General features: G+C 39.4%; 1 protein-coding gene and 1 pseudogene across 1 annotated transcript; one reads left to right on the forward strand and one right to left on the reverse strand.

Moving 5' to 3' along the window:
• Positions 9,687-55,015, forward strand: FMR1NB (FMR1 neighbor). Its single transcript, NM_152578.3, has 6 exons — positions 9,687-10,029; positions 31,551-31,670; positions 35,052-35,192; positions 36,968-37,061; positions 53,215-53,363; positions 54,852-55,015. Exons 1-5 carry the CDS (start codon positions 9,753-9,755, stop codon positions 53,348-53,350), a joined length of 768 nt encoding a protein of 255 aa, NP_689791.1. The 5' UTR covers positions 9,687-9,752; the 3' UTR covers positions 53,351-53,363; positions 54,852-55,015.
• On the reverse strand, positions 36,450-36,565 carry RNA5SP524 (RNA, 5S ribosomal pseudogene 524; annotated as a pseudogene).

Raw genomic sequence — 72,089 nt, forward strand, 5'->3', positions numbered from 1 at the left:
ATGATTATATATTTAGAAAACCCCATCATCTCAGCCCAAAATCTCCTTAAACTGATAAGCAACTTCAGCAAGCTCTCAGGGTACAAAGTCTATGTGCAAAAATCACAAGCATTCTTATACACCAATAACAGACAAACAGAGAGCCAAATCATGAGTGAACTCGCATTCACAATTGCTACAAAGAGAATAAAATACCTAGGAATCCAACTTACAAGGGACGTGAAGGACCTCTTCAAGGAGAACTACAAACCACTGGTCAATGAAATGAAAGAGGAGGCAAATGGAAGAACATTCCATGCTCATGGAAAGGAGGAATCAGTATAGTGAAAATGGCCATACTGCCCAAGGTAATTTATAGATTCAATGCCATCCCCATCAAGCTACCAATGACTTTCTTCACAGAATTGGAAAAAAACTACTTTAAAGTTCATATGGAACCAAAAAACAGCCCGCATTGCCAAGACAATCCTAAGCCCAAAAGGACAAAGCTGGAGGCATCACGCTTCCTGACTTCAAACTATACTATAAGGCTACAGCAACCCAAACAGCATGGTACTGGTACCCAATCAGAGATATAGACTGATGGGACAGAACAGAGGCCTCAGAAATAACACCCACATCTACAACCATCTGATCTTTGATGAACCTGACAAAAATAAGCAATGAGGAAAGGATTCCCTACTTAATAAATGCTGCTGGGAAAACTGGCTAGCCATATGTAGGAAGCTGAAACTGGACCCCTTCCTTACACCTTATACAAAATTAATTCAAGATGTATTGAAGACTTCAATGTTAGACCTAAAACCATAAAAACCCTAGAAGAAAACTTAGGCAATACCATTCAGGACATAACGCATGGGCAAGGACTTCATGACTAAAACACCAAAAGCAATGGCAACAAAAGCCAAAATAGACAAATGGGATCTAATTAAACTAAAGAGCTTCTGCCCAGCAAAAGAAACTACCATCAGAGTGAACAGGCAACCTACAGAATGGGAGAAAATTTTTGCAATCTACCCATCTGACAAAGGGCTAATATCCAGAATCTACAAAGAATTTAAACAAATTTACAAGAAAAAATCAAACAACCCCATCAAAAAGTGGGCAAAGGATATGAACAGACACTTTTCAAAAGAAGACATTTATGCAGCCGACAGACACAAGAAAAAATGCTCATCATCACTGCTCATCAGAAAAATGCAAATCAAAACCACAATGAGATACCATCTCACACCAGTTAGAATGGTGATCATTAAAAAGTCAGGAAACAACAGGAGCTGGAGAGGATGTGGAGAAACAGGAACGCTTTTACACTGTTGGTGGGAGTGTAAACTAGTTCAACCATTGTGGAAGACAGTGTGGTGATTCCTCAAGGATCTAGAACTAGAAACACCATTTGACCCCCCGATCCCATTACTGGGTATATACCCAAAGGATTATAAATCATGCTACTATAAAGACACATGCACACATATGTTTATTGCAGCACTATTCACAATAGCAAAGACTTGGAACCAACCCAAATGTCCATCAGTGATAGACTGGATAAAGAAAATGTGGAACATATACACCATGGAATACTATGCAGCCATAAAAAAAGGATGAGTTCATGTCCTTTGCAGGGACATGGATGAAGCTGGAAACCATCATTCAGAACAAACTATCACAAGGACAGAAAACCAAACACCACATGTTCTCACTCATAGGTGGGATCTGAACAATGAAAACACTTGGACACAGCGTGGGGAACATCATACACTGGGGCCTGTCATGGAGTGGGCGGTTGGGTGAGGGATAGCATTAGGAGAAATACCTAATGTAAATGACGAGTTAATGGGTACAGCAAACCAACACAGCACATATATACATATGTAACAAACGTGCACATTGTGCATATGTACCCTAGAACTTAAAGTACAATAAAAAAAAATAGAGAACCCAGATATAAATCCATTCATTTATAGCCCACTCATCTTCAACAAAAGCATGAAGAACATCCAGTGGGGAAAGGACAGTCTTTTCAATAAGTGGTGCTGTACAGGCTGGATAACTATATGCAGAAGAATGAATCTATACCCCTATCTCTCACCCTACACAAAAATAAAATCAAAGTGGATAAAAGACTTGAATCTAAGACCTCGAACGATGAAACTACTAGAAGGAAACACTGGGGAAATGTCCCATGACATTGGTGTGGGCAAATATTTTTTTGTGTAAGACCTCAAAAGCACAGGCAACAAAGTAAATGTAGATAAATCGGATCACATCTGATTAAAAAGCTTCTGCACAGTAAAGAAAACCTATCAACAAATTGAAGAGACAATCCACAGATGGAAGAAAATATGTGCAAACTATCCATCTAACAAGGGATTGAAAACCAGAATACATAAGGAGTTCAAAATACTCAATAGCAAAAAAGACCCATAATCTGATTTAAAAATGGGCAAAAGAGCCGGGCGCGCTGGCTCATGCCTGTAATCCCAGCACTTTGGGAGGCCGAGGCGGGCGGATCACCTGAGGTCGGGAGTTCGAGACCAGACTGACCAACATTGAGAAACCCCGTCTCTACTAAAAATACAAAATTAGCAAGGGTGGTGGCACATGCCTATAATCCCAGCTATTTGGGAGGCTGAGGCAGGAGAATCGTTTGAACCTGGGAGGCAGAGGTTGCGGTGTGCCAAGATTGTGCCATTGCACTCCAGCCAGGGAAACAAGAGTGAAACTCCGTCTCAAAAAAAAAAAAAAAAAAAGGCAAAAGATCTATATAGACATTTCTCAAAATAATACATACAAATGGTCAACAGGTATATGAAAAAAAGGTTCGACATTACCAATGATTAGAGAAATGCAAATCGTTAGAGAAATGCAAATCAAAACCACAGTGAGATATCGTCTCACCACATTTAAAATGGCCTGTGTCAAAAAGACAGGCCCTAGCAGATGTTGATGAGGATGAGAAGAAAGGTGAATCCTCACACACTGTTGGTAGGAATGTAAATTAGTATAGCCACTAACAGTATGGAGGTTCCTCAAAAAAACTAAACATAGAATACCATGTGATCCAGCCATTCTACTACTTGGTATGTATCCAACAATAAAAAGGAAATCAATATATTGAAAGGATACCTGCACTCCCATGTTTATTGCAGCAGTATTCACAATAGCCAAAATATGGAATCAACCTAATTTCCCAACAAAGGATGAATGGATAAAGAAAATGTGGCATATATACAGGAAGGAATATTATTCAGCCCTAAAATAGGATGAAATCTGGTCATTTGCAGCAACATGAGTGGAATTGGAAGTCATTATGTTAAGTGAAATAAACCAAGTAAAAAGCGACACATATCACATGTTCTTACTCGTGGAAATTATATAAGTGAATCTCATGGAGGTAGACTAGAACAATGGTTACCAGAAGTCAGGAAGGTTGAGGGGAGAGGGAGATGAAAGGAAAAAAAAAAGAATATAAATATATTTATTACCACTAAACTGTACACTTAAAGATGTAAAGGTGACAAATTTTGTATGTATATTTTACCTCAGCAAAAAGGCATAAGAGTAAACAAAGAAGCAAACAATATTAAGTCTTAAGAAAGCAACTGGTTAATATTTAATTATATTATAATTTTTAACAAAAAGGAGAACAAACATCTGCATATTGTTCTATTGCGCTAATGAATAATAGCAATGGAATTACAGTATAATAACATTTGCACTATACCTCACAGTTGTCACACAGTTTCACCATAAATTTTAAACACAAATAAAAACTTCAAGTGGTATCATAGAATGACAGAACTGAAGAAACTGAGGTTTTTTTGTCTTCATATTTACAATAACTGTGCTATTGTTCAAACAGAGGAATGTTGAGCATCACAAGTGTTAGAAACATGAAGTAACTGTACCTGAAGGAAGCTTGAATGGATTTTAAACTGTGATGAACTTTTTCTCAAAACAGAAATGTATAGTTAGGTCCAGGAAGCCTGGGGATTGCGTGTATAACTGGAGGTTTTCCAAATTAACTTCCATTTAGAATACAATGTTGATGAAAAGAGATGTAATTTAAATGTGCTGATTTGAAGTATGCTTATCTATTATTGCAACTCAACAGTAGTCTCAGCAATTTGTTTAGAATATAGCTCAACAAATGATTTTGTTTTCAGAGAAGAGCGTGTTCCCACTGACATGATTTAGAATTGTTGACATGGTGATAATAACAAAGCAGACCAAATTATAATTGGTTTTCTTCTTCTTCCTTCTCTAGAGGCAGTGCACTTCCTCATTGCCTGCAACCAAGGAAATGCTCCCATTGCCCTGGCCTTGATATGTCACTGGTTTCCTACTGTGTTGTTCTAGAAATTTTTTCCTGGAAGCCCAGATAAGCCTCCTCCTCCAGTCCTTCCTATAATTCTGTAATCAACAAATTCCCTATATGAAAATCCCTCTTTGCTTAAACTATCTAGTTATGTATTCTAACTATTCTAGTTATCTGCAACTAAACCCTGACTGATACAGATAGTAGGCAAGGAACAGGGGATTTTGCTTAGAGCAATAGCTGTTAAAAACATTCATTCCTTTATCCATCCATTCACTCAACAAATACTTACATGGATCTCTCTGAATATATATAGCTATGCCTATGTGTTATTCAAATTTGGGGTATTTTCTCCTGAGAGCATTTAATTTTGACTAGGCGATCAAGTCATGCACAAGAGAGATGGATTGGACAACTATATTAGTTAGAAAGCGTTTGGCTGTCAGAAACAGAAACACTAACTCAAAATGGTTAAAACTATTAGGAAATATATTATCTTACAAACTGGAAGTTCCACAATGGGTCAAGTTTTGGGGTAGCTCAATGATATCATTAGGTATTCAGGTTCTTCCTGTCCCTCTCTTCTGCCATACTCCATATTGACTTCATCCTTATACCTGCAGCAAGATGGCTTCAGCTCAACCAGAAACAACAATGATCAGAGAAAGAGAACAGAATGATTCTCTCTTAGGAGTAAGTAGATTGCTGTGTCATTACGGCCCCACTCACAGGTGATCTGTAGGACAACGGGGAAGGGAACCTGTTGGGCAGAACTTTGAGTCATGTATTTGGTTGTCCCCTTCGTCTGGAACTTGTCTTATTTGCCAGGAAGAAGAAAAAGGCTGTAGCAAGGATCTATGCTGAATCATGGCAGAGACTAATGTTGCGGCTGGATGGTCAGGGTCTTGGAAGAAGCAAGTTTGGAGTATTGCAAGTTTGGAGCAAGTTTGGAGCAAGGAAATTTGAGAAAGAAGTATGTGAATTGATCTAGAATGTATGTCTTGCATATGAATATTTATCAAAAGGTTCTCTTTGTAGGAGAGCTGCTAAATAGTCAGATGGGCTTAATGCCCATTCAGTGGATATCAATCAGACTCTCTCTACCACTCCGGTGCTTGATGGATGAGCTCATATACAAAGTGGCCTTGGGGACAGAGATGAAAATATGCATGGACTCAATAATATGAATTTCTTCTCACCAAAACATACTACTTCTTGGATGCCCAATTTACCAGCAGCAGCCATTAGCCCTGGGTCCCTGATATGGTATAATATCCTATGGGTACCAACGAGCCATCTTGGGACAGTTTGATTGGTTTGGACCCCTTTTATTATAGACTGGACAGTGACTTGTTTCTTAACTTGAATAGATTGTAACTCCAAATTGGATTTGTTTTCCTGTTTACCATACCTCGGCTAGCCCTACCATCTGTAGATTTATTGAATACCTTACACAGCACTATTGTATCTCACACAACATTGCTTCTATCAAAGGAACTCACATTACCCTGATCTAAGTACAGCAATGAAATGAAGCCTGTTGGCTTCACTGGTTTTACCACATGCCAACTCACCTAGAAGAAATCAGCCTAATAAAACAATGAAGTCACCTCTTATAGGTCTACTTATGACATGGCCTAGCAAAAAACACCCTGTCAGTTTGGGGTACCATCTTGCAGGAATGTGCTGTACATGCTGAACAAGGACTAGTGATCAACATATGGTGTTGTTTCCTCCATAACCAGAACACATGGGGCTGAGAACCAAGGGATGATGGCAAGATTGACATCTCATGATCCACCTACAAAAAATTGGGTGTTTGGCTTCCTATTCTCACAACTTTGGTTTCTGCTATTTTAGAATTAGAAGCTTATTATTATTCAATATTTCTTTCAGGGAACACAACAATGATTCCCCTCAATTAGAAGCTGGGACTGCCACCTCATGCTGGTAGGCAAACCAGAAAAAAAAAAAAGATAATTACTACCTTGGCTAAGGCAACTGATCCTGATTATCATTAAATGTTATACATTATAGGAATGAACTAGTTTGCTTTTATTACTCTACTGAGACATCATTTATGTTATTTCCACTATAACAATGAACATTGTTGTACATGTCCCCTTGTACACATGGGTGAAAGGGTAGATACCTGAAAGTGGAATTCCTAGGTCACAGAATATGTGAATATTTAACTTTACAATGTGTTGTCAAAAACTCACCAAAGTGGGCCAGGCGCAGTGGCTCATGCCTGTAATCCCAGCACTTCGGGAGGCCGAGACGGGCAGATTACCTGAGGTCAGGAGTTCGAGATCAGTCTGGCCAACATATAGTGAAACCCCTTCTCTACTAAAAAATACAAAGTTAGCCTGGCGTAGTGGCACACACCTGTAGTCCCAGTTACTTGGGATGCTGAGGCAGGAGAATTGCTTGTACCCGGGAGGCGGAGCTTTCAGTGAGCTGAGATCGTGCACTGCACTCCAGCCTGGGCAACAGAGCGAGACTCTGTCTCTCAAAAAAAAAAAATCACCAAAGTGGTTGTACCCATTTGTAACCCCACCTACAATGACCAAAGTCCTATTTGTATATATTCGTGTGGATATTTATTTAGTTTTGCTAATCTGATCAGTGTGAAAAATCTCATTATTGATTTAACTTATATTCCCATGATTACTTGAGCTCAGGCATCTTTTCATGTCTGTGGTGATATTTGAAAAAAAAATAGTGTCAATTATGTTTTCCACAAGAACAGTAGTTACATTCTGAGCAGTGGTATGCACCATCTCATGAAACAATTCTTGTATTCATGCCCATGCAACACATTTTTATCTCTAATTAGGTCTGGGTTGTTTAGTATCAAATTTAGCTCCCTTGAGGGTATAGGACAAAAGAGGAAAGCCAGTGCAGGATTTTAAATTTACATCTGATAATCTGTAAAATGGACACTTCATATGGCTTGTGTGTGTGTGTGTGGGGGGGGGGCCTCAATCTCTAATTAGTGTTGTGTAAACCAGGAAGTGCTGAGATGTAATCTTAGGGATTTTGTCCCTTGAGTTCCTGTTAGTAATTTGGGTTTCTAATGGTATAACGTGGATTGCATTGTAGTAGAACTGCCATGCCTCACGGGTTTGCAGCAACCTCAAATGCTACAGTCAAGTATGAGTCATAGCATGCCAGAGCTGGATGGTATCTTCACAATCGGGCTATCCACAGCCCATAATTGGTGAAGGGGGGAAACTAAGGCGAATAGAGCTCAACCTGTGAGGTGGCAAAGAGCTGAGTTCCCAATTGCGTGCTCCAGCTTGATCTGAGACCTCAGGGTGGCTGTGCGGTGTCTGGTCATATGATAATTTTCCACCTGTGCTATGACATGAACAAGGCTGCTGTTGGGAGACAATTTTCCATGGATTTGTTGAGTTTCTGTATGTCTCAGGAGAGCTTTTGTCCTTTGTCTCTGACTCAGTAGTCTTGCATCTTCTGCCAGCATCTATAAAACTGCAACTAGTTACCTTGTTACTTGAAAGAAGAGTAAAATCTCAGATACTTCACAGCTCCTCACAGTTGAAAGCAGTAGTTTCAGAAGCTATTAATAAATGTTTTGTGTGATAAGAATCCTCTCATCAAATTCGTTTTGGAAAAGCTGAAGCCAAAAAAAGAATTTAAAAAAATATAGAAGGAAAGTGGGTTCTTTTCCTGTTAGACTCTTTGATAAACTAAACAGCATTATAAATGGCTCTTGGGCATGGGGCAGGGATGGGTGGAGTGTGCTACGTTTCAAGAATTATTGGAATAGGAAGCCTTGCTTCTCCCTTCCTCTGTGGGATGCTTAGGAACACTGGAAATAAGAATAGAATAAAAGTAGTAGAAACGGAAAGTACGTATAATATAATTATGAATAAGGATGGAAATGCAGTTGGGGTGGTTTTCATATCCTTTGTAAACTAGAATGTGGTAAGCTAACAGTTATGGAAGCAGTACCTACACAGTCCTTTTGCTGGTGTGCCCAAACCAAGGAAGATAATGGGATTTTGCCCAAGGGTCAGATTTTAGAGCCAAAAGGGGGTCTAGAAACAATGTCCAACCCTTCCATTTTACACATGAGGCACCAAGGCCTAGTGGGAGGAAGGCATTTACTTAGAGCCACCCAGTTCATGGGTGGTAATTTTAGCAGTAAAACGTAAATGATTTTAGTCACTTTTCAGTGTTCGTCACACATTATTTGTTCTCATGTTATCGTATTGTTTTATTTATTTGTAACTCAGTTTTAAGGTTTCATAAGGCAAATAGCATTTTGTCTAACACGTAAAGCTTCTACTAAAGTGTAACAATCTATTGAATATCTACGATATTCACTAGTCACTCTTCAAATCCAATACTGCCCAAAACGACTTTTTGCCATGATGAAAATGCTCCAGCCAGACACGGTGACTCACACCTGTAATCCCAGCACTTTGGGAGGCCGAGGTGGGCACATCACCAGAGGTCAGGGGTTCGAGACCAGCCTGGCCAACATGGTGAAACCTTATCTCTACTAAAAATACAAAAACTGGCCAGGCGTGGTGGTGTGCGCCTGTAATCCCAGCTATTCCAGAAGCTGAGGCAGGAGAATGGCGTGAACCTGGGAGGCGGAGCTTGCAGTGAGCCGAGATCGCGCCACTGCACTCCAGCCTGGGAGACAGCAAGACACCGTCTCAAAAAAAAAAAAAAAAAAAAAAAAAAGAAACAAAGAAAAAAAAAATCCATATTGCCAGTGTCCAGGATGGCAGCCATAAGCCACATGCGACTATTGAGCACTTGTTAATGTGGCTACTGTGATTGAGGAACTGTTTTCTTAATTTCATTTAATTTTAAGTAATTGAAATTTGCATTTAAATAGCCACATTTGGCTAGCAGCTGCTGTCGTGAGTGCTGTAATGACGAACTGTAGTGACCATACACTACAGTGTGCACTCTGGGAATGAGGAGGAATTAACGGCTAAGGTTGGAGTCAGAATCCGAGTTATTCCTTTTTGTTGATCTATGGCAAGCAGTCATGCCACTGGTGCAGGCCTGAAGCCCCGTTCACTTGTTCCACAAGCATTTAGCAAGCACCTATATGCCAGGCTTTGAGTGGGAGTGTGGGGGTGCACCAACCACTGGCCACGTGGTTATAAGGGTCTGGGCCTGTGGAATGAAGCAGAAGACGTCATCGTGAAGGAATCAGTTTCAGGTCTCGCGAGAGTTGGCACATGCCACGCGAGGGCCACTGCCCTATTGGCTTCTGAGTCACGGACTGCCCCGGAAGCTTCTGGGCCACGGACTGCCCCGGAAGCTTCTGGGCCACGGACTGCCCCGGAAGCTTCTGGGCCACGGACTGCCCCGGAAGCTTCTGGGCCACGGACTGCCGGACCGTTGGGCTGTGAGGCAGCGTCTCAGCGAGGCGGCACCCGGAGCCATGTCTTCACATAGGAGGAAAGCGAAGGGGAGGAATAGGAGAAGTCACCGTGCCATGCGTGTGGCTCACTTAGAGCTGGCAACTTATGAGTTGGCGGCAACTGAGTCGAATCCCGAGAGCAGCCATCCTGGATACGAGGCCGCCATGGCTGACAGGCCTCAGCCAGGATGGCGGGAATCTCTAAAGATGCGGGTCAGCAAACCCTTTGGGATGCTCATGCTCTCCATTTGGATCCTGCTGTTCGTGTGCTACTACCTGTCCTACTACCTGTGCTCCGGTGAGTGCTGGCTCAGGCCAGGCAGGGAAATGCTGGGGGAGGGGGAGGGGGAGGGAGAGGGGGGCGGGGTGTGGCAACACACCGGCACCAACCATAGGCCTTCCTGCCCCTTCCTGTCCTCTCTCCTCCCAAAGGCCTTTATGGCCCTATCCTCAGCAGTCCTTACAAAGTCCTGCCCTCTCTCGCCTGGCCGCAGGAAGTCTTTCCTGCCTAAACTCACTTATAAAAGACTTTCCCTCCCCAACTTCCCCTAACAAAAGCCTTCCCTTCCTCACTTCCCGCCACAAAATAGACTAACCTCCCTTGTCGCCCCTTTTTAAAAATTGAGGACAAGGCACGGTGGCTCACATCTGTAATCCCAGCACTTTAGGAGGCTGAAGCAGGTGGATCACTTGAGGTCAGGAGTCCAAACCAGCCTGGCCAACATGGTGAAACCCTCATCCCTACTAAAAATACAAAAATTAGCCGGGCATGGTGGTGCACGCCTGTAATCCCAGTTAATCGGGAGGCTGAGGCAGGAGAATCGCTTGAATTCGGGAGGTGGAGGTTGCAGTGAGCTGGCATGGTGCCACTGCACTCCAGCCTGGTGAGAGAGCGAGACTCCGTCTAAAAAGAAAAAAAAAAAAGGACTGGGCGCAGTGCTCACGCCTGTAATCCCAATACTTTGGGAGGCCGAGGCGGGCGGATTGCCTGAGCTTAGGAGTTCAAGACTAGCCTGGGCAACAAGGTGAAACCCCGTCTCTACTAAAATACAAAAAAATTAGCTGGGCGTGGTGGCATTCACCTGTAGTCCCAGCTACTTGGGAGGCTGAGGCAGGAGAATTGCTTGAACCCGGGAGGCGGAGGTTGCAGTGAGCTGAGATCGCACCACTGCACTCCAGCCTGGGCGACAGAGCGAGACTCCGTCTCAAAAAAAAAAAAAAAAAAAAAAAGGCCGGGCGCGGTGGGTCATGCCTGTAATCCCAGCACTTTGGGAGGCGGAGGCGGGTGGATCACGAGGTCAGGAGATCGAGACCATCCTGGTTAACACGGTGAAACCCCGTCTGTACTAAAAATACAAAAAAATTAGCCAGGTGTGGTGGCAGGCGCCTGTATTCCCAGCTACTTGGGAGGCTGAGGCCGGAGAACGGCATGGACCCGGAAGGCGGAGCTTGCAGTGAGCCAAGATCGCGCCACTACACTCCAGCTTGGGCGACAGAGCGAGGCTCCATCTCAAAAAAATGAAAAAAAAATTGAAGTGAAATTCATATAACATAAATTAACTATTTTATAGTGAACAATTAAAGGGATTTCGTTCCTGTAAATGTTGTGCAACCATCACCCCATGTAGTTCCAAAATATTTTAACCACCCCAAATTAAAACCCATACCCATGAACCAGTTACTCCCAATTCCCCAGTCCATAAGGGTACTTAATTCCTTTTTATGGCTAACTAGTATTCCATTGTAGGGATATACTATATTTTTATCTAGTTTTTGAAATTTACCGAATTTGGGTTGTTTCCACTTTGGGCCTATTATGAACAATACTGCTATGAGCATTTGTGTACAAGTTGTTGTGTAGACATGTTTTGAATTCTCTAGGAGTAGAATTGCTGGGTCATATGGGAACTCCATTGATCTTTTTGAGGAAGTCCCACACTGTTTTACAAAGTGGTTGAACCGTTTTACATCTCCACTAACAATGTTTGAAGGTTTCAATTTCACCAATATATGTTATCTGTCCCCCTTGTTATACATTATAGCCATTATAGTAGGAGTGAAATAGTATCTCTTTATGGTTTTGATTTATATTTTCCTAATGCCTAATGACGTTGAGCATGTTTTATATGCTTGTTGGCCATTCGTACATCTTTGGAGAAATGTCTTTTCAATTATTTGACCATTTTTAATTGGATCGTTTGTGGTTTTGCTGTTGAGCTTTAAGAATTCTTTATATATTCTGGATACTGGATCCTTATCAGATACCTGATTTGCAAATGTTTCCTCCCATTCTGTGGGTAGTCTTTTCACTTTCTTGATAATGTCCTTTGATGTAAAAATGTTTTTAATTTTGAGAAAGTTCAATTTATCTATTTTGTCTTTGGTTGCTTGTGTTTTGGAGTCATATCTAAGAATCCGTTGCCAGATCCAAGGTCATGACGATTACTCCCATGTTTGCTTCTAAGAGTTTTACGGTTTTAACTCTCATATTCAGATTGTTGATCCATTTGGAGTTGATTTTGGCATATGGTGTATGTTAAGGGTCCAACTTCATTCTTTGGCGTGTGGATAGCCCCTCGTTCCAGCACCACTTGTTGAAGAGACGATTTTTTCCTCTTGGCAGCCTTCTGAAAAATCAGTTGATTATAGATTTATAGGTTTAGTTCTGGACTCTGAATTTTATTCTGGTCTACGTGTCTATCTCTATGCTGGTACCACATTCTTTTGATTACTGCAGCTTTATAGCAAGTTTAGAAATTGGAATGTGTGAGTCCATCATTTTCGTTCTTCTTTATCCATACTGTTTTGCGTATTCATGGCCACTAACGACTCTATATAAATTTGAGAGTCAGCTTTTCCGTTTCTGCCCCAAGCCCATTGGAATGTTGATAGAGTTGGCATTGAATCTGTAGATCACTTTGGAAGTGCTGCCATCTTAACAATATTAGGGATTCCAATCTGTGACCACCCCATGTCTTTCCATTTATTAATGTCTTCTTTAATTTATTTCAGTAATGTTTTGTAGTTTTCAGTTTACAGGTCTTTAACTTCCTTGGTTAAATTTATTTTTAGATATTTTATTCTTTTGTATGCTATTGCAAATGGAATGGTTTCCTTTTTCTTTTCATATTGTTCTTTGCTGGTGTATAGAAGCACAGCTCATTTTTACCTGTTGGTCTCGTACCCTGTAAAATTGTGAAATTAATTTATTAGCTCTAGTAAGATTTTGTGGGCTTTTTGGATATTCTAGACATAGAATCATGTTATCTGTAAATAGAGAGAGTTTTACTTTTTACTTTCCGATTTTCATGCCATTTATTTATCCTTATTGCTTAATTGCTCTTGCTAGAACTTCCAGTACAATATTGAATAGCAGTGATGAAAGCAGGCATCCATGTTTTAGAGGAAGCTTTTGGTTTTTCAACATTGATTATAATGTTAGCTGTTCATCAGCTCTTCATCATGTTAAGTAAGATTCATTCTGTTCCTAGTTTGCTGAGTGATTTTATTACGACAGGGTTTTAGATTTTGTCAGATGCTTTTTTTGCATCAATTGAGATATGAAATTGTTTCCCTTTGTGTATTATGTTGACTGATTTTCTTATGTTCAACTGTCTTTAGATTAGTGGGATGAACCCCACTTTATAGTCATTGTGTATAATCCTTATAATACGCTGTTGCATTTGGTTTGCTGGTATTTTGTAGGAGAATTTTCTATCTATATTCATAAGCGATATTGGTCTGCAGTTTTCTTGTGGTGTCTTTGCCTGCCCTTGGGATCATGTTACTACTGAACTCCTAGAATGAGTTAAGAAGTATTGTTGCTGGAAGATTTTGAGAACGATTGATGTTAATTCTTCTTTAAATATTTGGTAGAAATTACCAGTGAAGCCATCCGTTCCTAGATTTTTTTTGTTGAAACATTTTATTTTTGATTTTATTTTTACTTTAAAAAAAGTTATGGGATACATGTGCAGAACGTGCAGGTTTGTTACACAGGTATACATGTGCCATGGTGGTTTGCTGCACCTATCAACCTGTCAACTAGGTTTTAAGTGGTATTTGTCTGAATGCTCTCCCTCCCCTTTCCCCCAACCCCTCGACAGGCCCTGGTGTGTGATGCTCCCCTCCCTGTGTCCATGTCTTCTCATTGTTCAACTCCCACTTATGTGTGAGAACATGCGGTGTTTAGTTTTCTGTCCCTGTGTTAGTTTGCTGAGGATGATGGTTCCCAACTTCATCCATGTCCCTGCAAAGGACATGAACTCATTCTTTTTTATGGCTGCATAGTATTCCATGGTGTGTATGTGCCACATTTTATTTATCCAGTCTATCATTGATGGGCATTTGGGTTGGTTCCAAGTCTTTGTTATTGTAAATAGTGCTGCAATAAACATACATGTGCATGTGTCTTTATAGTAGAATGACTTATAATCCTTTGGGTATATACCCAGTAATGGGATTGCTGGGTCAAATGGTATTTCTGGTTCTAGATCCTTGAGGAATTGCCACACTGTCTTCCACAATGGTTGAACTAATTAACACTCCCACCAACAGTGTAAAAGTGTTTCTATTTCTTCACATCCTCACCAGCATCTGTTGTTTCCATACATTTTAATGATTGCCATTCTAACTGGCTTGAGATGGTATCTCATTGTGGTTTTTATTTGCATTTCTCTAATGACCAGTGATGATGAGCTTCTTTTCATATGTTTGGGGGCCTCATAAATGGCTTCTTTACAGAAGTGTCTGTTCCTATCCTACACCCACTTTTTAATGGGGTTGTTTATTTATTTCTTGTAAATTTGTTTAAGCTCCTTGTAGATTCTGGTTATTAGACCTTTGTCAGATGGATAGATTGCAAAAATTTTCTCCCATTCTATAGGTTGCCTGTTCACTCTGATGATAGTTTCTTTTGCTGAGCAGAAGCTCTTTAGTTTAATTAGATCCCATTTGTCAATTTTGGCTTTTGTTGCCATTGCTTTTGGTGTTTTAGTCATGAAGCCTTTGCCCATGCCTCTGTCCTGAATGGTATTGCCTAGATTTTCTTCTAGGGTTTTTATGGTTTTAGGTCTTATGTTTAAGTCTTTAATCCATCTTGAGTTTACTTTTGCATAAGGTGTAAGGAAGGGGTCCAGTTTCTGCTTCCTGCATATGGCTAGCCAGTTTTCCCAACACCATTTATTAAATAGGGAATCCTTTCCCCATTGCTTGTTTTTGTCAGGTTTGTCAATGATCAGATGGTTGTAGAGGTGGGGTGTTAATTCTGAGGCCTCTGTTCTGTTCCATTTTTCTATATATCTGTTTTGGTACCAGTACTATGCTGTTTTGGTTACTGTAGTCTTGTAGTATAGTTTGAAGTCAGGTAGTGTGATGCCTCCAGCTTTGTTCTTTTTGCTTAGGATTGTCTTGGTTACACGGGCTCTTTTTTGGTTCCATATGAAATTTAAAGTAGTATTTTCTAGTTCTGTGAAGAAAGCCAATGGTATCTTGATGGGAATAGCAACGAGTCTATAAATTACTTTGGGCAGTATGGCCATTTTCACGATACTGATTCTTCTTATCAATGAACATGGAATTTTTTTTCCATTTGTTTGTGTCGTCTCTTATTTCCTTGAGCAATGGTTTGTCGTTCTCCTTGAAGAGGTCCTTCATGTCCCTTGTAAGTTGTGTTCCTATGTATTTTATTTTCTTTGTAGCAATTGTGAATGGGAGTTCACTCATGATTTGGCTCTGTGCTTTTCTATTCTTGGTGTATAGGAATGCTTGTTATTTTTGCACATTGATTTTGTATCCTGAGACTTTGCTGAAGTTGTTTATCAGCTTAAGGAGTTTTGGGGCTGAGACGATGGGGTTTTCTAAATATATAAAATCATGTCATCTGCAAACAGAGACAATTTGACTTCCTCTCTTCCTATTTGAATACACTTTATTTCTTTCTCTGGCATGATTGCTTTGGCCAGAACTTCCAATACTATGTTGAATAGGAGTGGTGAGAGAGGGCATCCTTGTCTTGTGCCGGTTTTCAAAGGGAATGCTTCCAGCTTTTGCCCATTCAGTATGATGTTGGCTATGGGTTTGTCATAAATAGCTCTTATTATTTTGTGATGCTGAGAAGAATGTATATTCTGTTGATTTGGGGTAGAGTCTTCTATAGGTGTCTGTTAGGTCTGCTTGGTCCAGAGCTGAGTTCAAGTCCTGAATATCCTTGTTAATTTTCTATCTCGTTGATCTGTCTAATATTGACAGTGGGTTGTTAAAGTCTCCCACTATTATTGTGTGGGAGTCTGTCTTTTTGTAGGTCTGTAGGAATTTGTTTTATGAATCTGAGTGCTCCTGTATTGGGTGCATATGTATTTAGGATAATTAGCTCTTCTTTTTGCATTGATTCCCTTTACCATTATGTAATGCCCTTCTTTGTCTTTTTTGATTTAAATTTGTTTTATCAGAGACTAGGATTGGTTTTTTTTTTCTTTCTATTTGCTTGGTGAAATTTCTCCATCCCTTTATTTTGAGACTGTGTATGTCTTTGCATGTGAGATGGGTCTCCTGAATACAGGACACCAATGGGTCTTGGCTCTATCCAATTTGCCAGTCTCTGTATTGTAATTGGGGCATTTAGCCGATTTACATTTAAGGTTAATATTGTTATGTGTGAATTTGATCCTGTCATCATGATGCTAGCTGTTTTGCACATTAGTTGATGCAGTTTCTTCATAGTGTCATTGGTCTTTGTATTTTGGCGTGTTTTTGCAGTGGCTGGTACTGGTTTTTCCTTTCCATATTTAGTGCTTCCTTCAGGTACTCTTGTAAGGCAGGCCTGGTGGTGACAGAATCCCTTAGGATTTGCTTGTCTGTAAGGATTTTATTTCTCCTTCGCTTATGAAGCTTAGTTTGGCTGGATATGAAATTCTGGGTTGAAAATTCTTTTCTTTAAGAATATTAAATATTGGCCCCACTCTATTCTGGCTTGTAGGGTTTCTGCAGAGAGATCTGCTGTTAGTCTGATGGGCTTCCCTTTGTAGGTAACCTGACCTTTCTGTCTTGCTGCTCTTAACATTTTTTCCTTCATTTCAACCTTGGTGAGTCTGATGATTATGTGCCTTGGGGTTGCTCTTCTCGAGGAGTATCTTTGTGGTGTTCTATTTCCTGAATTTGAATGTTGGCCTGTCTTGCTAGGTTAGGGGAAGTTCTCCTGGATAACATCCTGAAGTGTGTTTTCCAACTTTGTTCCATTCTCCCCGTCACTTTCAGGGACCTCAATCAAACGTAGGTTTTGTCTTTTCACATAGTCCCATATTTCTTGGAGGCTTTTTTCATTCCTTTTCAATCTTTTTTCTCTAATCTTGTCTTCACGCCTTATTTCATTAAGTTGATCTTCAATCCCTAATATCCTTTCTTCTTCTTGATTGATTTGGCTATTGATACTTGTGTATGCTTCACGAAGTTCTCGTGCTGTGTTTTTCAGCTCCATCAGTTCATTTATGTTCTTCTCTAAACTGGTTATTCTAGTTAGCAGTTCCTGTAACCTTTTGTCAAGATTCTTAGCTTCCTTGCATTAGATTAGAACATGCTCCTTTAGCTCAGAGGAGTTTGTTATTACCCACCTTCTGAAGCCTACTTTGTCAAACCCATTCTCTATCCAGTTTTCTGCCCTTGCCGGAGAGGAGTTGTGATCATTTGGAGGCGAAGAGGCATTCTGGTTTTTGGAATTTTCAGCATTTTTGCACTGTTTTTTCCTCATTTTTGTGGATTTATCTACCTTTGATCTTTGAGGCTGAAGAACTTTGGATGGGATTTCTGTGTGGGGGTTCTTTTTGCTGATGTTGATGTTACTGCTTTCCATTTGTTAGGTTTTCTTCTAACAGTCAGGCCCCTCTGTGGCAGGTCTGCTCTAGTTTGCTGGAGGTTCACCCCAGACCCTGTTTTCCTGGTTATCACCAGTGGAGGCTGCAGAACAGCAAAGATTGCTTTCTGCTCCTTTCTCTGGAAGCTTCATCTCAGAGGGGCACCAGCCTGATGCCAGCCAGAGCTCTCCTGTATGAGGCTCCTGTCACCCCCTGTTGGGAGGTCTCTCCCAGTCAGGAGGCACAGGGGTCAGGGACCCACTTGAGGATGCAGTCTGTCCCTTAGCAGAGCTCGAGTGCTGTGCTTGTAGAACCCTCCTTGTCAGGGTCCACTGCTCTCTTCAGAAGTGGCAGGCAGGAACGTTTAAGTCTGCTGAAGCTGCGCCGACAGCCGCCCCTTTCCTCGGGTGCTCTGTCCCAGTGAGACGGGAGTTATATCTTTAAGCCCTTGACTGGGGTTGCTGCCTTTCTTTCAGAGATGCCCTGCCCAGTGAAGAGGAATCTAGAGAGGCTGTCTGGACACAGCTGTTTTGCCACACTGTGTTGAGTTCCACCCAGTCCTTAGCACAGTCAGGGGAAAGCCGCCTACTCAAGCCTCAGTAATGGTGGATGTCCCTCCCCACACCAAGCTCAATTGTCCCAGGTCGACTTCAGACTGCTGTGCTGGCAGGGAGAAATTCAAGCCAGTCATTCTTAGCTTCCTGGGCTCTGTGGGAGTTGGACCCACTGGCTTGGCTCCCTGGCTTCAGCCCCCTTTCCAGGGGAGTGAACAGTTCTGTCTCACTGGGGTTCCAGGTGCCACTGGGCTAAGAAAAAAAAAAAAAAAACAAAAGCTCCTGCAGCTAGCTCCGTGTCTGTCTGAACAGCTGCCAGTTTTGTGCTTGAAACCCAGGGCCCTGGTGGTGTAGGCACATGAGGGAATCTCCTGGTCTGTGGACTGCAAAAACCATAGAAAAAGCATAGTATCTGGGCCAGATAGCACAGTCTGTCACAGCTTCGCTTGGCTGGGAAAGGGATGCCTCTGCTCCTTGCACTTCCCAGGTAAGGCGACACCCCACCCTGCTTCTACTCACCCTCCGTGGGCTTCACCCACTGCCTAACCAGTCCCAATGAGATGAACAGGGTACCTCAGTTGGAAATGCAGAAATCACCCAACTTCTGCATTGGTCTTGCTGGGAGCTGCAGACCAGAGCTGTTCCTTTTCGGCCATCTTGCCAGCAGATGCCCCTGTTTTTGTATTTTTATATTGATATATCATAGTTGTATGTATTTTTGGGGTATATGTGATATTTTAATATGTATATACAATGTGTAGTGATCAAATCCAGGTAATTGAGATATCCATTACCTCAAAAATTTATCTTTGTGTTGGGAACATTCCAATTCTTCTCTTCTAGCTACTTTGAAATATAAAACAAATTATTATTAACTATAATTTCTCTGTTACAAGGGAGGTTTTGTTTAGTGTTTCAATCTCTTTATTTGTTATAGGTATTCTTTGAAAGGTCTTCCCTCCTTAACCTCCCTTCACAAAGTACTACATTTCCTTTCCCTTCTTTCAGAAATGACTTTCTCTCATAGGTGACTTTCCTCCCTCATCTCTCCCAAGACCTTCTTTTCAGTACCTCCATCACATGGGACTAACCTTCTTCACCACACCGCTGAAACCACTAACCTCCATCATCTCCTCTCTTAAAGCTTTTCCACCCCTAACCTCACTTGCTAACCTCCCTTACTTCACCACACATTTCCTCAATCTCCTCCCTTCACAAAAGTCTTTCCTTGCTCATTTCCCCTCATGAAAGCCTTTCTTTACTCACCTTCCATCACAGAGTCCTACCCTCCCGCATGTTCACTCACAAATGCTTTCTTTTATCTCTCTCTAAAGGCTTCCTACCACACTTCTGAAAAAGTGCTTACTTTTCTCACCTCAGTCGTGGAGGCCTTTAATTCCTCAACTCTTCACTAAAATTCCTTGTCTTCCTTCACAAAGACCTTTCTCCCTCATCTCCTCTCACAAGGGCCTTTCTTCTTTCACCTCCCTCATGAAATAATAACCTCCTTCATCTCCTCTTCATAGTCCTTTCTTATCTCACCAGTACATTCCCTGCCTCACCTTTGCTTATATAGTTCCAACCTCCCTTATCTCTCCTCACAAAGGTATACCCTCCATCTTCTCCTCTACCAAAATCTTCTTTCCATGCTCTCCCCTAACAAAATTCTAACCTCTTTCACCTCCCCTCACAAAGACCTAATCTTCTTTCATGGTTACCTTTCCTGCTTTCTTTACCTTCACAATTGACTTCCTTCCCTGCTCAAAGGCCTCCTTCCCTCAAGTCCCCTCACAAAACCCTAACTTTCTCACCTCCTTTCCCAAAAAACTTCCTTCCTTCACTTATCATCACAAAGGCCTTCCTTCTTTTTTTTTTTTTTTTTAATTTATTTTTTTATTGATAATTCTTGGGTGTTTCTCACAGAGGGGGATTTGGCAGGGTCATGGGACAATAGTGGAGGGAAGGTCAGCAGATAAACAAGTGAACAAAGGTCTCTGGTTTTCCTAGGCAGAGGACCCTGCGGCCTTCAGCAGTGTTTGTGTCCCTGATTACTTGAGATTAGGGATTGGTGATGACTCTTAACGAGCATGCTGCCTTCAAGCATCTGTTTAACAAAGCACATCTTGCACCGCCCTTAATCCATTTAACCCTGAGTGGACACAGCACATGTTTCAGAGAGCACAGGGTTGGGGGCAAGGTCACAGATCAACAGGATCCCAAGGCAGAGGAATTTCTCCCAGTGCAGAACAAAATGAAAAGTCTCCCATGTCTACTTCCTTCCACACAGACACGGCAACTATCTGACTTCTCAATCCCTTCCCCACCTTTCCCGCCTTTCTACTCCACAAAGCTGCCATTGTCATCCCGTCCCGTTCTCAATGAGCTGTTGGGCACACCTCCCAGACGGGGTGGTGGCCGGGCAGAGGGGCTCCTCACTTCCCAGTAGGGGTGGCTGGGCAGAGGCGCCCCTCACCTCCCGGACGGGGCGGCTGGCCGGGCAGGGGGGCTGACCCCCCCCACCTCCCTCCCAGAGGGGGCGGCTGGCCGGGCAGGGGGCTGACCCCCCACCTCCCTCCCGGACGGGGCGGCTGGCTGGGCAGAGGGGCTCCTCACTTCCCAGTAGGGGCCGCCGGGCAGAGGCACCCCTCACCTCCCAGACGGGGCGGCTGGCCGGGCGGAGTGCTGACCCCCCCACCTCCCTCCCGGACGGGGCAGCTGGCCGGGCGGGGGGCTGACCCCCCCCACCTCCCTCCCGGACGGGGTGGCTGCCGGGCGGAGACGCTCCTCACTTCCCAGATGGGGTGGCTGCCGGGCGGAGAGGCTCCTCACTTCTCAGACGGGGCAGCTGCCGGGCGGAGGGGCTCCTCACTTCTCAGACGGGGTGGTTGCCAGGCAGAGGGTCTCCTCACTTCTCAGACGGGGCGGCCGGGCAGAGACGCTCCTCACCTCCCAGACAGGGTCTCGGCCGGGCAGAGGCGCTCCTCACATCCCAGATGGGGTGGCGGGGCAGAGGCGCTCCCCACATCTCAGATGATGGGTGGCCGGGCAGAGACGCTCCTCACTTCCTAGATGTGATGGCGGCTGGGAAGAGGCGCTCCTCACTTCCTAGATGGGATGGCGGCCGGGCGGAGATGCTCCTCACTTTCCAGGCTGGGCAGCCAGGCAGAGGGGCTCCTCACATCCCAGACAATGGGCGGCCAGGCAGAGACACTCCTCACTTCCCAGACGGGGTGGCGGCCGGGCAGAGGCTGCAATCTCGGCACTTTGGGAGGCCAAGGCAGGCGGCTGGGAGGTGTAGGTTGTAGTGAGCCGAGATCACGCCACTGCACTCCAGCCTGGGCACCATTGAGCACTGAGTGAACGAGACTCCGTCTGCAATTCCGGCACCTCGGGAGGCCGAGGTTGGCGGATCACTCGCGGCCAGGGGCTGGAGACCGGCCCGGCCAACACAGCGAAACCCCGTCTCCACCAAAACCAGTCAGGCGTGGCGGCGCGTGCCTGCAATCGCAGGCATTCGGCAGACTGAGGCAGGAGAATCAGGCAGGGAGGTTGCAGTGAGCCGAGATGGCAGCAGTACAGTCCAGCTTCGGTTCCGCATGAGAGGGAGACCGTGGGGAGAGGGAGAGGGAGAGGGGCCTTCCTTCTTTTACCCTCACAAATGCCTTCCCTCCTTCATCACCATTCCAAAAGTTTTTCTTGTCCTTCAATCAAGGTCCTTTCATTTCTCACCTCCCCACAATGACTTTCCTTTGCTCACTTCACAGGCCTTTTCTCAAAAGCTTTTCATTCCTTATCTCACAGAGCCCTTTTCTCCTCTCTTAAAGTCTTCAGTCCCTTACTTCCCTTCTTTTACCTTATATCATCCTCTCCCTCTCTAAGCTACCTTCACTAAGGCCTTCCCCTCTCCCTCAAATTCCTTCTCTTACCTCTTTATTTACCCTCCTCCAGGCCTTCACTCACTCCCTCTCAGAAGCCTACTTTCAGCTCTCCAAAAGTTCTTCTCCCCACTCAGGTTTTCCTTCCTTCACCACCCAAAGGTACTTTCCACTTCTTCCCCAAAAGCCTTCTTTTCTTCCTTCCACTTAATGGTCTTTCTGCCTCACTTGCTTCACTCAAAGTCTTTCCCTCCTCCTCCAGATTCTCCCAACCTGAACTGCTTTTCCTTTTCCTACAACCTTCTTTCCTTCCATAACCTTCCTAAGTCTCAGATGGTTTTCTCAAAACAGCTTTCTCAATATTACCCATAATGGCGTGCCTTTTCTCCCAACCCCCTCACAAACGTATTTTATGTTCTCATCTGCACAAAGGCCTTAGATTTCCCACAGTCTCCTGCCTTTGAGCTCCAGACCCAAGCCCAAAGACTTCAGCATCCCCACCTCTAATCCCAAGGGCTTCTTTCTCCCTGCTCTCCCTAGAGGTTTTCCGTCTTCTCAACCAAGGTCCACCCACAGTCAAAGAGGGAGGCAAAGATTGGGCAGTGGCATCACAACTAAAAAGAATAGAGACTTCTATACACTATGTCACAACTACATGGGTTTCTAGGTTTTTGTGAGGAATGAAATTCATAATTAAATAAAGTATATGCTGTTTTATCAATTATTTGAAATAAGTTAGAAAATATGATTTCTGTTCTTTGAAAAAATGTTAAGATATTTTTAATGATCATTTACAAATCATAATATTACTACAAATTATTCAGGTTTATTTCTACTATTTATCTAAAACACCAAAGTATTTCTGAATTACTGTATTTGTAATAGTACAATACTAAAAGTCTTCTTATCCTCTAAAAAAGTAAGCTGAAAAACAAAACTATAAATTGTGTATTTTTTCTTAGTCAGCGAGTTCTTCATTTTCTATTTCTATTTTGAGTAGAACTCCCACACAAAAAAGAATACTGTCTAATTCAGTGTGATTTCTTTATTTCCAGGAGTACTTTTTCCATTATAGGTCTAACATGTTTTCTCCTAAAATAATCTATGATTCATTCTTTACATTGTTAGATTTCCCAGATTCTCAGGAGGTAATATGTGACTGTATGAATTAAATTTAATTTGCATTTAAAATTATTTCACTTAATTAACATAACAAAATGCACTTGTTATGGGTTGAATTGTGTTCCCTCACCAAAAACAGTTGCAATTATAACCCCAATACCTTATTTGTGATCTTGTTTGGAGATAAGGTCTTCATAGAGATAATCAAGTTAAAATGAGGTCATCTGAAGTGTATTTTAATCCACTATGAATGGTGTCCTTATAAAAAGGGGAAACTTGGATGCAGAGACAGACACCCATACAGGAAAGACTATTTCAACCTGCAAGCCAAGGAGAGGCGTTTCCTCACAATCCTCAGAAGGAACCAGCCCTACTAACACCTTGGTTTTGGACTTCTAGCCTCCAGAGGTGTGAGACAATAAATTTCTGTTTTAAGCCACCCAGTTTATGGTATGTTGTTACAACAGCCCTAGGAAACTAATATACATCAGAAGGTAAAATAATTGTCCATGGTCCTGTAGAATTATGGCAAAAGCAAAACATATGGTTCTGACATTAAAATTCCCTTTCTCATTTCTAGACGGACCCTAGTGAGTTCTCTTAGATTTAATGGTACTGACAGGAATTGAAGTTGAGTGACCTGAGGTAACTCTGGGATATACCTCCAGTTTGTATTGTCATTTGCATTCCCAAGCCACATTGCCTTTCAAGTTATATTTATGCAGAAGACGTACAGACCAGTGGCATACAGGATAAGGAGAGAAGCAAACTGTGGACTGGGAGTTTGATTCCACCAATAATCTGTAACCTATTCAGTCAGTCCTAATTGCTCATCCTTTTCAGGGAAATTTAAAAAATGAGAAATAAAGATGGACTAGTAGGTAATATTTTCAAATTGCCTTAGCTGCATGGACAGATCTCAGTAACTAGTTTCTGTATCATTATATTAGAATACTTTATTTATCTGATATCCTTGGGGAGTGAATGAGGCATTACACATAGAAAGTCTGGCTGCCTGCCGTGTACCTAATTGAGCACGAGGCTAGCTTTTGCTTTAACCCTGTGTACGTGTGGTGTAGTTGGAGGAGCCCTAAGCTAGGAATCAAGAGATCTAGGTTGCCCTGATTGTTCACACTAACTTGCTGTGTGACCATTGATGAGTCATTTTACCTCTTTAGGCTTCAGTTATCTTATCGAAAAAATGAAGAAATTTCACTAGGTGGGCATTTTTCCTGTTCAGTCAAAATGCTTGGTTATCTTAATGATACCAGTCATTCATATTTTCCTTTAAGCTACCTTACTTTTTTACATTAATATATTTATTTAAAAAGGGAACTGTACCATAGTTATAAATGGAAAGTTGACCATATTTGCTATTAAGAAAGTTATTAATAAAAATAAATATCCTGAAAACAAGTAATGATATTAAATTTAAAATTGTAAGCAATAAAAATAAACGATGAAAGACATGTAACAAACTGTTTTGCATTGTATTAAGCCCTTCACATGTGACTTCATTTAATCCTCATAACACTTCAAAATAAATATCACCATTTTGCAGATGAGTAAACTGAGGCAACGAGAAGTTTACTGACATGCTCAAGTTCACCACCTAGTATGTGGCAGAGTCAGGATACAAACTCAGGTCTGTTTGAGGCCAACACCCAGAAAGATAGTGGCATAGGTAGACCCTCAACTTGAAGCCTCAGTAAAATCCTTTAGAAACTGATACAGTTAGCCACTGCTCTTTCTGTCTCCTCACCCTGTCATTCAGTTTCTCATCTATTAGACCTCACACCACAGCGGGGATGGGGGGGGCGGGGGCAACATAATTTGTAAAATGAAAATACAAGATCTCTCATTTAAAATTCATGGTTTTCAAAATGGCGATAGCAAAACATTAAACCAAGCATGGAGCTCCCCAAGTGTGGGGCCCTGTTTGACTGCACAAGTCACATATAGATGAAGCTCTCTGTCTGCACTGAGTCTGGTGTTTCTTTTCCGTTGAAATGTAGTTAGATTTTTAGTCTTTTATTTGTAACAGGGAAATTAAAAAATAAAAAATTCTTTGTGACAAGGAAACATAATTCGTTCTTTAATATTTTCTGCTACCAATTTAAAAGGCTGACTCCTAATCTTTTATTTGCTGAACATGCTAATGAGTGTAAAGATGCAAATTAGAGGCAAAGAGGATGACATTATTCTTCATATGAAAAATAATGGAGGAGGGGAAAAAGGCTGGAGGCTGTTTGGGTAGAGAGGAAGACCTGAGAAAAAGGCTTGTGTGCTAGCTGGTGGGAGACTTTGGAGAGAGTTAAAGAGGAAAAGGAGGCAATTGTCCCAGGGAAGAAAGAGCAGGGACAAAAGTTTATAAAGCCTAAGCAAAAAGAACAAAGCTGGAGGCATCACACTACCTGACTTCAAACTATACTACAAGGCTATAGTAACCAAAACAGCATGGTACTGGTACCAAAACAGACATACAGACCAATGGAGAAGAACAGAGGCCTCAGAAATAATGCCACACATCTACAACCATCTGATCTTTGACAAACCTGTCAAATACAAGCAATGGGGAAAGGATTTCCTATTTAATAAAGGGTATTGGAAAAACTGGCTAGCCATATGCAGGAAACAGAAATTGGACCCCTTCCTTATACCTTATACAAAAACTAACTCAAGATGGATTAAACACTTATGTGTAAGACCTAAAACCATAAAAACCCTAGAAGAAAACCTAGACAGTTCCATTCAGGACAATGGCATGGGCAAAGACTTCATGACTAAAACACCAAAAGCAATGGCAACAAAAGCCAAAATTGACAAATGGGATCTAATTAAACTAAAGAGCTTCTACTCAGTAAAAGAAACTATCATCGGAGTGAACTGGCAACCTATAGAATGGGAGAAAATTTTTGCAATCTATCCATCTGACAAAAGGCTAATATCCAGAATCTACAAGGAGCTTAAACAAATTTACAAGAGAAAAAAAAACCATCAAAAAGTGGGCAAAGGATATGAACAGACACTTCTCAAAAGAAGACATTTATGAGGCCAAAAAACATATGAAAAAAAACTCATCATCACTGGTCATTAGAGAAATGCAAATAAAAACCACAATGAGATACCATCTCTCGCCTGTTAGAATGGCAATCATTAAAATGTGTGGAAACAACAGATGATGGAGAGGATGTGGAGAAACAGGAACGCTTTTACACTGTTGATGGGAGTATAAATTAGTTCAACCATTGTGGAAGACAGTGTGGCAATTCCTCAAGTATCTAGAACCAGAAATACCATTTGACCTAGCAATCCCATTACTGGGTATATACCCAAAGGATTATAAATCATTCTAGTATAAAGACACATGCACACGTATGTTTATTGCAGCACTATTTACAATAGCAAAGACTTGGAACCAACCCAAATGCCCATCAATGATAGACTGGATAAAGAAAATATGGCACATATACATCATGGAATACTATGCAGCCATAAAAAAGAATGAGTTCATGTCCTTTGCAGGGACATGGATGAGGCTTGAAACCATCATTCTCAGCAAACTAACACAGGGACAGAAAACTAAACACCGCATGTTCTCACACATAAGTGGGAGTTGAACAATGAGAACATATGGACACAGGGAGAGGAACATCACACACCAGGGCCTGTCAGGGGGTGGGGGGCTAGAGGAGGGAGAGCATTAGGAGAAATACCTAATGTAGATGACGGGTTGATGGGTGCAGCAAACCACCATGGCCCATGTATACCTATGTAACAAACCTGCACATTCTGCACATGTATCCCAGAACTCAAAGTATCAAAAAAGACAAAGTTTATAAAGATTTGCCCTATGGCAAGTGATGTCAGCCGTGTTTGGTGTCATGGTAGGTTTGATATGTTACTCATTTTTTTCTTTTACACTTTCAAATAAACTCATAGCAAACATTAATATATCCATAAATATTCATCTATGTTCCACCTAAAATTCTTATGTACTACTAGTGATAGACTACACTTTGAGACATACTGCTCAAATTAATTTAAAAATAATTTTCTTTCAGAGTACGGAAGAAACCAAAGGTGGAGGGCAGGGTAAAATATATTCTAGACTTATGGTTGAGACTGCCACTGATGTTGCTCATCTTAGTTAAGATGTTTAATTGTCGCTTTCATTTCAATGCCCATTGTAATGACCGAAAGATCTATAAAGGGTGAAAACCTGGAGAACCTAGAAAGTTTCCATCTGGCATCTATATGCCAGAAACTTGGAGGGTTCTCTGAAAGATAAAAACATGATGGAGAGAAATCACAGCAACTTGTGTTTCATGTCAAGCCAAGGGCAAGCCTGTCCAGCAGGGTCTGGAGGCTAGGGCACTCTGAGTTGGGGACTCTAAGTTGGGGGATCAATATTCTAGAGGAATTCCAGAGAGCACATAACTTGCTGAATATAACTTAGGATGGAGACTTGGGCCTCAGTGTGCTACTGTCAGCCAACACTTACTTCAGATGGTGTGCTGAATCGAGTGGCAACAAGGACAGCAAATTGACGAAGGGGAACACTGAGCAAACAAACAGCAATATGGAACTAAAGTCTTGTCAAGGTCCCTTCCATCTGTAGCTCCCTTCTCATGTCATGTAGGACAGAGGGTTCTCTGATCTGGCAAAATGTGCCTAGCAACATTAATCTCATTTCTTGTCCTTGTGCTGGAAGCACTCTCCCAGGCCCTTTGTTCAGCCAGCTACTTCTAGTCTTTTTTTTTTTTCCACTTAAATATCATCTCCTCAGAGAGACTGGCTCCCATTTAAAGTAGCCCCCCTCCTTTATTCTGTATCAGTATCCACTTTTCTTCATAGCACTCATTACAATTTGTAATTACTTAATTTGTTAGTGGTCTGTCTTCTCCACTGCATTGTAGTAAGCTCCATGAGGGCAGGGATCTTGTCTGACTTGTTCACTGATATATCCTCAAAACACAGAATATAGTGGGTGTTCAATAATGAGTAAGCATTAGTAGAAAACAAGCAGGACAAAATGGATTATGTTTAATATTGTCAAGGTGTAATATATAGTGAAGATAAAATTGTCATGATTGAATATGCACTATTGGAATATATGAAACAAATAGTTTTAGAAATTTAAGTAGAAATCGTCAAAACCACAATCATGGTGAGATACTTTAATATTTATCTTTTAGTCCTTGACAGAAAAATAAAGATACAGAGCATTTGCATAATATAATTTAGCTTGATTTAACATTTATAATAGAGTTCATTGTGAGAGTACACATTCAAATGTATGTGTATGGAAGTTGCTCTCATTAAAATGAGAAAGAAGATATTATCATTGATATAAAGGAGATTTAAATATTACAAGTGAATAGTCTTATGATTCCATGCTAATAATTGCTTTGTAAATAGATGATTTCCTAGCAAAATAAAAATAACAAAATTAACTGTGACCATGAAGAAGCAAAAGATAAAGAACTACCCCTCTCCAAAAAATGAAGACTCAGACTTTTTCTGGATGAGTTTTCCCAAACCTTTAATGGATCAAATCATTCCTATATTGTTTCATCTGTTTTAGTCTAGAAAAGCAACAGGAAGCTTCCTAGGTTATTTTATGAATGAAACAGGTATAACTCTTATGCCAAAATTTACAGATGTAGCACACAAAAGAAAACTGCAGACACACTTCACTTAGGAATGTTGAATCATGAATCCTATATAAAACATTAGCACTTGTGGACTTTGTTCAAGAATGCAAGAATATTTTAATATTGGCAAATATATTAATAACATTCAATAATTAATAGGCAGGGGGAAATATCATCATGGCAGTAAATATTAAAAGGATTTGATAGAATCCCAGTTCTATCCCTGATTCAAAATGAAACAAAATAACAACAGAAAATTTGTAGAAAACTAAAACTAGAGAAATACATCCTTAATTTAATAAAGGGTATCTATCTTACACCAGCAGCCAACATTATACTTCATTATGAAATATTAGCACATTCCCATTAAAGTCAGGAATGACTCAAGAACGCCCATTATTATGGTTATTAATCAACATAGTTTAAACATTTCTAGGCAATACAGTGAAAGAAGAAAAATAATTCAGGTGTTAATATTGTAAAGAAAGGAGACAAAGTCATCTATATTTAGTGATAATATTATTGTCTATCTGGAATGAAACTGAAGAACAATGAGAACTAACGAGAGTTAACTAAGGGAGGAAGAAAATATATGTATAAAAATCAATAGCTCTCTTACATACCATCAATCCACTAGAAAATGTGGTGAAATGGATTATGTTCACAAAACAACAAAATATATATGATGCCTGGGAATAAATGTACTAAGAAAAGTGCAGGGCCTATCTGAATACAATGATAAACCTTATTCAGGGACATAAAAAGAGACTTGAATGAACAGAGAAACAAAACTACTTAGGTGAAAAAATTTTGTAACATTATCAATTCTCTCCAAATGAGTCTACATTTAATTGAATTCATGCCTAGCACGTGGGACACACAATAAATGATTTTTGAATGAATGATAAATAAGTGAACATAATTACCATAAAATTTAGAATTTTTTTTGACTTGACAAAACGATTTTAAGGTTCATCTAAAAAATTCTCAGAGCTGAAAATAAAATTTGATAGTAGAGACAATGAAAGGATTACCAGATCAGTTATTAAAACATAATGACATAAGATAGGCCGGGTGCAGTGGCTTACGGAGGCCTAGACAGGTGGATCACGATACCAGCCTGGGAAACATGGTGAAACCCCGTCTCTACTAAAAATACAAAAATTAGTTGAGCGTGATGGTGCATGCCTGTAATCTCAGCTACTCGGGAGGCCAAGGCACAAGAATCACTTGAACCAGGAAGGCGGAGGTTGCAGTGAGCTGAGATTGCGCCATTGCACTCCAGCCTGGGCAACAGAGCGATACTCTGTCTCAAAAAAAAAATAAAAGAAAAGATAAAATAAACAATAACATTAGTATTGGCACATGAATAGATAGGTTGGTGGAACAGAATAGAAAGTCAAGAAGCAGATCTATGACTATAAGGATATAGTAAGGATTTAGAATGTGATGATGTTATCTTAAGTATAACAGAAAAGGATGGATTTAATAAAGGGCCTTATGACTGCTGGAAAAATCGTATCCCTACTCCACAACACACTCCAAAATATACTCCAGGTGTATTAAATATTTAAATTTAAAAAGTACAACCATGAAAATGTTGGGAGTATTAGAGTATAGAATGCCTTTATAGAGGTAAAAATAATAAAGGAAGAGATTGATAGATTTAATTACATATAACATTTTAAGCTTCTGAGCTTCCCAAACACCATAAAAAAGTAAGGATAACCAATTACCTTGAAAAAAATATTTTAAATATGTGGCAGATTAAGAGTTAAGTTCTCTACTATGCAACACAATATGAAATATGTAAGCTCACTGATTATGAAAGTTGCAAATTAAAACAAAAGATATTTTGTTTTATTTTGGCCATCAAATTGGCAAATAATAAAAAATGGAGAGGTGTCAGAAAACTGGCACTTGCCTGTACTACTGGTAGAAGTGTATTTTAGGGTTGCCCTGCTGGAGGGTAATTTGGACATACTCAAGAGCCACCATGCCTTAAGAATTTATCTTAAGTAATTTTTCATGAATATTTGCAAATATATAAATATAAAGCTTCAGTGATAATCATTGCAAGCTAACGATAATGTAATGATAATCATTGCAGTGTTCTTTATAACATCAATAAATTGTAAACAGCCTAAATGTTTTCCTATGGAGAAATTGCTAACTGAGTTATAATAGAGCCATATAATGGAATTCTGTGACATTATTAAAGATAGTTTTGGGAAATATTTAATGCTATGGACAAATCTGTGTTATCCTCTTCTCTCATGTAGGAGGGAATTGTGTAAATAAGACTAAAAACCAGTTCTTTAAAATAGTGAGAAAGAAGGATAAGGAAGGTTTTACTGTATGTAAGGCCTTGATTTTTGTCAATATATATGTAAGCCAACATATTTTCCAAGACTTTCTGTGATGGGATCTGATTTAGTTGGAATACATACTGTTTTCAGCTCATCAGTTGATTAGGCCTCTTAATGCCATTTGTCAGAGGCAAGTTTACTATTGTAAATCAGCTTACAACAATGGCATGTGTCAGCCTATAGCTTAAGCATTTGTAAATTTAACACTTTTTCAGTTTCACAACAAAATTGCATTCTGATTATTAATGATGCTTAAGCTGTTATGAGATGAAAGTATATCTGTTAGCTATTTGACATTCTATAATTAATTTAAGCAAAGGTAATTACCATTCAAGGGTCATTGAAAGTGATAAATGCTTTATATGTTGGGATTAATAATTTTACTTCTTCTTAAGGGTCCTCATATTTTGTGCTTGCAAATGGACATATCCTGCCCAACAGTGAAAATGCTCATGGCCAATCTCTGGAAGAAGATTCCGCATTGGAAGCTTTGCTGAATTTTTTCTTTCCAACAAGTAAGTTCTTGTTTGATTTTTTTCCCCCTCTAATGTTCTTGTTTTGAAAACAGTAATTAAATGTTTAGGAAGCAGTGTGGTGTAATGGCACTGGAGTGGGACAGAGCTGAGTTTGAATCCTGGCTCTGCTCTTTGGCTTAGGCAAGACAATCTCTCTGAACCTCAGTGCCCTCATCTTTGAAATGAAGATATTTACCACAAAGAATTATGAGGATGAACTGAGATAATATTCATAAGGCATTTCATAAATGTTTGTTACTGTTTATAAAATACTTTTCCTTCGCAAATATCTAATCTTTCACAATTTGCCTGAATGGCATTGCCTGAAATTCAGTCACTGACCCAGTATTGTGAAATTGATGTCTTCTGTGGCATTAGTGAGGGTACTGTGTGACTGATGTTATGGAATATGCCAGATGTTTTCCCATCTGTTTTAATGATAGAAATCCCAGGTTTCAAGTCTCACTGTCTTTTTGTGATTCTGTATATAATGTGTTTATCAAGCACATTATGACCCCTGAGAATTATTAACCACAAATAAACACGTTTCATTTTGTATAGCATGTGGTGCCCTTTCAAGGAGAAGCTTCATATAAATTGGAATATGTGAAGTACAAAGATAAAGCTCTTATGAAAAATCATGCAGAATTTATTCTAACAAAATTTGATATACTCTATAAGCACAAAATTATATCTGTTCTTTGATTCCAGGCCTTTCCACTGAATTCTTTAGTGAACTTGAAAAAATCTCTTTATGTTTCTTTATACTTGTTACATTAAGTTTAAAACAGGCATCTACCAATGAGAATAGCAAAATAAACAAGTTCCTTAAATAAACTCAAAATACTGCCATGGTCAAATTGAGTAAATAAAAAAGAAATCTGAGACGGTGTTATGTCGTATAGGCTGAAAGAATGGTTTGAGTGCCACAGTTAGTCGTAAACAACAACTAATGATGATTTAAGCTTTAAAGCTTATGAAAACAACAGATGTAAACAGTCACATACTTACCTGTAATAACTACATTGTACAGACACTGAAGCCACCTGTAAAAATGGTTCGAAAAAGATATCTGCATTTCCCAAATATTTCTCCAACCTGGTGCAGGAAAGTAAGTCAAAATCAATTATATGAAGTAAAAATTTTGTCCAACAAAATAAAATTGTTCCATTTTAATAGAAACATCTGACCTAGGTTGATTCAAAAAGTGATTAAATATTTATCAAATGTACATACTGTCTTTGAAGACAATAACTACAGCTTCATAAAACGTGAAATATTTTTAACCAATTTATTTCTTCCCCCACATAATTGAAAATAAACACTCTTACCACTTAAGCATGAAAAAAAAGTTCGTTGTTTTGCCATTAGGCTACTATTTGTAAAATATTTATCTCTTGCAGATTAAAATGACAACCTTGATACACACTGGCAGGGAAGCTTGAGAGATCACCTGATCTTTCTCCCTTTGGACAAAATTACATACTTAAACCTGACAAAAAAAAATTGTTCTACCTTTTTGATTCTTTAAAATTACCAATGCCTCTTAGTAATTTGAGCTTGAAAGTTAATTTGTTTTTGTTTTTTTGAGACAGAGTCTCGCTCTGTTGCCAGGCTGGAGTGCAGTGGCACAATCTCGGCTCACTGCAACCTCTGCTTCCCAGGTTCAAGCAATTCTCCTACCTCAGCCTCCTGAGTAGCTGGGACTACAGGCACATGCCACCACGCCCAGCTAATTTTTGTATTTTTAGTAGAGACAGGTTTTCACCATGTTGGCCAGGACGGTCTCGATCTCTTGACCTCGTGATCCGCCCGCCTTGGGCTCCCAAAGTGCTGGGATTACAGGCACTAGCCATCGTGCCTGGCCTGTGTTAATTTTAATATCTAGCATAAAGTCCATCAGATGCACTTAAAGCAGAAATTAACAGATGATCTTAGAGATCATATAGTCTAGTCTCTTCTACGATTTAACCCTAACCCTAACCCTCTCTTTAGCATTTCTGGGAAGTGGTGTTTGAACAGTACCCATGGTGAGAAACTCAGCATGCAAGGAAATCCATCCCATCTCTGAGTAGTCCTGACTATTGTCACCATTTTCTGGGTGTTTGACACCCAGAACTGAACACTTGATGCAATCCAACCTAGGGGAGAAGAGCCGCTCTGGGCCTAGCAGAATTGAAGAACAGATTACTTAGAATATAGAACAACAAGTAGGATAAACTCTCATGTCTAAAATGTTTGGAAAATGAGTGTCTAGGCCAGTTGGTAGTGCATTAAATTTTTGATCTTGCATAAGTTACTTTGATCCTTTATTATTTTTAAAACAGAGATTGTAAAACTCAATTTGGGAGTTTGTTGCAAAGATTAGTAATAAAGTGTGTAAAGCAAGGTTCCTGGCCCAAACAGGTGCCTAAATAATGGTAGATATTATTATTTTTACCTTGGCTTCAGCAATTGCCAATCTTTAAAAAAGAGGAATGTAGTAAAATATACTGAGGTTAAAATTTGCATAAAACAATTACGTTGTTCTTTGCTGATGTTGAAGTGCTTTAGTGATTATAAAATATCAGTTACTACTTTTAAGTTTGTAATTGTTGATAGTATAAGAGATTGAACCGAATCTATTCTGGCCTTAACACATAGACATACTGTGGAGGTTTTTCTTTTTGAATGAAAATCTAATATTGTGCTTTTTAGTTTGTATTTGTTTCTCTTATAAAGCAGGATATTATAGAAAATAAGCTATTTGAGCTTGCAGGTCTTTTAGATTCAGGTATGTACGAATTTATTGCAGTTGCATAATCTTGGTGTTAATGCCATAAATCATTGCCTGTTTAAAATTATAGAGTCATAATTTAAGGGTGAAACGAAGAATCTTAAAATATATTATAGTGCCAATATGATAAGTGTTCACAAAAAGTAGGTCAATGCCAGTGTATCACTTACTTTAGTCACTAGCAGCAAACTATGTAATTTTTACTTAGTTCTGTGGCTTAGTAACGTTAAGCCGGAGGATATATGTGGGATCATTTTAACAAGGGATTAGTTTTAAAAGCATTTGACTTGTTGTTATTTAGTTCCTTCTGTGTTATATTTGCATCATCACCACTCAGCACATGATTTATTGTCCTTTTAAACTATCTTACCAAAGATTTTTTAACAACTTGTAATTTTCTGCAATTCACCTAGATTTGAAAATGTGATATTAAATAACTTAGTGGTAACTTTTAGCTTAAGTCTTATTTTCTTTTAGCACCCATCATTAGCTGTATATGCCATTAAATGTTTGCTTTTCTTCTTTGTCTTCCAGTAATTATTTAATTAGGGAAAGTGGTAACTAACCATGCTGAATTCTCTTTCTTAAATTTCTGTTTTTAAAAGCTTGCAATCTGAGGGAAAATCAGGTGGCAAAGCCTTGTAATGAGCTGCAAGATCTTAGTGAGAGTGAATGTTTGAGACACAAATGCTGTTTTTCATCATCGGGGACCACGAGCTTCAAATGTTTTGCTCCATTTAGAGATGGTAAGTTATTCCTCTTTCATTTATTTCTATTTTTTAATATTAAATAAACAGATCGCAGTGGCATAAGTTCATATTTGGATTTCCTAGCTTAATACTTAAATGGGACTCCCAGTCCTAGAGCGGTGCTCCTTAGAAGGTCCTGAGGTGGTCATGACTCTGGTCAGGAGCAGTTTTTGCTTAGCCTTTGGATGGTGACTTTGGTAATACAAAAATTAGTCTCACATTTTCTTTTGCTTTAGTCACTCTCTGTGTTTTGTCCAAAAGTTTCCAGGCTCTATGGAACCCTCAATGGCTGAGAGAAGATACCGGTTGGGCATGCCTTAGCTTACTTCTCTTTGCCCAGCTTTTCCTCCTAGGTAGAATTCTTCCCATTTGTCTTGTCTTCATCTCAGTATGTAACAGTAGACTTGAATGTTTCTTGTTAAGGTCTGCTTATTAGTTTTTCTTTATTGGGTATTTTTTGAGATAGCATCTCACTCTGTTACCCAGGCTGGAGTACAGTGGTGACGTGATCACAGCTGACTGCAGCCTCGACATCCGGGGCTCAAGTGATCCACCCGCCTCAGCTTCCTGAGTAGTTGGGACTACAGACGTGCACCAGCAAGCCCGACTAATTTTTAGTTTTTTTGTAGAGACAAGGTCTCCCTAGGCTTCCCAGGCTGGTCTCCAACTCTTGGGTTCCAGCAGTTCTTCTGCCTCGGCCTCCCAAAGTGCTGGAATTTATAGGTGTGAGCCACCACACCGAGTCTTGTTCTATAGTTTTTGAATTAGGTTCTTCTGAATATTTTTTTCTTTACAAAGTTTTGAGAACTACACCATCTGTTTTTGCTACCTTCATTTGGATATTGGGGATGTATTTCCAGTTGCTCTCATGATGCATGGATTTGATATGATGAAACACTAATACTACAAAAAGGATGCATGCAAAATAATATCTTAAGTTAATATAGTCCCTATTCAATTTACGGCTTTTTGTTGAATATGTAGTATTAATACTGGAAACTAAAACCTGATCGTGAATATAATATTACAATTTTAACACTGTCACATGTTATTTGTAATTCATTTATCAGTTTGGTCTTTATATTATGTATGAAGCAACATTTGGTTCTTGCAGAGGAAAAAATTTAACTGTGACTTACAATTCCCCAATCACATTAGAATGCATTTTCCGATGAATATAAGACTAAAATATGCTTATTTCACCTGCACATTCTTGATTCCTTGTTTAATTTAATATTTTGTAATTTGGAAGTAAACCTGCAGCATCTGGTTATTCCCAGTCTCCCATCCAAGCACTAACCAGGCTAGACCTTGCTTAGCTCACAAGATCAGATGAGATGGGGCACATTCAGGATGGTGTGACCATAGATTAAGAAGCTATTTATTTACCAAGTTAACGGTTCATAGATTAATGTGCTCCCCAAGTGCTCTAGGATATACAACATATGGCCAAGAGAAAAAGCCAATTTAGGGCCAGAGGAAGAAATATCGTATGCATCATAGTAATCAATGATGGTACAAAAAATAGGATCATTTTGTTAAGGCTTCATTAAGGGGTACATATTGAAAGTGTAGCCTTCAGTTGTATTTCAAGAACATTTCATGAACTCCTGTTCCTTATAAAGTAGCAAGGATATTTACCTGTCACATAAGAATACCTCCTCATTTCACTTTATTAACTGATAGTTTCTTTATAAAGACTTTATGAAAGAACTTGGATTTACTTCTCTTGCTTAAGTCATGAAAGTAACAGGATATAATTAAACCAACAGTGCCTAAACAGATGATGCAAATGTTTGGGCTTGGTGCGATCAGCCTTATCCTGGTATGTCTGCCCATTTATTGCCGCTCTCTTTTCTGGAGGAGGTAGGTGAACATAAACTTTTATTTGCTCGTTGCTAAGTATACATGAGTATTTGTGTATAGACATATTTATTAATACACTTCAGAAATACAGGGATTATGTTTGGGTTCTTTATGTTGAAAATATGGTAGCTTGGGAAAGACCTAAAACTAGAGTTGCCATAATATGTTTTTAAAATGCATGTTATCGGCCAGGCACGGTGGCTCACGCCTGTAATCCCAGCACTTTGGGAGGCCGAGGCGGGTGGATCACTTGAGGTCAGGAGTTCGAGACCAGTCTGACCAACATGGCGAAACCCCGTTTCTATTAAAAAAAAATACAAAATTAGCCGGGCATGGTGGTGCACGCCTGTAATCCCAGCTACTTGGGAGGCTTAGGCAAGAGAATTGCTTGAACCTGGGAGGCAGAGGTTGCAGTGAGCCAAGATCCCACCACTGCACTCCAGTCTCAGCAACAAGAGTGAAAATACGTCTCAAAAATAAAATAAAATGCGTGTTATTTTATTTTTCCATAGATTTTCTTCTTGCATAGTATCTGTACATTCCCTTATGAAACAAACCCACAATTAGAAGGAAAAATAAATTAGCAAGCTTGGTGTGTGTGCAGTGGGGGTGGCTATTAACTGCAAATCAGAACAGTTCCTGGAAGTGTTAGTTTCCATTGAGTCATCTGCCATTGGTCTTTAATGATCATCTACTATTGGGTCATAAAGCCTTGATCTGTCTTCAAGCCAATTGGAAAACAAATTTCTTCTTAGCATCTTATACAAAATGCCAATGGACTACTAGCATGATGCTTCCAAGCTTTTTTTTTTTTTTTATAGCTCCCCACCTATGGGGACAGAGTGGGTATAGAGGTACAGAGCACAGTCAGGACTAGAGTGAGGTGAGTGAAGCACTTAGAGCACAAAGTTAAGGGAAGCACTCACTCTCAGGTTTGTGCGCGTGCAAGGTCAGCATTGTCACTACCCTGAGAATAAGTACCTCCTTAAATTCTCTGATAAAGACAAGGTGCCTGTTGAAGGTTAAGCATGTTTTATGTTTTTATTGAAGTTAATGTGGAAGTAGTAGTTGAGTTACCAGAATATGGTTTAGATTTCGCAAGAAGAGTTAGACTATATACACTGCCTTACTTTGGATGAAGATCATCGAAGTGATTGGCAGTAGGAGTGGAATTTTTGGCCCTTCCTTCTTCTCTTCAAAGGTTGATTTTGTATTAAAAAAATAAACCATGAATAACAATAAAGTAACATTTGCTAGAAATTGGTGGCTAGGAATATACCATGAAATTTAGAGAGTTTCTAGGATTATAAGTTTGGTATGATAACTTCATTATGGTCCCTGTGTTATACCTCTGCAAAGGAATTTTATGGGGGTGTTCAGGTCCCCTGGATTTTTTTTTCTCTAAAATGAAATCCAAAGGATTGTTCTCTGATCCTAATATATTTCCTTCTTTCTACATAGTACAGACTGCTTGAGAAACAATGTGAATAAGTGTATATATTGGATACTATACATTTTGGTTTACTATGTTTTATTTATTTATTTTACTATTTTGTGCAAGAGCAGTATGCTCCTTCGGTCATCTTGAGCTGACTATCATGACCCTTGGAGCAGGTAGCAGATTCATCTTGCTGCTTAGCTGAATTTCCAGGAACAATGATTGAGAGTGGATGGGCACTTTCAGCCTATTGTGGTAGGCTGATTTTAGAGGCAAGGAGAATAATTGTGTAAGAACGGGGAAATCCCATCCCTGATATCAAACAAGGAGCCAAGTGCAGGCCATAGTCAGCTTTTGCAGGGCAAGATATCTCCTTAGAACGATTTCCTTAACTCACTTTCTGTTCTCCATTTCAAAGAATAAAGAGATAGATAAAATATTAGGGTAGGTAAAATAAATAACCCATAAAAGAGAAATAGACACAGCAGTAAAATCAATATGTGGTGGCTTAAAAAGGAAAAGAAAGAAGCCAAACACAATTGTTTGTCCAAATCAGAGGTACCAAAAGCTATTATGACTATCTGCAGTAATGTGATTTGGGCCTCTTTTGGAAGACCTTTTTTTGCTCTTTCATCATTGGAAGATACCCTTAAGCTCCTCCTCCTGCTAAATCCTGTCTTAAACATTAAATAACTGAGAATTCCTTTAAGAAAGAGCTGTCATAGCTCTCCTCTTGGCCTTCGGTTGCAAGCCAAAACAAACAATGTTTTGGTATTCCCCAACCTCTGCAATTTGGACAGTGCCTTTTTTAAGGATCACCTAAGGAGCCAGCAACTGACAAGAGTTGGAGAGCTTAAAAAATGAGAAGCACTTTGGGAGGCCAAGGCGGGCAGATCACGAGGTCAGGAGTTCGAGACCAGCCTGAACAACATGGTGAAACCCTGTCTCTACTAACAATACAAAAATTAGCCGGGCATGGTGACATGCGCCTGTAATCCCAGCTACTCAGGAGGCTGAGGCAGGAGAATCGCTTGAACCCGGGAGGCGGCAGTTACAGTGAGCCGAGATCGCGTCACTGCACTCTAGCCTGGGCGACAGAGTGAGACTCCATCTCAAAAAAAACAAAAACAAAAACAAAAAAAAAATGTGAAGCAATTTGAGTTGGTGGGAGAACTAAAAGCAGTGTAGGTGAAAAGGGTAATTATGCACCAGAGCCATATGTACTTCAGTTTTTGGCGCCTAAGTCATTTTTTCCACTATTGACCATATTCATTGAATGTTTGCCTGTGCCGGGTATAACGGAGGATACAGAAATTTTTAAGATATAGGCCCTACTTTTAAGGAGCTTAAATCCACCTTAAAACAAATCCCAAGTATGACACATTTAAATTACAATATAAGACGAAAATAATTAAGGACTAAAATGGATGGTAGCAATAACTTACAAAAGTTTTGAAGCAGTGGAGATCAGGTTAAGTAGGAGAGGGCACGTCAGGCTTCATGGTAGAGGTGCCGTTTCAGGTCGATTTTGAAGGGGGACAGATTTGGAGTAGATAGAGAGGGGTCCTTTTCACAGAATTAATTACATTCAGATGGTGGTCTTCTCACTATAGACACCTTAATTTATTTCATTTCCTAGCAGATACAGCTTAATTTTGCCACTGAAAAAATCTATAACTGAATCTCTAGTTTACTTCTACTTGACTTGAGTTCTAGTGTGATATGAACCTGGTACACAGAGGACTCAAGCCGGTTTGAACTGGTTGCACATACAAAAGGAAGCAGAGAGCATTAGTGAAAAACTTTCTAAGAATTCACTAATAGCCATATTAAACTAACATATAAGATGTGTTTTTGAAATTTATTGTGTCCTTAAGGTTATGTAAGATCTATTTTTATCCTCAATAGGGATCAGAAGCTTCATTAGGTATAAGTGTCACTAGTAGGCTTAAGCCTTTGCTTAGAGGAGAAGGAAGGAAAAGATCAAGTGGATAGCGACAAAAGGAAGCAGGGGAGAGGAATTCTAAGGGGAAGAGAAAAAGGGAGGTGGCTGAATTGTTCTTATTAACAGCTATTACTGTAGCCAGCGACAGTAGTCTCAAGTGCAGTTTCTAATTCAGTTTCTAATCTTTATCTGTTTTTAGATAAAGTTTAAATCTGTGTGTATATGCCATTTAAACATCTGTGGATTATATAGTGATATGATACTTGAGTGTGTCTGTAGCTTTGGTAAGGTGGAAAATTTAAACATAATACCATGCCTGTTAAATTCAGATGAAGTGCATTTTCATGTTCTTTTTCTTCCTATCAGATTGAATTTGTAACTTTGAATTAAGACAAAATTCAGAACTCAGTCTGAAAATGACAAAACTGTGTTTTCTTTCAACTAATAAAATGTCTATTTTTTTTTGAAGATTGTAGATCATCTGATACACAGATGATGTAAAAAGCACATCCCCCATACACTTTCAATGTTGCTACTTGCCAGATGGCTGTTACTGAAAATTTCTACATTTAGACCAATCCTGCTGCATGATTCCCTGTATTATAATCTGGTTTTCATTATGCCGCTAGTCTTAGTGCCACTTATTTTCTTACAATGGGAGGTAAAGAACTGGGAATAAATGTGTCAAAAACTGCCTAAAAATCATCACCCTTTGAATTTAAAAAATAGACATTTACATTTTCAATTTCCCATGTTTGCATATCTCATTATACTGTACAATATAATTAGTAATGTTATTTTGAAAAGCTTTATGCAGTAATTAGCGAACTACTGGAAAGTTTGAAGTTCCTAGGATTATATACATCTGGATTCAGAGGAAGGAAATAAAATCTATAAATTTTGAAAAGTATGACTAGGCTGTAAGAACTTTGATAAAATATGTCAGATGAGAATGTGAGCAAACTGGAACTCTGTTCTAGCATGAGTCACTATAGGTTTGAAATTCGTATAAAGCTGGTACTTCTTGGACGCTGTTCATGGTAATTTAATTACTGAAATAATAAGAGAACCTCATTATGCGGATCATATGTCTGAGGTGTTCTCATTGCAAGGACTCCAAGGACAGCATTTTAGAGAACTCTGGCATAGTAGGTACTATTAAAAAGAACATTCTGTTGCCAAGTAACTAATAACTTCATTGCAAAATGAAGTGTCCTTTTCTCAATTCCCATTTAATTTGATCTTTTTGTCACAGAGTACACTGTTGACTGCTCCCTTCTTGAAATTTTCCCCCCTTGGATTTCATTGTTCCTCTTACAATTTTGATCCATCTCAGTCTGCTTTTCTTTGTTCACCCAAATGTGGTTGTTTCCCAAAGCCTTACTCCCATTTATCAGAAAATGTTAGAAATATATAGTAGGAAGAACATTCTAAAAGATCTGCGTTCTCATTCTGCTTTCACCACGTTTCATGGATGTGTTTAAATTCTTTGAGTATTGATTTCCTAACAAAATTATAGTAGAGACTTGAGTTAGATAATTTCTATGGTATTTTCTGACCATAGTATTCCAAGAGTCTCTGGGTAAATTACTCTTAATTCCAAATCCTAAAATCTTCACCTCTACCTGTTCCATATTTCCAGTCACTCTCGTGAATTAGATGTTTTATCAGCACCTCAAATGCAATATGTGAAAAAGTGAACTCATTTTCTTTTTCTCCTAAATTATCTCCCCTTGACCCTTCTCCATTCCTGTCAGTGATTTCTTTAGTTTCCCAGGCTAGAACCTTAGAGTCTTTGGTGACTATTTCTTCTCATTTATCCTCAATATATAATCTTTTCACTTACTCTCCTTGTCATTGTGTTCTGTTTTGTTTTGTTCTTCTTTGGAATGAGTCTGGAATTTGCCCCTTCTCCCATTTTATTGTAATTTAGTACCAGCCTTGAGTGCCTTTTCCCATTCTAGGCAAGTGGCTTCAGGAGAGGAGCAAAAGGGAACTAAGGGTAGCATCTAAAGAGCGAAGGCAGGTTTCAGAGCTGAGAGGTCATAATGATATATCTAATCCAAGAGATTCTTATAGGAGAGACACCATCTGAGATGGGGCCGCAAGTGGGGCTTGGAGGATGGCTAGGAGGTGGGTTCCAGAGAGGTTTCCTGGTACTTAAATAGGAATGTATAGCATTGGCCTTAGGTAAAGAGGAATTAAGGATACCTGCCAAACCAGTTTGGACATATACCTGGACTCCTAATCTACTCTCCCTCTAATCCATCCTGCAATGTCTTGCCAGACTCATCTTCCTGAAATATCTCTATTTCATTTCATTATATCATTCAAGAACTTCTAATGCTTTCAAGAATATCTGTGTTCCAGGCCTTGTGTTAGGTGCTGTGAAGGACAAAGAAGCAAATCAGATTATGCTCTGTGCTCTCAAGGAACACACATAGTCTGTGTAATAAGGGACATATACAAGTATCCAAAGTAGAAAATCATTGTCCGTAAAAGAGGTACAGATAAAAAGTTAGCATGTAGATGGCTTCTACGGAAGTAAACTTGGGAATTTTTTTTTTTAAGACAAGTTCTCGCTCTGTCACCCAGGTTGGAGTGCAGTGGCACAATCACGGCTTACTGCAGCCTCGACTTCCCGGGCTCCGGCAATCCTCCCACCTCAGCCTCCCGAGTACCCAGGACCACAGGCGTGTGCCACCACACCCAACTAATTTTTGTATATTTGGTAGAAACAGAGCTTCACCATGTTGCCCAGGCTGGTCTCAAACTCCTGAGCTCAAGGAATCCACCTGCCTTGGCCTCCTGAAGTGCTGGGATTACAGACAGAAGCCAACATGCCCAGCCCGTGGGTCCTGGGCTTTTCTTTTCCTGGGAGAGTTTTATTATAGCCTTGCTCTCGTTACTTGTTATTGGTCTATTCGGGTTTTGGATTTCTTCCTGGTTCAATTTAGTTAGGTTGTATGTGTCTAGACATTTTTCCATTTCTTCTAGATTTTACAATTTATTGGCATATAGTTGCTCAGAGTAGCCACTATTGAACCTTTGAATTTCTATGGTATCAGTTATAATGTCTTCTTTTTCATCTCTGATTTTACTTATTTGGGTATTCTCTCTTGTTTGCTTAGTCTGGCTAAAGGTTTGTGAATTTTATTTATCTTTCTTAAAAAAACAACTTTTTGTTTCATTAATCTTCTGTATTGTTTTCTTCATTTCAAATTTATTTATTTCTGCTCTCATCTTTATTATTTTTATTCCCTAATTGTGGGTTTGGTTTGATTTTGCTTTTCTGGTTATTTAAGATGTATCATTAGGCTGTTTATGTGAAGTTTTTCCTCTTTTTGATATAGGTACTTACAGCTATAATCTTCCCTCTGAGTACTGCTTATGTTGTATCCCAGGTTTTGGTATATCATGTTTCCATTATCAGTTGTTTCAAGAAGGGTTTTAATTTCCTTCTTAATCTCTTCATTGATTCATTGGCTATTCAGGAACATATTGTTTAATTTCCATGTGTTTGTATAGTTTCCAAATTTCCTTTTGTTATTGATTTCTAGTTTTATTCCATTTTGGTGAGAGAAGATGCTTGTTATCGTTTTAATTTTTTTCAATGTTTTAGGGCTTGCTTTGTGACCTAACACACAGTCTATCCTTGAGGATAATTCATGTGCTGGGGAAAGAAAGTGTATTCTGTAGGGTTTTCTCTAAATATCTATTAGGTCTATTTGGTGTACAGTGCAGATTAAGTCTGATGTTACTTTGTTCATTTTCTGTCTGGAATATCTGTCCAGTGCTGACAGTAGGGTATTGAAGTCACTAGCTATTATTGTACAGGGGTCTATCTCTATCTTTAGCTCTAATACTATTTGCTTTATGTATCTGGGTGTTCCAGTGTTGGGTGCACATATATTTACTATTGCTATATTCCATTGCTGAATTGGCCTCTATCATTATGTGGTGACTGTCTTTGTCTCTTCATATAGTTTTGTTTTGAAATAGATTTTTTTCTGATGTAAGTATAGCTACTCCTTCCCTTTCTTGGTTTCCATTGGTATGGAATGTCTTTTTTCATTCCTTTATTTTCAGTCTATATGTGTCTTTATAGGTGAAGTGTGTTTCTTCATATAGTTTTGTTTTGAAATATATTTTTTTCTGATGTAAGTATAGCTACTCCTGCTCTGTCTTGGTTTCCATTGGTATGGAATGTCTTTTTTTCATTCCTTTATTTTCAAGCTATATGTGTCTTTATAGGTGAAGTGTGTTTCTTGTAGGCAACTGATGATTGGGTCTCATTTTTATATCCATTCAGCCACTCTGTGTCTTTTGATTGGAGAGTGTAGTCCTTTTATATTCAGTGTTATTATTGATAAGTAATGACTTACTTCTGCCATTTTGTTATTTGTTTTCTGGTGGCCTTGTGGTCTTCTCCTTCTACTTTCCTTCCTTCCTGTCTTCCTCTAGTGAAGGTGACTTTCTCTGGTGATATGATTTAGTTTCTTGCTTTTTATTTTCTGTGAATCCATTGCATGTTTTTTGATTAGAGGTTACCATGAGGCTTGCAAATACTATCTAATAACCTATTATTTTAAGCTGATAACAACATAACATTGTTTGCATAAACAGTCAACAAAAAGGCAACTAATAAAAACTCTACCTCATAGTTTCATCCCCCAATTTTTAAACTTTTTATTGTTTCTGCTTGTATCTTATAGTAGTCGATGTTTTGAAGAGTTGTTGCAGTTAATATTTTTGATTGGTTCGTCTTTAGTCTTTCCACTTAAGAGTAGTTTATACAACAAAGTTACTTTGTTATAATATTTTGTGGTTTTCTGCATACTTATTATTGCCAGTGAGTTTTGTACCTTCAGATGATTTATTATTGGTCATTAACACCCTTTTCTTTCTCATTAAAGTATTCAATGTAGCATTTTGTGTAGGACAGATCTGGTATTGATGAAATCCCCCAGCTTTTGTTTGTCTGGGAAAGTCTTTATTTTTCTTCATGTCTGAAGGATATTTTCGTTGGACATACTGCTCTAGGGTGAAAGAGTAGTATGTCGTATTTTTCCTTCAGCACCTTATATATATCATGCTACTCTCTCCTGGCCATAAGGTTTCTGCTGGTAACTCTGCTGCCAGACTTACTGGGGCTCCATTGTATGTTATTTGTTTCTTTTCTCTTAGTGCTTTTAGGATCTGTTGTTCATCCTTGACCTTTGGGAGTTTGATTATTAAATGCCTTGAGGTCATCTTCTTTTGGTTAAATCTGCCTGGTATTCTATAACCTTCTTGTACTTGTATATTGATATCTTTGTCTAGGTTTGGGACATCCTCTGTTATTATTGCTTTGAACAAACTTTTACCCCATCACCTTCTCTACCTCCTTTTTAAGGCCACTAACTCTTAGATTTGTCCTTTTGAGACTATTTTCTTTTTTTTTCTTTTTTTTAATTTTTTAAATTTTATTATTATTATACTTTAAGTTTTAGGGTACATGTGCACAATGTGCAGGTTAGTTACATATGTATACATGTGCCATGCTGGTGCGCTGCACCCACATTAGGTATATCTCCCAATGCTATCCCTCCCCCCTCCCCCGACCCCACCACAGTCCCCAGAGTGTGATATTCCCCTTCCTGTGTCCATGTGATCTCATTGTTCAATTCCCACCTATGAGTGAGAATATGCGGTGTTTGGTTTTTTGTTCTTGCGATAGTTTACTGAGAATGATGATTTCCAATTTCATCCATGTCCCTACAAAGGACGTGAACTCATCATTTTTTATGGCTGCATAGTATTCCATGGTGTACATGTGCCACATTTTCTTAATCCAGTCTATCATTGTTGGACATTTGGGTTGGTTCCAAGTCTTTGCTATTGTGAATAGTGCCGCAATAAACATACGTGTGCATGTGTCTTTATAGCAGCATGATTTATAGTCCTTTGGGTATATACCCAGTAATGGGATGGCTGGGTCAAATGGTATTTCTAGTTCTAGATCCCTGAGGAATCGCCACACTGACTTGCACAAGGGTTGAACTAGTTTACAGTCCCACCAACAGTGTGAAAGTGTTCCTATTTCTCCACATCCTCTCCAGCACCTGTTGTTTCCTGACTTTTTAATGATTGCCATTCTAACTGGCGTGAGAGGGTATCTCATTGTGGTTTTGATTTGCATTTCTCTGATGGCCAGTGATGGTGAGCATTTTTTCATGTGTTTTTTTGGCTGCATAAATGTCTTCTTTTGAGAAGTGTCTGTTCATGCCAAGTCAATCCTAAGCCAAAAGAACAAAGCTGGAGGCATCACACTACCTGACTTCAAACTATACTACAAGGCTACAGTAACCAAAACAGCATGGTACTGGTATCAAAACAGAGACATAGATCAATGGAACAGAACAGAGCCCTCAGAAGTAACACTGCATATCTATAACTATCTGATCTTTGACAAACCTGAGAAAAACAAGCAATGGGGAAAGCATTCCCTATTTGATAAATGGTGCTGGGAAAACTGGCTAGCCATATGTAGAAAGCTGAAACTGGATCCCTTCCTTACACCTTATACAAAAATTAATTCAAGATGGATTAAAGACTTAAACGTTAGACCTAAAACCATAAAAACCCTAGAAGAAAACCTAGGCATTACCATTCAGGACATAGGCATGGGCAAGGACTTCATGTCTAAAACACCAAAAGCAATGACAACAAAAGACAAAATTGACAAATGGGATCTAATTAAACTAAAGAGCTTCTGCACAGCAAAAGAAACTACCATCAGTGTGAACAGGCAACCTACAAAATGGGAGAAAATTTTCGCAACCTACTCGTCTGACAAAGGGCTAATATCCAGAATCTACAATGAACTCAAACAAATTTACAAGAAAAAAACAAACAACCCCATCAAAAAGTGGGTGAAGGACATGAACAGACACCTTTTGAGACTATTTTCTAGATGTTGTAGGCATGTTTCATTGTTTTCTTTTTTCTTTTGTCTCCTCTGACCATTTTAAATGGTATTAAATGTATTTTAAAATAGCCTATCTTCAAGGTCACTAATTGTTTATTCTACTTGATCAATCTACTATTAAAAAACTCTGATGCATTCTTCAGTATGTCAGTTGCATATTTAACTCCAGAATTTCTGCCTGATTATTTTTAATTATTTCAACCTCTTTTTTCAGTTTGTCTGATATAATTATGCATTCCTTGTCTGAGTTCTATTGAATTTCTTTGTGTTTCCTCAAAACAGCTATTTTGAATTCTTTGTTTGAAAGATAATATGTCTTTGTTTCTCCAGGATTAGTTTCTGGTGCCTTATTTAGTTCATTTGGTGATTTCACATTTTCCTGGATGGTGTTGATGCTTGTGAACATTTGTCTGTGTCTGGGCATTGAAGAGTTAGGTATTCATTGTACTGTTCACTATCTGGGCTTGTTTGTACCTGTCTTTCTTCGGACAGCTTTCCAGGTGTTCTAAGGGACTTGAGTGTTGTGATCTAAGCTGTATTCACATTAGGAGGCATACCAAATCCAGTGACACTGTGACTCTTGCAGACTTGTAGAGGTACTTCCTTAATGATCTTGGGAAAAAAACCAGAATAATTCTCTGGATTACCATCAGAGGCTCTTGTTCTCTTCCTTTCCTTTTCCCCAATCAAATGGAGTCTCTCTCTCTGGACTGAGCTGCCTGGAGCTTTGGGGTGAGGTGACCCAAACACCACTGAGGCCACCACCACTGGGACTGCACTAGGGCAGACCTTAAGCCAGCACAGCACTAGGGCTTGTCCAAGGCCCACTGTAATCACTACCTGGCCACTGCTTATGTTTGCTCAAGGCACTGGGACTCTACAAACAGCAGGTGGCAAAGCCAGCCAGCCTTGTATCCTTCCCTTCAGGGTGGTGAGTTCTTGCAGGCCCCAGGCATGTCCAGGGGTACTTTCCAGGAGCCAAGAACTAGAGTCAAAACCTTAGAAATATACCCAGTGTTCTGTTGTACTGCAGGTGATCTGGCACTCACCACAAGATGCAGTTCTTCCCACTGTTTCTTCCCCTTTCTACAGGCAGAAGAGCCCTACCTTGTGGCAATCAACACTGCAGGCCCACAGGGAGTACTGCCAATGTTCTCTTAAAGCCCAAGGGCTCTTCTATCAGCTTGTGGTGAATGTTACCTGGCCTGGGACTCACCACCCTTCAGGGCAGTGGGCTCCCCTCTGGCCCAGGGCAGGTCCAGAAATGCCATCCAACAGCCAAGGCCCGGGATTGGGTACACTAAAAGCCCACTTGGTGCTCTACTCCCCTGTGACTAAGCTGGTATTTAAGGTTCGAGACAAAATTCCCTTTACTTTTCCCACTGCTTTTCTCAAGCAGGAGTCTCTCCCTGTAGCCACCACAGCTGAGGATGTGCTGAGTCACACCTGAATTCAGCAAGTCTCAAAGTCTCACCCAAGGCTCACAGCATAACCTAGGTATCACTGCTTGTTATTCAGGGCCCAAGGGATTTTCAGTCAGCAGGTCCTGCTAGGACTGGATCCTTCCCTTTAAGGCAGTAGATTGTCTCCTGGTTCAGGGTGTATCTAGAACTGTCATCTGTGAGCTAGGGCCTGAAAAGGGGACCTCTTGACTCTGACTGGTGCCCTTTCCTACTGTGGCTGAGCTGATATCCAAGATGTAAGACAAAGTCTGCTTTACTCTTCCCTCTCCTCTTCTGAAACAGATGGAAGGAGTCTCTTTTGGAGCTATGAGTTTTGCAGCCTGGAGTTAGGGGAGGGGTGGCACCAACATTCCCTTAGCCACCCTGGCTAGTGTGTCAGTAGGTTGTGTGCTTCCTAAATCCACTGACTCTTAACCCAGTTCAGCACTAGGACTAACCTAAGAATTGCAGTCCTTGTGGCCTAGACTGCCTTTCAAGGTTATTGAGGGCCCCAGTGAACTTTTGGCCCACAGTGGCAAGGCTTGCCAGATTCAATCCTGACTACTGGGATGGGTGGTTCCTCTCTGGCTAGGTCTGGTTTAAATAGTCCCTCTGTGAGTGGGCATCAGCTGGGTTCAGCCTGGTTTTGCTTTCTGCTTTGACAGGGCAGCTCTGAGTTCAATGTAATGTCTCACAATTGCTGCACTCTTTCTCTCCCAAGTGCACAGATTCTCTTTCTGTGCCATGCAGCCACTGCTGGGGGATAGGGGAGAGGCGGCATTGGCAATTCAAGACTGTCTTTCCTACTCTCTTCAGTACTTCTTTCAGCTGTATGAAGTTAAAAGCAAGTACTCTGAGTGCTCCCCTGATTTTTGGTTCTTATGAAGGGGCTTTTTTTTTTTTTTTCCTGTGTAGATAGTTGTTAAATTTGGTGTTCCTATGGCGGGGTAGGATGGGGGTAATTGTTAGAGCATTCTGTTCTGCCATCTTGCTCTGTCCTCAGGCCATTTCTTTCTTTCTGATCAGTTATGTTAAACTCTTGAGGTTCCAAAACACCCAACAAATTTCTTCAATGATGTATGTTTTTGTTTCTTTGAGCCCCTAGCCTCAGAGTTCCCTGATGTACTCAATCCGGAGGAATTGCCCCTTTACTCATCCTTGGCCACCCAGTTTCATGCCCACATCTTGAACATTGTTATTCACTCAAAACTGAACCTCTGAATCTCTGAAATCTTAAAGTTCAAAATCTTACTCTTTCACCATAGGTTCCTTGTCCTCCAGCTTTTTCTCCGCTTCATTTTTGCTGAACCTGTTCTTTAACACATTGAGGCCTCCAGTGTCTTTAACTCTCTCTTTTCTCCCAGTCTGCCATCTTCCTAACATCATCTGCTTTTTTTTTTTTTTTATCCAGCCTGGATCCCATTGTCTAGTACTTTAATCCATTCTTGTTTCCAGTCCCCTTGTTTCATGGAAACTGAATCCATACCACTTCTCTGCTCTTAGATCTAGGCTCCTGGGAATTTTTAGAAGAAAAAAAATGTCCCACAACTGTGTGGATCTGTGTCATTAGGAATTTCCAGTGAGCTCACTTAACATTTCCAGCCATGCCACTCTACTAGATGTTTACAAACAACATGCCACCTTGTCACTCTGAGTCTCATAAAGTGTATCTGCTGACTGAAATGCTCTTATGCATCTCCCCACCTCCACTTTTCTTTATCTGGCTCTCTCCACTCAGGCTGCAGGCCTCATCTTAGAGGTCACCTCTTCTAGGAAGCTTACTCCAAACCTCCTGCACACATTGGGTCAGGCTTCTTCTTGTCTGCCTTCTACCAACCTCTGATTACCTCTACTTGAACTCATCTCAACATAATATTGTTAGTCTGTATATCTACTTTCCCTTCTAAATTTTAAGCTCCTCAAGGACAGGTACCATATCTTAGTCATGTTTATGTCTCTAGTACTTAGAATAATGTTTATTTAATAAATGAGCAAATATATCAGTGAGTGAATGAGTGTGCAAGAAATTGACCTTTTCCGTGTGCGTATGCTGGTCATGATATATGACACTTTATATGAAAAGAAGAAAACCACCTCTAGGACACTGAAAAATCATTTCACTCCTACTCTCTCCCTTGGGCATTTTCATTGCCTATTAGGTAGAATAGCTAACCTTGGATCTCAGTAGTAAATGTTAGTCATATAGCCAGTTAGTGATGAGGCTGAACAAAAACCAAGTCCTCTGAAACCTAGGTCAGTTTTGAAATAATAAGGCCGTGTTGCTTTTTTGTTGTTAATTAAGGTGAAATGTACATGACCAAATTTAAAAGAAAATCTGTAGATAAAGAAAACATAGTCATTTTAATTATATAAAGTAGGCTATATTGACGTCACAGCATTAGAAAAAAGCATAAGTTCTCAATTTCTTCTCTAAAATCCTGAAATTCAAAAATTTCTGCAAACCTAAAAATTTTGTTGTATTCATTTTGCGACAAACCTGGACTGAGATTCCTTCTAGTCATTATTTAATTCTTAGAGTGAATATTCATATATTTGTTGCAGAAATGTTACTGTGTTTGATTATGAGATGCTACCCCAGACCCCATGGGAATGTCATGTAGTATTCAATATATCGTGTCATATTACCTTTCTAAATCCAAAAGAATCTGCATTCTCAAGCACATCTGGCCCCAAGGTACTGAGAACTGTGTAGTTGTTTCAGTTATTATTTTTTTTAGACTGTAGGTAACAACATGGCAACATAAATAGGCCATAGATAAATCATATAAATATATTTTTTGCCTTCATTCACCATTTCATTTATGCCCAGAGACATTTTTTTGATTAATTGGGAAAGAATTTGTTTCTTTGCCCCACATTTGTCTTACCTAGTGGAGCTCAGTGTCAACCCAGTAATACAGTTTTAGGGGAGAAAAGTTAGTATTATTTATCTTCAAAGTCATAATTTCAAAGGCAGACTTATCTTTCTCTGGGACCCACATGCTCAGAACCTTGTTTTTCTGTACAGCTAAGTAGCACTTACAAGGTCCTGGTATCTTCTTCTGCATGCTACCTAGCTTGAGCTGAGGATAGGATTATTTATCTGTCATTACCTCTTCATAATATTGTGTGCAAATCTTTCTTTTTTTCTGTCTTTGGATTTTTCTCTTTACCTCTGCCATGAACATTACTATTTTTTTTGGCTTATGTTTAGTTCTTTAGAAAGTAAAAGCCCTATAAGCATAAAAATCAACAAACATTTCCATTTCCTCTGTGGGATATAAAAAGTGATAAGGTAAGGTTCCAGTCTGAAGGAATTTACAAGCTTTGAGGAGAGAATGAGACAGGTTAGTGTAGTAGGAGAGAGATTGTACTTTAGATTTAGGTAGGTCTGGATTTGAATCCTGGTTCTACTACTGAGTAGTTTGGTGACCTCGGCAAGTTACTTTCCGTCTTGGTGCCTCAGTTTCCCCATATGAAAAATGGGAATGATAGAAATAGTACCTGCCTCATCAAGTCGTTAATGAAGATTAAATGAGATCATGCACGTGAAGTGCTTATTATGCACATAGGAAGTTTATCATACCTGCTGCTAGCCATTATTCACGAACACTGCAAAGTGGTCTAATGGAAAAAGCTTGTACTTTAGAGTCAAACAGACCTACGTTTAAATTCTAGCATCTCCATTACTAGTTATCTGTGACCTTGGGTGAATTATTTTACCTCTTTAAGCCCCAGATTAATCATTTGCAAAATAGGAAACACACTATCCACCTTCTAGGGTCGTTATGAGGATTTAATGAGAAAGTATATAAAGCACTTAGTGAAGTTCTTGGCATGTGGTAGCCTCTCAAGTGCCCCTTTACCAACTGTCCACACAAATACAAGGAGGTACGAGATTGTATACCCAATGACAACAGGAGTAAGTGAAGGTGCTTTGAAAATTGTAAATGCTAATACAATGTGAGCCATTACTGTGTAGATTTGAAGTTCATAGGAGGAAGGAATCCCTCTAAACTAGGAGTGGAAGAGCTGGCTTCCTAGACAAGATAATATCTAAACTTACCATTAAAGAGTGGGTAACATTGATGTCAGCACAGGGAAGTGGGAGAGCATTTCTGTTACAGATGGTCACATAATCAAAATGACTGTATAGAGAATAATAATGATGGTTATGATGATCAATATGAGCAAGCCAAGTGGAATAATTTCTATCGGATTTATTAAATCTGGTGAGTTAAAAATATCAGGTGGGAAAGTATAGTTATCTGGGCAAATATTTTTTTCCTTATAACCCTCCCATTGTTATTCTATCACTAATGAGAAATAAGGTTTCACTTGAACTTTTTATGTTACAGCGAACCGGCCGATGATTTACAAAGGCAGGACAACAGAGTTGTAACGGGTTTGAAGAAACAAAGAAGGAAGCGAAAGAGGAAGTCTGAAATGTTACAGAAAGCAGCAAGAGGACGTGAGGAACATGGTGACGAGTAGCAAGAGACCAAAGGTAATTGACAATAGGATATAAAGTTGAAGTGCTCAATCTCTGATTCTTGTTAGCTTTATATTTCTACCATCATCTTGGCTTGACTGACACATTTTTTTTAACCACACAAATGTTTGGATCACAGGAGGGCCAGCTTCTGAACAAATATTTATCACTAGAGATATTGAGATGGTAGGAAAATGGATAAGAAATGTGCCAAATTGTTTTGAGTGCCACATTATATGGTATACACAGGTCAGCTTTTCAGAGGGAGAAAAGAAGTTGATCCTGCCCACTCTGACTCTATGGCTCCCTGATAGACACCCTTGGTAAATAATGAAGGCCACAGTCCTCATATGTGACCACATCACATATCCAGGGGAAGGAGAATGGCCTTAGGAGTCTGACAGAGATGAGATTGAATCCTGGATCTTACCTGTTAGTCTCAGCTACCTGTTCTTCAAACCTGCACGATGTAGTGTTAGAAGAGGTTGAGAGAGGGATCCCAGAATCATACACTAGGGACTACTTTGTACAGGTTATACTTGTACAGGGTTATAGATCCCTAGCCTTGACTTGGGTCTCCTCCTCCCAAAATAACTGTGAAGGGACAAGTAAGAATAAAATGGTTGGTGAGAAACAAAGCTGTATCTCAGGGACTGGGAGTAAGGAGACCCAGGTCATTAACTAGTAGTGTTTCCATGGGCAGTGAAATTAACCTTTCAGTTCCTTGATACCATCATAGATTTTTTGTGTAACTTAAACAATATAATGTATGTGAAAATGTTTTGAAAATTGCAATGCAGTACCCAAAATTATGGTATTAAGTTACAGAGAAGCAAAGGAATGGAATGACAGGCCATTGAATTCCGTGTCAGGAGACTCTGGCTTTAGTCCCAGTTCTGCCATTATTTACAGTGTTTGCTTGAGCAAGTCCTTTAACTTTCTTGGGCTTCATTTCACCAATCTTCAGAATGAGAAGGTTGATTTGATGAATAGGAAAAGTGATTTATCTCAGAAGAAAAAAAAGAAAATCTTTATATAAGGTATCATATATATATATGGGATACATATTTACTTAAGGTAACACATAAATATGTATTACTATAATGCCTGTGTATTATTATTCATATAAATATATTACCTTGTATTAGTTTAATGCAATACATGTGTGCATATGTACACATGTACACACACATATATACATATGTAACATTATAACTAGACTAACAAAACTTGGTTTCTGTGGACCATTCACTGAGACATGGAAGTTAACTTTGTTATTCAGAAATTATCTCTGTAATGATATTTGCTCTAATCTGTTTTATATGTATGCCTCACAGTAACAGAAGATGATGTACTGGCAAACTGAAAATACATAAGTTAATCATAACATTCACTATATAGAATTTGATAATTTTGTTGCAGGGACTTCTTTTATGACAAAGTGCGATATGTGAATACCAGCCTTTTCAAGTTGTTTAACCCTACTTTACTTTTCTCCCATAGCATTATTTTCCCCTCAAGACAACAGAAACCATTCAGAGCAGAGGGGACTGTCTCAGCCATGCAAACCTCATGGAGCATTTTGGAAAGTTAAAAATTGATTCTTATTTTTGTCATGTTTACTTTCAAACATGAAATAAAATTGAGTTCTGTTTTCATGCATCAAACCAGAATCTGAATTCTTTTTATTAAAAACAGTTCCTACAGAATCTTTAAAAACATGCCTAAAACACCGGTGGCATTCAGATCCTAAAAAGTTACATGATTTTTGCAACTTGGGTTATTGTATCAACATATACTTCTGTTGGTACTAAATAAGACAGATGTTCCATATTGTTATTCACCTGTCAGCAAGCAGAGAGAAAAACCCCAATGATCATATGTTGCAGTGTGTGATACTTTGTTTATTTTGAGGAAAAGAGGTGAAGATAATTTGTAGGGTTTTTTTATTTTATAAATTATAATGTTATTTTTCCCACTATAAAAGTAAAATACACTTACAGGAAATTTGGTAAAGAAGAATATATAGGATAAAGGAAAAAATCAAATCATAATTTCACTAGTGCTAAATACTGTTACCTTGTTGTGTTTTCTTTTCTTTTTAAATAATTGTGTTCTGTGATATATATGAATTTATTATGCTGTTTTTAAAAATTATGTCTTATGATTCACTTTTTTCTTTTGAAATATGTGAGACTCAGGTTTACCTGGGCTTGTTACTCATTCATGTGGCAAACATTTATTGAGTTCCTGTTATGTGCCATGCACTCTGTGTGCTTGGAGATAGAGTCATGAGCAAGACAGACTTGGCCCTGTCTTGATGGAACTCACAGTATAGCTGGAGAGGAAGCCAGGTAAAGAAGTAATGACAGGGCTATGATAAGAAGAGTACCAAGTTCTGTGGCAGCACATAACAGGGGCACCTTGCCCCAGACTAGTAGTCGCTTGGAGAATGAGAAGAACTGAAAGGGGAGGACACTCAAGTTTCTCAGGATTCAGTTATGATATGAATAGATTGCAATTTTGAGGGAAGAAGTCTTGGTTTTTGGTGATCAGAAAAGAAAAAACTCTTATTACAAAAACTTTAGATAGATCCAAAGCTCGCAGATATAATGAGAATAAAAGAGTTCCTGTCAAACGGAGGTTCATAAAGACACCATACCTGGGAAATGTGCACATCTCCATATGTGCTCTATTGCAGGAGGCGTCATTTGAGCCAACAAAGCACAAAGCCCCACAATTGAAAATGCTTGCTGAAGGTAAGATCCACAACATGTGCATTGCAAGATTTATCAAGACAGCAGTATGATTACCTTCTGAAGAAGCTGTCGAGATGTTTGATAGACACCAGACAGAAGGAGACCTGTTGCAGATACCCTTTTGAATCAGGAGTCCAAACTTTTCAGTGCAACTCACTTGGATGCAAATGAAAATAATGCGGTCATTTATTCATTTCTTCAACAATATGAGCTAGGTACTGTGGTGCTGGGGAGACAGAAGCAAAAAAAAAATACAAAAATATCTGCCCTTATAGAGTTTACATTCTAGTGAAGTAGCCAGAAAAGAAACAAAATCAATCAGTAAAATACATAGTATGTTAGATAACGTGTGCTAAGGAGGAAAAAAATAAAGCAAGGAAAAGTACTAGGGAGTATGAGGGAAGTATGTAGTTTTACATAAGGTGGTCAGAGTAGGTCTCACTGAGAATATGGTATTTGAGTGAGAATCTCAGGAAGGAAGGGAGAGAAAGCTGTACAGATATCATTAGGGTGTGTATGTATGTGTATTATATATATATGAACATATCATATATACACAAATAAATGTATTATAAGAAATGGGCTCACATGATTATGTAGGTGGACAAGTCCCAAGATCTGCAGGGTGGGTCAGCAAGCTGGAGATCCAAGAGAGCTGGGTTTAGTTCTAGTCTGAGTTCAAAGGCCTGAGAACCAGGAGAGCCAATGGTATAGTTTCCATTCAAAAGCTGGTGGGCTTGAGACTCAGGAAGAGCCAGTGCCTCAGATTGAAGGTATTTTGGCAGGGGGAATTCTTTCTTACTCAAAGGAAGGTCACTCCTTTTTGTTCTACTCAGGCCTTCAACTGATTGGATGAGGCCCACTCATGTGAGGGAGCACAATCTGCTTTACTTAGTCTACCAATTTAAGTGTTAATCATATCCCAAAACACCCTCACTGACACACCCAGAATAATATTTGACCAAATATCTGGTCACCCCATGGCCCAGTCAAGTTGACACACAAAATTAACCATCATAGTCTAAAGTGCCTAGGACAGTGTCTGATGTTCAGCAAATAAAATATCTGTGTGTATAATTGAATTAGAAACAAAAATGACTTGTGGAGTTCTTCGCTTTTGCTATGATGAACAGGCATCTCCAAGGCAAAGTGAAATCTTAGAAAGGAGTCATCATGTATACCAAATGATCACCAGAGTTCAGTAAACAAGTGTTTGCTTTGAAAGTTATTTCCCAAGAATCTGATATTGCTGCTCTAAATTTTCAGAGCTGTATTCAGCAAAAACAAAATAAAAAGAGCAACAAAAAAGTTTGTTGTGTAGAAATAAATAATAAAATAACACATAAGAAAACAATTCCTTTAGAACAAGCTTGTCCAACCTGCAGCCCATGGGCTCCACGTGGCCTAGGACGGCTTTGAATGCTACCCAACACAAATTTGTAAACTTTCTTAAAACGTTACAAGAGTTTTTTTTGCAAATTTTTTTAAAGCTCATCAGCTATCTTTAGTGTTAGTGTATTTTATGTGTGGCCCAATTCTTCTTCTTCCAGTATGGCCCAGGGAAGCCAAAAGATTGGACACTCCTGCTTTAAAACCTAATATTGAAATTTTAGTGAAGCCATTTGTAATCTATAAAGAAGATAAGCATAGTCTGAAGTAATACTTTGAAAGCAATAGAGAAGAATTATCTGCAACTATTCTTTAACAGATTAGAAGTTAGGTTTCAGGGTACACAGACAAAGATTATCATTAAGTTGTCAAAGAGTGTGAGCTTAGAGTGACTGTTGAACAGTTAGTGCTGTAGAATAAATGCTGGACCAGAGATGAGAATTGAGGCAATCGAAGGTTGTTATTATTAACGATTAAATGCCAAAGGGACTCACAAGAGTGGGAAGGAAATAAGGTTGTTCAGAATGCTGTCTCCAACACCAGTGCCTAATGCAGTACCAAATCATGTCTGACATGGATGTTTAAGCCCTGCAAGTCATAGATGGGTAGATAATAAGTGTGTCACTAATGTACAAGCATTAATGGTCACAGAGTCATTTCCCTCAAGCCATGACCATATCTGTTCCAAATGAAAAGATACTAGCTAAATGAGAAGCTCTCTGATGAAGAGCCTGAATTTAACTTGACTAGGGTGACTGCTTTAAGCCAGAGGTGCTAGACAATCTCCTTACTTCCACAGACACAGGGACTTTAAACCAAGGATCACCAAGTGGTCAAAAACAAAGATCTTTCACTTCAGCCCTAGGACAAGCAGACTTCGGTAGAGAATCTGGATACATGTAAAGTTCAGTCACTTGGAAAATGTGGACAAGCTCTCTCTTGGCTATTAGCATCAGCATCGTGGACAATGGAAGCTCTATAAAATAAGTGGCTCTTTAGTGTAATAAAGGAATATTTTATTCATTATGACATTTTGGAATGCTTTTTGTATTTATGGTCTAAATGATACACAAATTTCCCTTGTGGGGACTGGGAGAACTGATACTACTACGGGATTGCCAGCCTGAATTTAGAGCCCCAGTCCAAGCTGTAATATGTGGGCACTCCAGGTTAGCGGCTGCCCTCCCCACATCTCAGGCAGGGGACTTGCCAAGAGAATTTACCTGTAGATGAGTTATAACTTCAAGGGTGCCAAACTCAAATGGAAAGGTATTCAGGACTAGCAGGACTGGCTATTTGACGTGTGGGGCCTAGTGCAAAATGAAAATATGGGGCCCTATTTCAAGATAGCAACAGCAGAGCATTAAACCAAGCATGGGACCCTTCTAAGAACAAGATGCTATGTGACTGCATAAGTTGCATACTCAGGAAGCCAGCCTTAAGAAATAGGTTAGCTCATAGGATTGATGCAGTGCTTAGCAAGGGATATCAAGGTGTATTGTGAATAATAAACTCTACTTAAATATTTCATTGGCTTCAATTTTGCAGGAGTGCATATATAAAGCAGAATGCACTGTTTATAGTACTATCAGGACACTATACTCAGCAATTCATTCATTCATTCATTCATTCATTCATTCAAGAAATACTTATAGAGCCCTTATTTTTTGTCAGTTACTGTTCTATGTACCAGGGATATAGCAGTGGGCAAAATGGACAAACATTTTTGCTCTCACGAACTCTACATTTTGCGTATGTGTTTGCTGTCTAATTGAGGCTTATTTTAATTTCACGCATTATAGTCTCTTGCATAGCCAAGCCTGGCTATTTGCATCATGAGGACAGAACCACAAAGTCACTGCCCACTTACTGGCAGGATACAGTAGGTGAAGGCAGAATAAATAGGCAGAAATGACTCTTTGAAATTTAAAAGTTGAGAATAGTGTTACGAATGCACTGAAACTATGACTTGACAGGTAAGAGGAAGTATGAGGGGTAGAACTCTAATGGGTAGGTCCATTGCTTGCTAGTCAGGATTCCTAAATCCTTCTCATGGCTTGTACACACTACTTGAGTGATGTTGGCCCAAATGATAAGAAAAAAATAATAGTTGCCTGTCTTCTCCTAGAGGAAAGTTCTCTGAAAATAATCAAGACAGTATATGTTGGGTTATGAGATGCTAATTAGTTCATAACATTCTCTATAATTACGCTAATCATTCAACACAATTTAACAGCCTCCTACTGTATGTTAGACACTGTGTTAAATACTGGGAGAGGGTAAAAATGAATAGCCACAATCCTCCTTAAGAAGCTTGCAATATAATGAGGGCAGACATTTGTCAACAGTGCCTTAGACTTAGAAACAGATCACTGCTATGGGAACAGAGAGGAGAGGTGCCTAACGTTCTTTGTGGTGGGTAGAGCAGGGAAACATTTTCCAAAGTTCTAAGGAATTTTGAGCAAACAGGAAAGAGAGATGACATCGGAAAGGCAAAGAATGTCTGAATGTGCTGTAAGAGCAAAGGAAGGCAATTGACAAAATTTTTAAAGGCCTATGTTTCCTCTTGCTTGCAAAGTTCCTTTAAATCAGCATACTGGGTCATATTGAACAGAAGTTGTCATATTTGGCAAATCAAGTTATTATATATGGCTCCCTCCCCCACATTCCACTCCGCCAGTGCCAAAAGATTGATAGGGGAGTTAATGGAACTTGGTGTCAAACAGCAATGAAAAGTCTAAAAGTCTAACAACAAAGTTTTTCAAAGATCTTTGAGCAGGGCCAGTATATGAAGGGAAATGTACAAGATAGGGCCTACGTATGGTGGAGTGGTTAGGGTAAAGGTTTCTTTTTGCAATCTTTACTTTCCCCTACTTGTTCTTAGGGTCAGACCCCAAATTTTTCAGGTGAATTTTACTGAAATTTCAGAACAAATAATCCCAATCTTATATATGTTGTTCTACAAAGTAGAAGAACAGAAAAAGCTGCTCATCATGTTTATGAAACTAATATGCTGTAGATATCACAACCAGCCAAAGATAGTGCAAGAAAAAAGTGATAGAGGCCAATTTAACTTACAGACATAGATATAAAAATCTTCCAAGTCTGTCTATCTATCTATCTACCTATCTGTAATCTCACGATGTACTAGGTAGACCTTATTTTAGGAGTTCAAGGATGTTTCACTGCTGGAATGTGCAGGAGTATAATTACATTAATGGAACAAAGGAGAAAAATTACATGATTTTCTGAAAAGTTATAGAAGAAAGCAATAGATAGATATCAATGATGATTTCAGATTTAAAGAACTCAGTACACTAGAAATGGAAGGGAACTCCCCTAACCTTATAAAAGTAAGCCAAAATAAAAATATTTAATGGAGAAAATGTAGAAGCATTCCCTTTAAGGTCAAGAGCAAGGCAGTGATGCTTGTTATCACAGCTACTATTTAACATAATACTGGAAGATCTAGCCGAAGAAATTATATAAGAGAAAGAAATGACCTCTAAAGTCCAAATCAGGGATTAGGAAGAGAATTAAAATTGCTAGACCCAGCCCCTAGAGCCTAAATGTGGCCTGAAACACATAACTGCTTCCCCTTACTTAACTGCATTGGGCAAAGATGGCCAATTACCCGGGTTGCCTAGGATGGAAGAGTTATCCTGTATGTGGAACATTTCATACGAAACCTGAGACAGTCATCCTAGTTCTGGCTCTGATTTCTTTCTTTCCTTATGACCCCTGGAAATTTACTTTCCTTTCAAGCTAGGCTATACCTTAAAGTTGGATGGTTTAGGCATTATATTTTATTCAGCATTCCTAGATGTTTTTAAGCAGAAAGTATATATTCATATCAGCTCAATCTGCTCTTTTGCCAGAATTCTCCTTATTTAGCCCTTAATAATAATGAAATGTTTAATGGCATGGGAAAATGCTCATGTGTAGAGTGAAAAAAGCAGATTATAAAACTCTCTATATAGTTGGATTCCAATTTTGTTGGAAAAATGTATCACATATTCATGTCCTTGAAATTTTTTGATAGCTACCTAAACTTCTGCAGGTATAATTGACTTCAGTGTCTTTGTGGGGGAAAAGTTATTGTGGATAGGTGGGGAAAAGAAATCTTACAGGAAGAGTAGCTGGAAAAAGGAAAGGATGGTGGGGTAGGGGAAGAAAAATGATGCAGATTGGAAGAGGTAACACAGTGGGAATGTTTCCGTTATAATGAGAGGGTTTGCATTTTAAATACTTATGACCCATAGCTCTTTTGCACATTGGAGATAGAAAGTTATCGAATGTTATTCCTTAGAGCCCTAGATCTAGTCGTCATTGTCTTATTGAGCATGTAACTAGGTCATTGGAGGAGGCATTTTAAACAATCGCTTACTAAGGGATTTTTTTTTTTAAATCTAGGCTTCAATACCAACAAGAATAGAATAAGTTAATTAAAATATATTTGAATATTAAATATCCCTAGAAAGGCCCTGATATAGCTCAGATTCTTTTACGGCAATAAAGCAAACTGGTAGTTTTGAGCTTAGGCTCAAAACAGAGGTTTGACAAGTTGTCAGAGATTTCTTTGCAATGAAAATGATACAACTGTTCTCGGAGTTTTTAGGTATAGGTCACAACAGGAAAATCCCATCTGCTGCGGCACATTCCTTAAATAGCTAAAAATAGATTAAGTAGAGAGGAGGAGGATGGGTGTAACTGTAAATGTTTAGCACTAGGGAGATCCTTGTGGTGATGGAATACAGCAGGTCCTCGTATAACATTGTTTCATTCAACAATGTTTCCTCATAACATCCATGAGGAAAAAAATTGATTTTCTGCCAGGACCACTGTCTGTGTGGAGTTTACATGTTCCTCCCATATCTGCGTGGGTTTTCGCTAAATACTCCAGTTTCCTCCTACATCCAAAAGCTGTGCACCTTAGGCTCATTGGCCTGTCTACGTTGTCTGAGTGAGTGTGGAGGTGTGCGTGAGTGTACCCCGTGATGGAATGCTGTCCTGGCCAGGGTAGGTTACTGCCTTGCACCCTGAGCTGCAGGGATAGGCTCTGGCCCTCCAGAACCCTAAACTGGAATAAGTAGGATGGAAAATGAATGAATGAATGAGTACAAATTATGGTAAAATAAAAATTTGTAAAGCCTACGGTAATCTTACACATACATGACAATACATGAAATGGTAAGAAAGTGATCAGTGAGCCTGCCATATATGTTATTGCTTGTTTCTGAACTGAGTGGTGGGAGGAGGTGTTCCTAACAATGTTCACTTTGCAGACATTTATTTCTTTATTTAATCCATTATCACTATGACCACTGTCATTCAGTGATTCACCAAAAATTGGGTAAATAATTATCTTGTTTTCATTAATCTTTTTAAAATGTAGGGATAGCTTGCATTCATTTCAGTGTTTAATATTAGAAGTGTTTGAGGTCTATATTTAAAAGTTTGGTGATGTTTTTGTGACCAGAAATATACCATAGAAACTTGGCTCTTGTTTATATCAGTTAGCCTGTGGTCAAATTGGCTTCATTGTACATAATTTCACTTTAAAGTCACAGTTTCCAATAACTATCAACAACATTAAGTGAGGACTTACTGTATTTCTGCATTTGGATTTCAGTGATGGTTACAAAAAATCTACACATGTGATCAAATGGAATAGAACTATATATACACACATTGTTCCAATGCCAATTTCCAAGTTTTGATAGTGCACTGTAGTTATGTAAGATGTAACTATTGGGGGAAATTGGGTGAAGAATACACCAGATCCCTCTTTTTCATCTTTGCAACTTCTAATGAATCTGTCGTTATTTCTGTTAACCTAAATAACAAACAGAGAGAAACCTCTTTAAAAGAAAAGATGTTTATTTGGGAATAGAGTATTGTAATGGGAATACTCATGTCATATTTAGGGAAGTAAAGGAAGACAAAGCTTTTTCAAGGAAAAAATGGGGCGAATTGTATATTTGTTTTGAAATAATTATCTTTGGCTACAAAGATCAATAACAAGGGTGATACCCGTCCAAGGTTGGACAGGCAGTTGTTGGGCAGATAGTCCTGTGGAAGTATTTTTATGTATTCGGTTGTGATGGCCCTGGTGTAAGGTTGTGTTTTTTGTAGTATTCTGAAATTTATTTTTTGTTATTGGTCATACAAGCATGAGAACCCTCTCTTCATGGCGTTTCCTGACTCTATTTGTTAGGGTGTTCTTAACATTAGTAACTGCATTTTGATTTTGACAACTTTTGCATTACAAAATAAAATTTTTAAAAATATAGAAACAACAATAAAATAAGTCAAATAGACTAGACTCTCCCAGGAAAAGCCAACATGACCCTCTTATGTCCTGCCTACTCTGTCTTAATTGGGCACCAAAGCTGGGAGAAGACGCTTGGGCTGGCTGATGCCTGTGTCTCTTGCCAAATAATGTGATAGATAAGGGAAAGCTAAATATAGCTTTGTTTACTTTCACTTATATAGGCCACAGTGTCTTGCTGACTTTAGAGAAATGCCCTTCCAAAACATTATTCTACAACTGGTTTATTTGGACAGTCCAGTCAAATGACCAGTTGATTCACTGAAGGGGGAAAAAAAATCACCTAACGAGTTGAATGAGCACTCAGAATATCAACTCCTTCACCCAGTACAGACAGTCATGGGATGCATGTTCATGATAAAACAGCTCCCAGAACAGCTTTTAGGTAATTTAACTTAGGCTTTTTAAAAGTAGAGAGTCATACTTGGAATAAGCATTACAAATAATTAGAACTTTGGAAATGTGCTAATTTAACTGTAAACACTAAGCTGAAATGTCACAAGAACATTTAGAACTAGAAAAGACCAGAACTGTTCCTGTGTTAGTTTCCTAAGGATAATGGCCTCCAGCTCCATCCATGTTCCTGCAAAGGACATGATCTTATTCATTTTTATGGTCGCATAGTATTCCATGGTGTATATTCATCACATTTTCTTTACCACATTTTCTAATACCACATGTTCTACCTTGTAAGTGGGAGATAAATAATGAGAACCAATGAGCACAAAGAGGGGGAACAACAGACGCTGGGGCCTACTTGATGGGGGAGTGTAACAGGAGGGAGTGGAGCAGGAAAAATAACTATTGGGTACTATGCTTAGTACCTGGGTGATGAAATAATCTGTATACCAAACACCCATGACATGACAAACCTACACATGTACCCCTGAACCTTAAATAAAAGTTAAGCAATAAAAAAGACCAGAACTCATCTACTCTAATCACTTTATAGTAGCAGAAGTTTATATCTGAGTGAAAACTAAATTTCAGACATATCTGGGCATCCGTTTCCGTAGGTTCATTATATTGGGACTGGGGCCTTGGAGGAGTTTGTTTTACTTTCTGGCCCTTGAGGGAAGAATCTTGGTGATCAATGGGTGAGCAGAATGCCTATTCCTTTGACTGGCTCCATAGACTAGGCCTGAGTCCTATGGAAAGAAGAGCATTCTTTCCATTTCTCCTCAGAACATAGCATGTGTTAAATGCAGTGCGGACTGAATGGAAGCTGCAGATTGGGAGCACAAGAAGGCAGTGTTTCAAAAACAGTAGCAATGGCAGTGACTTTTCTGGAAGAAAAGAGAAAATGTGTCTATTTATTTAATAAATATTTGTCGAGGACTTACTATATTCCAGGCACTGTTCTGGGTGCTTGTGATACAGCAATGCTCTCAAGGAGCTTAAATTCTAGTGATGGGGGTATGGAGAGTAAGAAGAGAAGAAACAACAGGCATAATGAATAAATAAATTATATAATGCACTTGAATGTTGTAAGTAGTATGGAAAAAAGTAAAAATGCAGAAGGAGAGGGGTTCAGAGTGGCTCTGAGGAGAGGTACAGGCTGTACTACTGAATAGTTAGAATAGACTTCATTAAGCAGAGAAGATTTGAAGGACATAAAGGAGTTAACAAAGCTGACATCTAAGGGAGGTGCATTCCAGCAGAGGAGACAGCCAGAGCAAAAGCCCCAAGGTGGGCATGTGCCTGCAAGTTTGTGGAATGGCAAAGAGGCCTGTGTGACTGATTGAGAGAGGACAAGGGAAAGAGTATTGGGTAAGTAGTTAGAAAGATGATTGCACCGGATGACATATAGGGCCTTGCAGGCCATGGTGAGTACTGGGATTTGACTCTGCAGGAGATGGCAGCCAGTTCAGGGTTTTGAGCAGAGGAGGGGCAGGGCCTGGCTTGTGTTTGAATGCAATCACTCTGGTTGCTGTGCTGGGAATAGACTGTAGGATGGCAAGAAGATAAACAGAATGCCAGTGATGAGCCTGTTGCAGCAATGTAGGGGCTCACACCAGAGTGTTAGCAGGTGAGAGGTGGTGTTAAGAAGGTCAGATTTGGCCAGGTGTGGTGGCTCACACCTGTGATCCCAGCACTTTGAGAAGTCGAAGTATGTGGATTGCCTGAGCTCAGGAGTTTGAGACCAGCCTGGGCATCATGGTGAAACCTCTTCTCTACAAAAAATACAAAAATTAGCCAGGCATGGTGATGCATGCCTATAGTCCCAGCTACTTGGGAGGCTGAGGTGGGAGGACTGCTTGAGCCTGGGAGATTGAGGCTACAGTGAGCCATGATCATGGCACTGCACTCCAGCCTGGGTGACCCAGTGAGACCCTGTCTCAAAACCAAAAACAAACAAAAAAAAGTCAAGTAGAAGGTCAGATTTTGGGGAATGAGTTGAAGGAAGTGTGTATAGGATGTGTATAGGATCTCCTGACAGATTGGATGTGAGGTGTATGAGAAAGGAAGTAATCCAGAAAGCATGAGAAGGATGGAGTTGTTATCAGTACTGATATGGGGCAGAGCACAATAGAAGCTGGTTTGAGGAACCAGGAGTTGGCCGTGTTGAATTGGAGATGAGTATTAGACACTGAAGTGCAGATGTTGAATAGTTGCTGGATATAAGAGTAAGGAATTCAGAGCTAGAGATATAAATTTGGGGATCGTCAGCAAAAAGCTGATATTTAAAGCTGTGTAGTAGAGCAAATGAGATAGTTACAGAAGAGGACCCAAGGACCCAATCCCAAAATTGACGTAGGGAAAGAGAGGAAAGCCAGCAAAGGAGACTGAGAGTGTTGAATGAGGTAGGAGGGAAACACAAAGTGTAGGGTGTTTTCGAAGTCAAGGGAAGAAAGGGGAAGGGTGTAATACAAGCTCAAATGCTGCTGCTAAGTCAGGTGAGAGATAAGACTTGAAGGTAGGTTTATCAATATAGAGGTCATTGTAGACCTTGATTAGGGTAGTTGTGATAGAATGGTAGGAGTGAAAGCTTGATTGTAGTGATTTTAAGAAAGACTAGAGGATGCCTGGGTGTGACAGCTTGCAGTTGTAATCCCAGTGCTTTGGGAAGTGAAGGCAGGAGGGTCACTTGAGGCCAGGAGTTTAAGACCAGCCTGGGCAACATAGTGAGACCGCATCTCTACACAAATTAAAAAAGAAAAATTAGCCAGGTATGGTGGGATGTGCCTGTAGTCCTAGCTATTTGAGAAGTTGATCATGACACTGCACTCTAACCTAGGCTAAAGAGTGAGATTCTGTCTCAAAAAGAAAGAAAGAAAGAAAGAAAGAAAGAAAGAAAGAAAGAAAGAAAGAAAGACAGACTAGAGGAATTGGAGACAGCAGAGATAGGAACTCTTTTGAGAATTTTTGCCTCAAACAGGAATGAACAAATCAAACAATAATTGGTGGGAGGAGTGAGGTCAAGGGAAATGCGTATTTTCTAAGGTAATGTATTCCATAATTTAAAAAGGAGATTGTTTCCACCTTTGAAGTTTATCGACAAATGCCCAATTGATGCAGATTTGTTGAATTAAGATATGATGTGTCAAATGTAAAAAGAGGGTGTAGAGCAGTGATTTTCAAAGTAAGATCCCCATAACAGCAAGAGCAGTATCAACTGGGCGTACTTGAGAAATGTAAATTCTAGGAGGCCACATCCCAAACCTACCAAGTCAGAAATTCTGTGGTTCAACAAGCCCTTCAGGTGATTCTGATGTACATTAAATTTTGAGAGCTCCTGGCGTAGAACACTGTTATCAGGTGAGTTTACTTCCAAATCATTAACATGAATGAATGAAGAATGTTTATTTTTTCATTAAGAGCAGAAGGTATGTTTTTTTTTTCCTGTCCTTGCCCAACCACCTATTGTTCAGATGTCTCCATCCTAAGGAAAATCCCCCCCGCCCCCGCACTCCCCAACTCAGAAATAACAGCATATTTATATGTTGGTGGAAATGATCCAGTAGAGAGTAAAACATTAGTGATATAGGAGAAAGAGTGTAAAAATGTTGGAGTCATGTACTTCAATAGGTGAGAGAGGAAGGATCAAATACATAGGTGACATTAGATAGGAGCAAGTAGAGCCTCACATATGGTGATAAGCAAGATGGCAGAGAGCATAGGCACAAAGGCGGTGGCAATAGGAGTCTGAAGTTTCTTATTGCTTCAGTTTTCTCAGTTAAGTAGGAATCAAAGTCATTAGCTGAGAGTGAGAATGGAGGAGTTTTGACAAGCTTGGCAACTCATTCTGTGGGCAATACTCTATGAAAATAGTCACTCAAACATTGCTAGTGGGAGTGTGAAATTATAGCGACTCCTTTGGAGAGAGATTTTGCAGTATTTTTATCTTTTGACACAGCAATCTCACTTCTGGTATTTTAACCAGAAGATCCCCCTCCACAAACAAGAAACAACGTATGTACCGAGGTTATTTACTGCAGCATTGTTTGTAACGGAAAACAATATTGGAAATAACCTATATGATCATTTATAGAGGACTGGCTAATGATGCATCATTAGGTTGTTTATTCTGAGTTTTTCTTCTTTTTTTGATGTAGGTGCTTATTGCTATAAATTCTCCTCTTAGTAAAGCTATCACTATATACCATAGGTTTTGGTATGTTGTTGTGTTTCCATTTTCATTTGTTTGAAGACATTTTTTAATTTCCTTTTTAATCTCTTCATTGACCCACTGGCCATTCAGGTTCATATTGCTTAATTTCCATGTGTTTATGTAGTTTCCAAAATTCCTCTTATTATTGATCTCTAGTTTTATACCATTGTAGTTAGAGACAATGCTTGATATTATCTCAATATTTTTAATTTTTAATACTTGTTTTGTGGCTACTATATGGTCTATCTTTGGGAATGATCCATGTACTGAGAATAATGTGTATTCTGCAGCCATATGATGAAATGTTCTATTCTGTAAATATCTGTTAGGTTCATTTGTTCTATAGTGGAGATTAAGTCTGATGTTTCTTTGTTGATTTTCTATCTGGAAGGTCTGTCCAGTGCTGACAGTTGGGTGTTAAATTACACAGCTATTTTTGTATTGGGGTCTATTTCTCTAGCTCTAATAATATTTGCTTTATATATCTGTGTGTTCCAGTGTTGGATGCATATCTGTTTAAAGTTATTACATCCTCTTGATGAATTCACTCCTTTGTCACTATATAGTGACCTAATTTGTCTCTCCTTATAGTTTTCCTCTTGAACTCTATTTTGTCTAAGTACAGTGACTCCTACTTTTTTTTGGTTTCCATTAGCATGAAATATCTTTTTCCATCCCTTTATTTGCAGTCTATCTGTGTCTTTATAGGTGAAGTGTGTTACATTTAGGCAACCGATCATTGGGTCTTGCTTTTTAATCCCTTCAGCCATTCTATGTCTTTTGATTGGAGAGTTTAGTCCATTTACATTCAATGTCATTATTGTTAAGTAATGACATTCTCCTGCCATTTTCTTACTCGTTTTCTGGTTGTTTTGTAGTCTTTTTTTTTTTTTTTTCTTTCCTGCCTTCCTCTCTTCCTTTTAGTGAAGGTGATTTTCTCTGGGATATATTTTAATTTCTTCCTTTTTAATTTCGTGTATCTGTTGTATGTTTTAAGATTTGAGGTTACCATGAGGCTTGCAAATAATATGGCCCATATTTTAAACTGATAATAACACTTATTACATAAATTAAAAAAAATCAACTAGCGATAAGAAGACTAATAAAATCTCCACACTTTAACTTCATTCCTCCAATTTTTACTTTTTGTTGTTTCTATTTCTATCTTACCATACTGCCTAAGTCTTGAAAAGTTGTTTTAGTTACTAGTTTTGATTGGACCATCTTTTGGTGTTTCTACTCAAACTACGAGTAATTTATACACCATAATTTCAATGTTATACTTGTCTGTTTTTCTGTGCACTATTACCAGTGAGGTTTTCTTTTTGTCTGTTTGTTTGTTTGTTTTTTGAGATGGAGTTTTGCTCTTGTTGCCCAGGCTGGAGTGCAATGGTGTGATTTCGGCTCACTGCAACCTCCGCCTCCCAAGTTCAAGCAATTCTCCTGCCTCACCCTCCCAAGTGGCTGGGATTATAGGCATGCGCCACCATGCCCGGCTAATTTTGTATTTTTAGTAGTGACGGGGTTTCGCCATGTTTGCCAGGATGGTTTCGAACCCCTGACCTCAGGTGATCCACCCGCCTTGGCCTCCCAAAGTGCTGGGATTACAGGCGTGAGCCATGGCGCCAGGCGCAGATGTTTTCTTATAGTTCATTAGCATCCTGTTCTTTCAGATTGAAGAACTCCCCCTAGCATTTCTTGCAGGACAGGTCTTGTGTTGAAATCCCTCAGCTTTTGTTTGTCTGGGAAAGTCTTTATTTCTCCTTCATGTTTGAAGGATATTTTGTCTGGAAATGCTAATCTAGGATAAAAGTTTTTTTTTTTTTCTTCAGCACTTTAAGTATGTCATGCCACTCTTTCCTGGCCTGTAAGCTTTCTACCAAGAAGTCTGCTCCCAGACATATCAGAGCTCCATTGTATGTTATTTGTTTCTTTTCTCTTGCTGCTTTTAGGATTCTTTCTTTCTTTTTTTTCTTTTTTTCTTTTTTTTTTTTTTGAGATGGAGTCTTGCTCTGTCACCCAGGCTGGAGTGCAGTGGCGTGATCTCGGCTTACTGCAAGCTCCGCCTCCTGGGTTCACGCCATTCTCCTGCCTCAGCCTCCCCAGCAGCTGGGACTACGGGCGCCGGCCATCACGCCCGGCTAGTTTTTTTTGTATTTTTAGTAGAGACAGGGTGACCTCGTGATCCGCCCGCCTCAGCCTCCCAAAGTGCTGGGAATACAGGCGTGAGCCACAGCGCCTGGCCAAGGATTCTTTCTTTATCCTTGACCTTTGGGAGTTTGATTAATAAATGTCTTGAGGTAGTCTTATTTGTGTTCAATGTGCTTGATGTTCTATAGACTTGTTTTTGTACTTGAATATTGGTATCTTTCTCTAGGTTTGGGACATTCTCTGTTTCTATCTCTTTGAATAAACTTTCTACTCCTATTTCTCTCTCTACCTTCTATTTAAGGTCACTATCTCTTAGATTTGCCCTTTGAGGCTAGTTTGTAGATCTCGTAGGCATGCTTCATTCTTTTCTTTTTTTTTCTTTCATCTCCTCTGAGTGCAGATTTTCAAATAGCCTGTCTTCAAGCTCACTCTTTCTTTCTTCTGCTTTATCAATTCTGCTGTTAGGAGACTTTGATGCATTCTTCAGTATGTCACTTGCCTTGTTCAGCTCCGGAATTTCTGCTTTATTTATTTATTTATTTATTTATTTATTTTTTGAGACAGGGTCTCACTTTGTCACTCACGCTGTACTGCAGTGGTGTGATCTTGGCTCACTGCAACTTCTGCCTCCTGGGTTCAAGCAATTCTTGTGCCTCAGCCTCCCGAGTAGCTGGAATTACAGGCATGTGCCACCGCACCCAGCTAATTTTTGTATTTTTAGTGGAGATAGGATTTTGCCATGTTGGCCAGACTGGCCTTGAACTCCTGGCCTCAAAGTGATCTGCCTGCTTCGGCCTTCCAAAGCACTAGGATTACAGGCATGAACCACTGCACCAGGCCTGCTTGATTCTTTTTTAATTTCAATATCTTTGTTAAATGTATCTGATAGGAGTCTGAATTCCTTCTCTGTGTTATCTTGCATTTCCTTGAGCTACCTCAAAACAGCTATTTTGAATTCTGTCTTAAAGGTCACATATCTCTGTTTCTTTGGGATTAGTCACTGGCGCCTTATTCAGTTGGTGAAGTTATGTTTTTTTGGATGGTGTTGATGCTTGTGGATGTTTATCAGTATGTGGGCATCAAAGAGTTAGGTATTTATTGTAATTTTCACAGTCTGGGCTTGTTTGTATCCTTCCTGGGATCTTTCCAGGTATTTGAAGGAGCTTGAGTGTTGTGATCTAAGTCTTTGGTTACTGTGGCCATATCTGCTTTGAGGGTTCCCCAAGCCCAGTAATGCTGTGGCTCTTTAAGACTCGTAAAGTTACCGCCTTTGTGGTCTTAGGTAAGATCTGGGAGAATCCAGGCAGAGACTCTTGTCTTCTTCCCTTACATTCCCTGAAACAGAGTCCCTCTCTCTCTCTGTGATGAGCTGCCAGGAGCTGGAGGAAGGGTGACACAAGTACCCCTGTGACCACCATGACTAAGACTGTACTGAGTCAGACCTGGAGCCAGTACAGCACTGGGTCTTACACAAGGCCTGCAGTCACCACTGCCTGACT

Source organism: Homo sapiens, chromosome X, assembly GCF_000001405.40.
Source record: "Homo sapiens chromosome X, GRCh38.p14 Primary Assembly".
Classification (NCBI taxonomy): Eukaryota; Metazoa; Chordata; class Mammalia; order Primates; family Hominidae; genus Homo; species Homo sapiens.

Excerpts from the sequence above, each read along its gene's own strand:
- FMR1NB (NM_152578.3), top strand. The coding sequence starts at position 9,753 with ATGTCTTCACATAGGAGGAAAGCGAAGGGGAGGAATAGGAGAAGTCAC. Across the intron at positions 10,030-31,550 it reads GTCCTACTACCTGTGCTCCG|GGTCCTCATATTTTGTGCTT; the intron begins GTGAGTGCTGGC and ends CTTCTTCTTAAG. Across the intron at positions 37,062-53,214 it reads CGCTCTCTTTTCTGGAGGAG|CGAACCGGCCGATGATTTAC; the intron begins GTAGGTGAACAT and ends TTTATGTTACAG.